Here is a 72,089-nt window from a genome sequence, read left to right on the forward strand (position 1 = left end):
TATTATTTTTCTCCAAATTTTGGAGAGTCCATCTATCAGGGACCATGTCTGTTACGTGGCGGTACTGCTCTAGGAATGCCTTAGCTAGATCTTTCCAGGATCTAATGTTGGCTTTGGTCAATTGAGTATATAATTTAAGGCTGGTCCTGTCAAACTATCTTGAAAGCAGTGAATTAACAATTTCTCGTCTTTCACATATCCTGCCATTCTGCGACAAAACATAGTAATGTGGGATGAAGGGTACGTGGTACCGTCATATCTATCAAATTCAGGAACTTTGAATTTGATGGGGAGGATTAGGTCTGGAACCAAACTCAACTCACTAGCGTCAAACCCATAGAATGATTCAGTTATTTCCACGGATTTCATTCGTTCTTCTAAGCTCCTGATCTGTCTGGTCAATTCTTTATTTATTTTTTCTTTCTCATTTAGCTCATTCAAATATGGGATTAGATGCTCAGCATTAAAATCCCCTATTTTCACATCTGATATAAGTGGATTTTTGCTTGAAGATGCAGGATCCACTTGTCGATTTTCATGTGGTTTGGCTTCTTGAAATGCTGATGTGCGGGCATTGATTTGTATAGGTGTAGTACCAGAGTGATAAATTGGTTCTGGTGGGAAACCTAGAGGATACATAGGTTCTTGGTTGAAAGATACAGGATTTTCATGCATTTTTCCAATGATAGCTTGCCTTTTAAACATGTCTTCTATTTTCTGCATCATGCTATATTGTGAGTTTGCAATACTGGCTTCAATTTTCTCTAGCTTCATTCTCATCTCTGCTTGTTCTTTATTATGTTGTTCCTCAATACGTTGTATTTTATCCTCCATAATTTTCTTAGTAGCTTGTCTAGTACCGTAGTGATGTTGTATTTCTCTTTTGGCCAGAATAACTGCGATTGAAAATTCTTTTGATATTATTTTATCAAATTTTAATTAATGAATGTTATCTTAATAATAAAAATTATACATAAAGAAAATAATGCAATGAATAATGAATGTATGCAAAATGCATGTATGCAAAAGGTATTGATCCCAAAAAGTTAACTGTCATAGAACAACTTTCATCGGCATACAAAAGTTTCTTTATAATAGTTCATAACTACAGATAAGGCGTAGCTTTCCTATTAAGCTCTATAATTTCTTTCATTATCCATGACACCTTCTTTCCGAACTTAGAAACTGGATCAATGTGATGCTCAATTATTTTTGCTTCAACAGCTAGTTCCCCAACATATCTAGCAACTTCGCTCATTTGTACCATGGCCTCGAATACCATATTACTTCTTTCTATATAGAAATCAGTTGATTTTTTCCATTGTTCATTAGTTTCTTCGAGGGTTTGCTCTAACTCAGTGATTCTGACTTGACAATTGTGCAGAGTTTTTTCAAGATCTCTAATGCGCCTTCGCAATGAAGCACTTTCCTCATTACTTTCTTTAAGATCACTAGGTCCTAGACGAACCTTTTCTTGAAATAATGACTTTTCAAGTTGCAAAATGTAAGCATTAAACTCTGAGTTTTTGTTTCTAGACTGATCCAGATCTTCTTCAAGTTTTGTTCGTGCTTCTTGCGACCTTTGATTAAGCTTCTGGATTTGAACATTCTTGTTTCTGCATCTTTGCATCCAATTGCTAGCCACTTCTTTCTCTACCTCAAGTTTGGTGTTGAAATTCTTTCTTTCCAGCTCCCATCTTTCTTTTTCAACATTGAACTCTTCAATCCTTTGGCCTCTGACTTCAAGTTCGGCAATCAGATGGTTTATTTCAGATTCAAATCCCTTGAACATGATATTTTTCTCACCTTCAAATTTATCAAGGATGTCATTCTTCATCTCTTCTAAATCTTTGGCTCGATCCTTTTCTCTTTGCATTTCATTCATGATCTCGCGGTGTTCAACTTTGTGTTTTATAATTCGCTCTCTTCTATCAACCTCAAAATCTTCCATTTTCTGCTTTCCTTTCTCAAGGCTTTTGAGTAGATGGCTATTTTTTCTTTTCAGATCTTTAACTCGATTTTTCTCGATGTTCAATTCTCTGGTCATCTGTACTGTTGATCGGCTCGGTCCTGATGTTTTCTGGGATTTATATAACTCCTGGTAATTTTTCTTTAATGTTCTGAATTCACCATCAATTTTGTCTTGGTTTTCTCTCAACATTGCACATTTTGATGAATGAAAGTCAATGTCAACACCCAATATAGCTTTATCCGTCTCATTTGCTCTAATTCTCTTGACCAATCTTCTCTTTCTGCTTCAAACTTAGCTCTCAGGATTTCAATCTCTGATGGAACCACCTTAATGCGATCTTCCATAGAGATATCCTCATTTTGGTCTGGTAGAGGGATATTTTCATTTTTCCTGACAGATCTCCATTCCTCATAATCAGGAGTTAGCATTTCTTTTGCTGCTTTAGCTCGGATACAAAAAGTTGTTTTCCAAGATGTAAAGGCCTCCATGATATTTCTTTTATAATTTTTGCTGTGGAATGCGAACTCAGACGAATGTAATCCAGCAGTGACAGGTACAAATTGACGACCTTCATATTGTCTTATGACCAGAAGTGGTGCATATCCAATTCCTCCCCATAATCCGAGCAGCATTATCCAGTTGTAATCACCACATTTGTAAAAGAATTCCCTTTGGATTTGCCACGGGGCTTGCCAAACAATGTCATCGCTTTGCAGATTTCGAAAGGCATTAATCCACATATCTTTCGTAATTTCTTTCGGCCATTCTTGCTCCAGAAATTCTTTCAATGGTGAGTAGTCCATATTAAAACGCTGGTATGAAACCTTTTCTGTCCTCCAGAAATGGCTGCGAATCCAGACATATAACAATTGGGTACACCCTGAGAATCGTCCACCTCCTAGCTTTCTACAAGCGTTTAACGATCTGAAAGTCTCTGCTAGAATTGCAGAAGCAGGATTAATCTTTTTTGGTAGCTGCTCAAACAAATCTACTACTGTAGCTTCAATATATCCCAATACTTTTGGGAAGATGACCATACCATACATACCCAAAGCAAAGAGATCGAATCGTACTTTAGTGTCTGGATGACTCTGAATAAGTTCTTTAATGTTGGTCCAAGCAATGCCTTCGCTTTCGCCTTTTTATTTTGTACGGGATACCACCCATTCCTCTCGTACTCCGACAATCTTTGCTAATTTAACTCGAAAAGGTTGAGTTTTAATTGACCTTGAATAAATTCGATTCTCCAAAGCCCCTTATATATGTAGCAAAGTTGTGTACTCTTCAATAGTAGGAACCAAGTCCTCCTTATTGAGAGTGAAGCAATTGTACCCTGGATTCCAGAATTGAATTAGGGCTCGAAGTAAGTCATCATCAACTTCAACATAGAGCAAATATGGGATGTCTCCGTAAGTCTGATAAAACTGCAACTTTTTGTTTGAGTCCCAACTCTCCCAAATGCCTCGCAAATCTTGCATATCATTTCTTTTTAGCGAAACTGGAGCATAACTGGCTAAGTCAGATACATAGTCATCCTGCAGACTGTCTCCTCCTTGTCTTTGTAAGTCTTCAGCCCACTGTCTTACTTCTGAGTTTAGAACTATTTGATTTGAACACTTTTCATCCATGGATAAAGGTTTTCCAATGAGACAATTAACACGAGGATCAATGCCTTTTATCCTGTATGATGCTATGCAAACAGAAGAAATTAAGAACACACAAAAAGAAATGAATTAGTTTATATAATAAAGAAAAAATTAATTTAATAATAATGTCTACCTAAATATCCTTATTTAAACATGCTTTCTTCATATTTTAAATAATTTAAATTCACATGCAATTTAATCAGTAAGAAAATAAATAAATAAATTAAAAGGAAAAGTTAAAATTCATTTCTCCTGTGTGTACACCTATTTTGGACAAAATTTCGGCATGGCTTCATATCGGAAGAGTTTCTAGGGTTTATTATATGCAGGGTTTCAGATCTAAGAATAAAGGTACCCGAATTGTCCTTGTTAGTACCCCCTTGGGTTGCTAACCCTCAATCCTAGTCCATCACAGACTAAAGTGGATCGAGTTCAATTCGAGGGGATACACTTCTCTATGCCTGACACGGAGAATAAATTCTCACGAAGACATAGAGCATATGAACCCCGAAAGTTACTTGCTAGGTCTGACACGGAGAATAAATTCTCACGAAGATGTCACTTTCACTCCCACTTAAAAGGAACCAACTCAATTATAGAGCTTTATGTTATGCAATGCAAGTTTTGTGTGTGAGGAGGGAATGTTCAAACCTCTGACAGAAAAATAAATAATGAAATAAAATACTTGCAAGTAAAATGAAATATTAATATAAATACTATAAAAATAATAAGTATATAAAAAATTTGAAAAGAAAGAATTATAAATTAAATATACGAATTTTTAATTTATAATTAATAGAGACAATTTATAATTGATTTTTAAAAGCCTGACTGTCCCCAGCGGAGTCGCCAAGCTGTCGTAACCGGTTTTCGTCCGGGCACGAAATATTTATTTGGCGGGAAAAGTGAAGTGAATAAATGTTTTTTTTAAATAATTTGGGAGTCGCCATCGACCTTTTGAGTTAGGTAGGTTGAATACCTAAAAATCATCCTTTAAAAGAGTTTTTAAGAAAACAACGATTAAAAGATAAACTGATCTGCGCTTTAACCAAAAATCCGTTCTTTTTAATAATAAAAAGGGATTCGTGGTTGGTTACGTTTAGGGAAGGATTAGCACCCCTACAACGCCCAAAATTGGTACTTTTTAATTATAAATTGTCTCTATTATTAGAAATTAAAAATTCAAAATATATTTAATTTATAATCCTATTATTTTAAAATTATAATTATGAAAAATATATATTAATTTATATATATTTATAAATAAAATATTTATTTATTTAGAAATATCAGAAAAGGACTTCTAGGTGTCTTAAGACAGCTCTTTTCTTTGATATTAAAAAATAAATAAATAATTAAAACAATTAATATATAATTTATAAAATAAGATATTTATTTATTTTTTTTAATATCAGAAAATGGACATCCAGTTATTTTAAGACTGCCCTTTCTTAATATTGGAAATAAATAAATATTAAAATAGGATTAAATAAGTTAAAAATAATTAACTAAGATTTTAAATAAATAAATACTATTATTTATATAAATATATATATTTATGGTTAAATGATAATAATAATAGTAATAATAATTAAAAGAAAACATTAACATATAACTAACAATAAAATTAAAACTATATATATAACTTGTAAAAAAATAAATAAAAATTTAAATTAGTGATTAAATTATAAACTAATATCATTAAATACCTAATTCATAATTAATTTAAAATTACAGGGATTAAACATGTTATTTTACTCATTTATTAATTTTGGACTAAAATAAAATTATATTAAATTCAAATGTAAAATTAAAATAAATTAAAACATGCTCGGGATTAAAATAACATTAATTAGAATTAAAGGACTAAATCGGTTATTTGTCTAAAATATTTATGTCAGTGACTAAATTATAAAGAAATAACATTAAGAGATCAAATTAAAAAGTTCATAATTTGATTTCAGTGACTATAATGAAAAATTACAAAGTTACTGGACTGCGTACGGGGTTTAACTTTTAATTAATTATAGACAAACCCCTCCCCAAAACGGCGTCGTTCGGGGAGGGGTATTTAAGTCCCGAAACGGCTGGCCGAAGGGCCAGCTCTCATTCTCATTCTTTCCTCTCTCTAAACTGAGAGAGTTTAAACTCTCTCTCGCTTCTCTCTAGCTTCCCTCACCGGAGGGAAGCCGGTCACCGGGCGGCAGCCCTGCACCACCGCCAACCTCACCGCCCGCCACCGTCACTGGTGGTCGGAGAATACCAAAATTTCCCAAACTCTAAATCCGAGTACCCTAAACCCGATTTCACCCTTCTTTTATCCTAAAAAGTTATGGATTTTCCTAGATCTAAGGAAAATACCTTCGGTATTTTTGGTTCTCAGGCGCCGTTTGGAGTTCTCCGGTAAGGTAAACTCTTCATTCTCTCTTCTCGGTTTGATTGCTGGTTGTTGTGAGTTGGTCTCTAATTTTTTTTCTATTTTTGCTCTCCGTTTGGTTGCTCTGTGGCTGTTGGTTGCCTCCGTTTTTCTTTGCAGGTTCGGTGGAGGCTTTATAGCCATCACAGGTGCTTGTCTCGGACTGGGTAAAAGAGTAGAGTTCGGTGAGTCACCGAACTTCCAGTGGTGACTCACCGTTGAGGGCAACATGTGCGGCTATGGCTTGGCCTTCTGGATCCTTCGGTTGGCGTCGTGGCAGCGTGGTAGCAGAGGTTGGCGAACGGCGGCCGCGTGGTCCCTAGGGTATCATTACCCTAGGGTTTGTTCTAGATGAGTGTGGGGCGTTGGATCTCTCAGATCCAACGGTTGTGATGCTGAGGCGGCTAGGGTTAGATGATATAAACCCTAAATTGGGTTTAAGGTTTCCTGATGGGTTTGGGCCAGTTTGGGTCATCAGGACCCATTTGTAATTGGGCTCCGGTTTATGTAATTTGGGACTGTAATATAATAAAATTAATAATAAATAATAATAATAATAATAATAATAATAATAATAATAATAAATAATAAAAAACCAAATGTAGAAAAACTAGTGTCTTCAATCATGTTTCATAAAGCAATTAGCATAACAAACCCATTTCATGTCGAGCTTTGGGCAATATACACATGAATGTAGGTCGATCGGTCCTTAGGAATCGAACACTTATAGATACAAACAGATAACTCCCAAGCCATCCAATTGACCAAAGATCCCAACACATTGCTCTCCCTTTGACCTCTTCGATAACTCTACTTAGCAAGCAGTTCCGACGCATAGATTTCACTTGGACAGTCTACATCCACTACCTTAGCTTCCAACAAATTCACTAATTTATTCTAATATTTTATGACAAGGTGTAACCCTACAATACACTTACACTTATACCCCAAAGTCTCAAGTATAACCCTTCCCAATAAAAAAATTAAATAATCAAACTTTGAATATCCTCACAAAGATGGATTATTTGCAAAATTAAGCTCTCACACACCCAAGAACACATAATAAAAATGACAATGAATGCAATAGTGTTTAATGTAAGAAAGGTTGAATTGAATACAAATTTGACTCTAATTGCTCTTTGATTTTTGGAATAGCTTTCTTTGTATTTTCTTGGTTGTTTGAAGACCCTTTTTATATGTTTCAGTTGATTTTTAGCCGTTTGAGATTGTTAGGGGGAGTTTGAAGAATTAATTCACACATTAAAAGTACCTGCACAAGAAGTTTCAAAACTTCTAGAAAAGTTTTGAAACTCTTCGAAAGAGGAAAGAAAAATTTTACCTATTGTAACCCAAAGTTTCGAAACTTTATGGGAAGTTTCAAAATTTTTGTGATAGATTACAAACTATTGAGATGTATCGAAATTTTAAAGTATTATGTTTTTGTAAGTTTCGGAAATTTTTGTACAAGTTTTGAAACTCTTAGTCAAAATTTGATTCTTTTGATATTTTGAAATAATTCTAACTTTAAAAATTGTTCTAAGTAGTTTGAATGATATTTTTATATGATTTGAAATTAGAAAACTTATTTTAAAGATCGGATAAGTTTTAGGGACTTAAACTTTAATTTTACAAAAATTTGTTTATCAACGTTTATCAACAACAAGATCATTCAAACCAAGTGAAAAGAAAGCAACTGCACAGTCTGATGGAACTATATGGCCCCTAAGTTGCTTTGTTCCAGTCAGCATATGCAAGATGGATTCTTGTTCACCACAAAGAGGGCAAGAGTCATCAGCGGTAAGACTTCGTTTCTTGTTTTTGAGGTTTGTCATGATACGACCATGAAGGACAGTCCAAAGAAAAACACGGAGATGTTACGATACTTGAAGGAGCCAGACAAGCTTCTAATTGTTATGCCGATGAGGCCACAAGTGAGACATTATATAATCATAAGCAGAAGAAACACTAAATACATGTTTCGACCCCCATCGTCATATACATCTATCCATTTCATCATGATCAATTGAATGCATGATTCTAAGAATATGATTGACACCGAAATTATCCACCAAATTGGATAAAGCCTCTATATTCCATTCCCCATCCCGTCGCACCAAGCCTGCAAGATTACAATGAGGAACAACCCGAACCGAGGTGTGAAGGTGATCACAAAGAACTTCTAAGTTGGGAATCCAAATATCATCCCAAACTTTAATCATGGCGCCATTGCCAATTGACCAAGCCATGTTCGTGCGAAACAACTCCCAAAGATTGGAAAGAGAGTGCCAAAATGGTGAGCACATAGGACGATGAATTGGAGGGAAATATCATGACCCTTGTACTTTTGGCGTAGTATACTGATCCAATAATCATCTTGCTGACTGACTAGGCAGGCCCATCCATTTACAAGAGTAGCGTGTGATATGTCACAAGACCCCAAAATTTTAGGAGGCACACTTGAAAAAAAATATGCTAATAAAAAAATTATTTTCCCAAAAAAAATCTGCTATCTCTCATTTATTAATTCTCGTGATAAGATTTAATAAAAAAATCCTTTTAATTTTCTCCTTTATTATCGAAATAATTGAATGAAATCAATTCTTCCGAAAAAATCCATCAAATTTATTATGTCTAATGGGAAAAAATTCGTATTTATATCTATCCTAGTTTCGATCTTCTTCATCATCTAAAAACAAAAAAAAATCCTAATACTACTTTTAATTAGTGTTTTGAAGGTTGAATTTTTAATTGGGGAATTTAAAGATTTTCGCAATTTGAAGGTTGTTTCTTCTCCAATTTAGTAGTCCTATTAAAGACCTGCAATTTGATTGTTCCATAGTTTTATTCTTCTAAATTTCCAGGTTCTTTCTATCCTTTTGAATTTTAGTTTATCACTTGATATTTTTTTTAGAATTTGATCATGAATCATGCAATTAGGAAACATGATTTCGGATGTGAAAAGCATAAAAAAAGAGACGAGAAGAGTTAACTCAATCTCAAATATGAGCTCTTGATAAGTTCTTTGTGATGGGATCACACACTTCTGTTGAAATTAATAATGTCGATGTTGATGATAAAATTATTTTAAATGATGATTGTGCTAATTTGAATGATAATGTTGATAATTGTGTTGATTTAAATGAAAATATGTTTGTTGATAAAGATAAACCTTCAAGTGATGGTGACATGTTAATTCAAAATGACAATTTTAATCTTATTAGTGATAATTACACTAGTCAGCATGTCGACAATGATGCTTTAAATGTTGAAAATAATATTCATACTCAAAGTTTACCTGATATATTTGATCTTAGAATTTGGGATGATCTTAACGCTAAAATGATTGATCTTTTAGTAGTTAAGGCCCTAAAAGAGAATTGTCTATAGAGAAGGGTCCTAAAAATAAATTATCAAAGAAATTTTCTTCAACATTATATACGAGATTATTATTAAATGAGGAGAAATGTGACAGAGAGTTGCTGATTTATTTCAAAGAACTGGCTTGATTTTTTTGTTTTTGTTGTAAAATATTTAGAATATGGCTTGGAAAGGGTCAATTAGCTAATGAAGGTTTTAATGATTAGACACATGTTAGTACAAGGCTTAAAGAGCATGAAACTAGTACGAAGCACTTTAATAACATGTCAACTTGGTATGATTTGCGTATTTGATTTCAAAAGAATACAACTATTGATAAAGTGATGCAAAAACAACTTGAAAAAAAATGAACATTGGAAAAATGTATTGTTTAGGGTAATTTCAGTGGTGAAATTCCTTGCAAAACATAATTTGGCATTTCATTGTACTAATAGCACATTATATATAAAAAAAAGTAATGAAAAGTTTTTGGGCTTAATTGAAATGTTACGTGAATTTGATTCGATTATTCAAGAACATGTTTTACGTATTACCAATGATGAAATTCATTTTCATTATCTTGGTCCTAGAATTCAAAATGAATTAATACTTTTGCTTGGTTCTGCAATTAAGTTTAAAATCATTAGGAACATAAAACAAGTAAAGTATTTTTCAGTCGTACTTGATTGTACTCCTGATGTGTGCCTCTCTTATAATTATATATGTTGATGTTTCTTCGAGTCTTATTGTTGAGGAGTCCTTTTTAGGCTTTTTAAATGTGAACGATACCACTAGTCAATGACTCTTTAATATTTTACAAATTGAATTAAAGGGTCTTGGTCTTGACATAGATGTTGTGAGGGGACAATGGTATGATAATGGGTCAAATATGAAAGGAAAACATCAATGAGTACCCAAAAAATGTTAGATATAAATTTGTCATCACCCATTTTATTCAAGTGGTGACACGTGGTGTTTTCACTATATAGTATAGTATATATAATATAAAGGGTTTTAGTAAATATAAATGTTTTGCACATATAGTATAGAGTTTGCATATTAAATGGAATATATCATAAAACCTATAGTATAGTTTAGCATATAGTATTACATATTAAATAATTGCATATCATATAGTTCATATTAAATAATTGCATGCCATTGCATATTATATAGTTTATACTAAATAATTACATATCATATAGTTCATATTAAATAACTGCATGTCATTGCGTATTATATAATTCATATTAAACATTTGCATATCATATAGTCCATGTTAAATAGTTAGCATATTATAAATAATAGTCCATGTTAAATAGTTAGCATATTATAAATAATAGTCCATGTTAAATAGTCTATATTAGAATATAAGTTTATTTTATAAATAATAAAAACCCAGAAAGAAATTCATTTTTATTAGATATTGAATCCATTACATTTTTAAGACCCGTCTTCTTTTAGCCTGTGTGTTTTTTTAACAAATATATACAAACAAATACAAAAAATAAAATAAAATAACCTTAATTTTTATGTGTAGCCGCCGGTTTTGTGGGTATGAGGAAAATATTACGGTGCGACAGTCTTATTTTACGGTTAAAAAAAGATATTATTAGTTTTTTATTATTTAAATAATAAAATCGGTAAAAAAAATAACCGAAAACATTATTATTTTTATCGATTCTAGTTATCAATATAGGTAAACGCGATAGAAAAAATCAGGTCAAAAAATAATATTTTAGGAAAAAAAATAATATTTTAGGTAACATTTTACCGAAAACATTATTTTTTTACCGGATTCGTTTGCCTATATCGGTAATTAATAATAAGAAATAATAATATTTTCGGTCATTTTTTACCGATTTTATTATTTAAATAATAATAAAACTGATAATATATTTTTTTAATCGTATATTAAGACTGTGGCACATTAGCATTTTTCGGGTATGGGGACTTGTTTTTGCTTTGATTTTTTTAATGGTACAACAACAACAACAACAACAAAACCCTATTCCCATATGTAATGGGATAAGGGGGAGGTAGGGTAATAGGCTGCCCCCAACGTCAGGTTGAGAGCAGCTCCGTGGAAGACCTTCGGCAGTCAAAAAATTAAAAAATAAAGATAAAATACAATGCATGTATAAATAAATACATAGTTGAACAATCTTCATATGCAGTTTACATATGCTCGTCTGTAATTGGAAGTAATCCCTGCAAATAAATCCCTGCGTAAAAATCTCTGCATATAGACAGAAACGTAAATCCGGGCTAAATTTAAAAAGATGAAACATGAAGAGAATGATACACAATAGTCAAAGATAACAAGTTACGAGAATGAATAAAGTCAAATGAGTTAATTTTGGTGCTATTTTTTAGATGTACTTGATGATGACACCTTGTTCATCCTTGTGAAAAGAGCCAAGCAATTGTGGACCATTGATGAGCTTTAGATCCAATGGCTTAGATTTTTGACACATCATTAATCCTTGAGAAGAAAGCACAAATTCTTTAGAGCCCTTGGATGAGAAGCTAGATCCAAAGACTCTCATTATGTTGCATCACCCATCTATGTCAGAAAGCACAAAGGAATCTCAACCACTGGATCTAGATTTAATCCAATGGCAAGATTTCATCATCTAAGGAAGCATCTACTCCTCTACCGGTGCGTCCCCACTAGTAGGATCCTCATCGACGCGTCATCAGAGTGTGAGCCGCACACATGCGTCCGTTCATCTTCTCGATCATCGTCAACGCCATTTTTGAACGAAAATCATCGGTTGCTGCCATTATTTTTATTCCAACATGCAAAAAACAGTAATGAAGCCAATATCAATAAAAAATAAAGCTTCTAGTGTAAAATTTTAACAAAAATTAGTTGTAACCGTTATGGGTGAGAAGAGGTGAAGTCTAACAAATATAACCACTATAAATTTCAATAATCATCAATCAATGAAGAACATCTGCCATCATCAAAAATTAGTTCATTAATCCCAAGATTAGAAGCAAGGAATTGGAGAAAATAAGAGTTTTACCTTCAGAGTTGTTCGTGCCGCCGCTCGTCGTTGATCTCGGGTTCAAGTTGGTGGTCGGCCGGCGTCGGGTTACGGTGTTAGAGAAGGCGACCATTGGGTTTTGGTGTTTAGGGTGGTGGTTTTTTGGTTTGGTTAGTTTAGGTTGGGAGAAGAAAATGGAAAATCCTATTGGATTTGGGTGTAGTTTAGGCTTTGTTCTTGGAGATTTTGGGGTAGATTTAGGAAAAGATGTTGAAGATTTTGAGTTTTAGGTGTTTTGATCTAAAAAAAACATATTTGGGTTTGATTTTGAGAGTTTATATGGGTCAAGATAGGTTGTTGAGTATGAACATGGGAAGAAAAGTGAGGTTTGATCGTCAAAAACAATTTTTTAGGTGAGTTTTAGTGTTTTTCCGGATCTAGCCTTGTGTTTGGGTAAGAACATAGGATGAACATGGAAGAATATTTGAAGAAGTTGGGAGGATTTTGGGGGTGAATTTCGGCTAAGGGAGAGTAGAGAGGAGGAGAGAAATATTTAGGACAAAAAAATGAAGCTTGTTTTAAATTTTTATGTTTTATAGTGTCTAACTTTTGGGGAAATCATTTCATTAAAACACCTTATTCCACGTGTGTTTTGCTTATTGTCTCTGTCTTTTCGTTTAATTTTATTTTAGTCGCCAAATCATTGTAATTCATTCCTTAAATTTTGATCGAATTAAATTTAGCCACTGATTTCATTTTAATTACCTTTATTATTTTATTAAATGTGTTGAAATGTTAATATTAAATGACAATCCTTAATCCTTTCAAAATAGTCATGTGTTTAAACCTAGATTAAAACCTTTAGATTTTTAAATCTCTTAATTTAGTCACTAATATTAAAACTAAATCCTTGGATTTTTAATTGAAACCTTAGATTTTATGTTCTTTAGCTTTAGTCACTAATTAATTAGAGTCTTAGTTTAAGTCCTTTAATTAGAAATCAATTAAGTTTAGAAATACTCTTTTAGGATTATTTTTCTTTAATAATTCTAATTAGAAATCAATTATTAAATTCATAATTTGATTAAAAATAGAATGTCTTTTTATTTTTAGTTATTGAAAAGGATGGTCTCAAAGTAACTAGACATTTCTTTTTTAATATTTTTAAATAAATAAACATTATATTAGTGGTCATTAAAATTAAATAGGTTCATTAATTATAAAATAAAAATGGTAGATGTTTATTCTTACGTTTAAATTGTTAAGGACACGATGTTTGATTAATGTCAAAGGCTTGGCCCTAGTTCTTTAAATCAAGGAACATCCTTATTCTTTTTAAATAATAATTTGACTATTTTTTCACTTTTTAATTTTCTTATTTAGGGTTTAATATTTGGTAAATTTTATATTATTTTTAAGGATGACAATATTTCATTATTTCTATTAAAATATAAGAAATAATTGGCTTAATTTCGATTAGGGCTTACTTTCTTCTTTAATTGGAAATAGAAAAATATTGTGTCTCTCTAAAAAAATCTTAATTAGGTTAACTTTTTATTTAGGGAATAAAATGATCATTAATTAAATTTTTAATTTTCAATATAGGGACAAATTCATAATTGAAGGTATTAATTTTGGGTGTTATGGGGGTGCTAATCCTTCCCCAAGTGTAATCGACTCTCAAACCCATAATCTCTAAAATCACAAACCAAATCATATCTTTTTAAAGTTTTTTTTTATTTAAAAGGGCATATCTCTTAATTTAACTTTCTGTGATATGGTAAATAGTTGTGGTAAAGCTAGAGATTTTTTTGGCATCATACAACATATTTATACTATATTTTCTCATTCTACAAAAAGATGACAAAATTTAAAGAATGATATTAAAGGTTTGACTCCTAAACCATTGTCATCAACTCGTTGGGAGAGTCGTGTGGAGAGTGTTAAAGTTATAAGAAACTAAATTTAAAAAATATGCGAAGTTTTACTTCAAGTAGCAGAAAGTGGTGAGAATGATTTTGAAGTACAATGTGAAGCTAAATCTTTAGCAACAAATGATCTTGGTGATTATGAGTTTTTGGTAGCGATTATTATTTGGTTTGAAATATTATATGTCGTTAATTTAGTTAGTCAAAATTTACAATCAAAGGATATGTTCATTGATGTTGCTATGGAAGAATAAAAGGGTTGATTTCTTTTCTTTTCTTTTTTTGAGTGATATAGAGAAATTAATTTCGATGATGCTTTAAATGTTGCAAAGGGTATTGTCATTTAAATGAACATTGATCCTATTTTTTTTCAAAGATGTGAAATTAAAAGAAAAATGTTTTTTGACGAGAATTTAGATAACACCCCATCCATAGCTCCACAATCTCCAGAGGAATCATTTAGAGTTAATTATTTCTTATGTATTGTTGATCAAACTATTGTTTCTCTTAATAGGAGATTTGAACATTACCAAGAATATGAAAAAAAATGAATTTTTATTTAATTCTCATAAGTTGTAATCACTAGATGATATGAGTCTAAGGTCTCATTGTGCTTATTTTGAGTCTATTATTTAGAATAGAGGACAATCTAATATTGATGGAAATGGAATTATATGCGAAATTGAGGTTACTAAGAGAGTTCTTGCCTGCCGAAAAAATGAGACCATTGGAGATTTTGAACTTTTTGAAAGGTAATATTTTTCCTAATGTAATTATTGCACATATAATTTTATTAACTATTCATGTGATAGTTGCATCGTAGAAATAAACTTTTCTAAATTGAAGTTGTTGAAGACCTTTATGTATTCTACTATGTCACAAGAAAGACATAATGGGTTGACATTGATAGCGATTGAAAATGATACTTTGGAGGAAGTTGACTATGAAGATTTGGTTGACAATCTTGCTTCTAAGGACATTCGAAAGACGACACTTTTTTAAAAAAAGTATCATAACTATAGAATTGCTTTGAGATATTATTTAATTTCATATGTTTGATTTTTTTTATTTTATAAGAAACAATCGTAATATGATAAATTTTGATATTTTATAATTTTGTTTTATTATAAAATATTATAGGATCTCATTTAAAAAAAATAATATAGGGTCTTTATATCTTTTGGAACATAAAGCTTGGTTCTGTTTGCGTATACGACATATGCCCAATCCACTCCGACCAAATGGTTGGGATAACATCCTCAAAAAAAAAAAAAAGTTGGGATAACGTCTCTCAATTGATAAGAGAGACTGGGGTATAAATAAATTATTACCATTAGGTGCTATTGTTTATATTCATTTTTTAAATAAATTAATGTATTTCTTACCATCAATACTATTCAAACCCTGGAACATACCATTAGATTGGCATGAATCCCTTGGAATTAGGGGGAATTGAAATCTAATTCTATCACTTTTCCATGTGTGGTTCAAGTTTTCCAAGGGAATTGGAATCTCTCATAGCTTCAACTTTCCATCAAATGAGGGAAAGTGAATTCCATCAAAGAATAGATGGAATTCAATTCCCTTGTTGGAGGGAATTGAAATTTGATCATACTACCCTCATCAATCTTTTGGTAACTTATTCATATATTGAATAAAAATATTTTTTTATTATTTCGGGTCGGGTTTCAAATTTATATATTCGGGTCGGGTCGGGTGAAACTTTATTTTGGTCGGGTCGGGTCGGTTTTTTAAGTGTGATATTCGGGTCGGGTCGGGTTTAGGGTGAAAAATACACGACCCGAAAAAATATAAATTTTACCTTATATATTTAGGAATAATTACAATAATACCCCTCTATATATAATTAAGTCACTGTTTTTATTAAATAAAAACAATTTTTTTTATTATTTCGGGTCTGGTCGGGTCGGATTTCTAATTCATATATTCAGGTCGGTGAAACTTTATTTTGGTCGGGTCGGGTCGGTTTTTTTAAGTGTGATATTCGGGTCGGGTCGGGTCGAGTTGAGGTTTAGGGTGAAAAATACCCGACCAAAAAAAATATAATTTTACCTTATATATTTAGGAATAATTACAATAATACCCTTCTATATATATATTTTTCCAATTAAGTCATTATTTTTATTAAATAAAAATATTTTATTATTATTTCGGGTCGGGTTGGGTTTCTAATTCATATATTCGGGTCGGCTCGGGTGAAACTTTATTTTGATCGGGTCGGGTCTCGGATGGAGGTTCCCTTGTACTCGGGTCGGGTGGACCAAAAACCTGACCCATGACCATCCCTAATTGGGATGATTTTAACTTATGATATTTATTAACATGATTTTTATAATTTATTGAGATGAATAATCAATCAATAAAATTAAAATTTAATTTTTTTTAAATTTTTTATAATATATTGCTACATGTAATTTATAAAACAAACTAAAATTAAGCCAAAAAAAACAAGAAGGGCAATCCTATCATTTTATATTACTGAAATCAAATTTATCTAACATGTCTGTGAACCAAACAGAATATGAAATTGGATTCCAATTCAATTTCCTGCCAACCAAACATAATATGGAATTGGATTCCAATTCCTGACAGATTCCAATTCCTTCACATATTTCAATTCTCTCAGAAACATTCTAGCGAACCAAACGCCACCTTAGGTGCTATTGTTTATACTCTATTTTATTCTTTCAAATAGAGAGACTGACGAATAAATAAATTATATAACAACTAAAAAAATTTAAGAGAAATGACATCCCACTAGTCCCCTCGATTCATCCATGCTTTCAAATATTTTCTTCCTCATTTATTTTACTAATCTTAAATAAGACATGATGAAATTCTATAGTATAAGTATGAAACCGTGATTAATGGGTTATTTTGCAATTTTATCGACATAGTTCACGATGACATTGGATTTTTTTCACACTTCATTCAAATATTTAGTTTCTGAAATAGAAATATTTTAAAACTATTTTTTAGTTAATATTTTTCTAATAATTTTACTTAAAAAAACTTAATATTTTTCCTTTTGATATTTTGAAAATTTTCAAGTATTTCTAACATTACATAGAAGTTCAATATTAATCTATTAATCTTTTATAAGTAATTTTACTTTTAATAATTAGAATAAAATTTAAAACAGATGTTTTTGTTGGGTTTCGTTTTAAAACCATAAAAATAATATAGTGATAGAATTTCATTACAAAAAAAAATTGTTACAAAATTCATTAAAATTCAAAGTTCAGTTGTGGTAAATTCATTCATAACCTCGAAGTAAAAGGAGAAACATCAATCAGAACAAGAATACCGATAATTTTAAGGGTAAAATATACAAATGATCTTGATTATAGAACATTTTTTTGTTGAGTCTTTTTACTATTAAATGCTACAAAGTAATCCCGACTATAAAGTGATGTTTTAATAAGCCCTCCGATTATAGGATGATGATTTATTAAGTGTTCAGACTATTAAAAGTTACAAAATGTTCATCTGATTATTTATATGTTCCAAACTCATCCTTTTCTTTTAAAAAATAAATGACCATTTGTAATGAACGTTAATCGATTGACTATTATAATGAAAAATTAGATCCTAAAATCATTTTCACTACATTTTATGGATCAAATCTCGAATCTCCGTTTACATTATACTATCAAGTTAGTGCTTGAAAGATTATACTAGAAATCAATACTTGAAAACAACAACGATACAAATAGACATCATTAAAATATGATTTTATCACATATCAATCAACAAGTTAACATCAAGCTCACACGAGTCGATTTTCTAACGAAAAATGACGATATCAAAACATATGAATAGTCAAGTGATTGTTTTATAACTTTAATAGTCGGAGAACCCAACAAAACATCATCCTATAATCGAGTGTCTACTTTGTAACTTTTAATAGTCAAGGGACTCAACAAAACAACACCCTATAATCGAATGACCATTTGTGTGCTTTACCTAATTTTGAAAACAATGTTATAATTAAAAAAACAAAGGGCACTTTATAAACTTGGTTAGAAAAATAACACCCATAGATGTTCATCTTTACCACCCAATTTTAGTTAAACTGTTAATAGTCACAAAGAGAGCAAAAAATAAACCATGTTTGGAAATTGATAGGAATGCATAATATAACTTATTCATGAACATGGAAATAAAATTTTAAAAATAGTGTACGGAATACAACAAATACCCAATTTTGTTCCACATCTCAGAGTTTAATAAATAATATATATTTTAAGTTTTTGACAAATGTGAAACTAAATCTCTTCCAGACATAATTTAATTTACTCGAAATGAAAAAAAAAACACCCCAAGTAGCCAAACCCGAATTTACTTGCCATATATATTCACTAGCTTTATTAATTCCATAGTAGAATGCGACATGAAACTATACCTGCAAAAAGCTGGCGTATTTGGCACCCAGGAAAAGCCTCTGGATGCAGAGCAAGGCATTCTTGGTAACCTCGACGCTCTCGTGGTTCATCAGCTTCATCACCCGTTCCTTGGCCTTGAGGTCATTCACTATCACCCTACCGGCAGGATAGTACTGAATAAATTGTGAAAGATCAAAGCAAGCAACGGCCAGAGCTCTCGGATCGGTGGAGTCGTCCATAATTGTGAGTAGGACCCTGAGAACCTGGAAAAGTAAATATTAACTAATTGCCACACAAATTTTCTACTTGGATATTCAAAACCATTCGGTATGCTTATTACAGACTGTGCAGACATGTTCAAATTGCCATGATGATAACTTTTTGCAAGTACAAAGCAAGAATCGATGGAAGAATTTACCTTCTAAGAGTAATAGTCATACCAAAAGAACAAAATTCTTGTGCTTATTACCAGTTCACATGCATGGTAGTGCATGGTAGTGGATGGTTGGTATTCCATGCATAAAAGGTAAAAAAGACGGGTGGTCGGTTAGTTTTGGGCAGACCAATTGGACACATCGGCTTTTTCAAATTTGAACCCTTTTCAGAAAGTTACCCTTAAACAAGCAAACAACCTAAAATCTGTGAGAAACATATACCTGGAAATCATTCTCTTCAAAGCATTTAATGTTATCACGCCAAAACAATGGATCTTTATGCATGGGTGACCAATCAAGATGACCAAGAAGAACTTCCTGCTTATATTTATCGAAGGAACTCAATTTCTTAATATTATCTTTCAGCCCATCGTCGAGTTGTGATTGAGAGCCTCCAACAGATCCTATGAGATATACAAATCAATCAAATAAGCAAGCATCGGTATGGAAAGAGCAAATAAAAATCAGTGTAACTGCATCAGATCTGAATATTAAATTCGAATATAAATAAGTTTAACACAAGAATTATATAGCCAAATAAACATCAAACCATCTATTTCATTACCTCATCACTCCATGCTTGAGCTTTTAAACTCTGAACAATTTGTGGCAGTCCGAGGTCAACCATCTGAGCACCAAATGTGCCTTTGGACAACAAATTCCTAAAGGTCAATACAATCACTCTGACAACCTGACAGCCATTGTTGATATCCAGATAAACAATTTTGTACAAATCAAACATATATGTTTCAGATGATTAAACTAACATGACCAATCAACAACATAGAGATATTCAACATGGGCATAAAGACATTCATCTTATCCCCAGTAAAAATAAAAATTCAAAGCTGAATCAAAACTGTATAAAAGGTAAAAGGGTAAAAACAGTTAATCTAGGAAAAGAACAGAAGCCTGCCCATATACCATATCATAGTATACCTGCTCATACACACACTTGATTCCAGCAACATAGACATTTCCAGATAGCACTGGAAAAAACTGCAAATAGAATTAATACCATAAGAAAGAAGACCTCACCTTCTCCTTCGTGGAGCTCCTAACAACATCAACCAGTCGGGGTAGAGCCCTAGAGGTTGCCAAGTACTTGATTGCAGGTTCATAGTAGGATAAAAGCCACACACAAAGACAAGTTTCATAAAGAAGCTGTTACAAAGATTAGTTGTCAATTTCGAAATTAGGCCATTTAAATGGTTTGGAAGGAAATGTTTCTTATTTTTAAAACCTGATCACCTTAAAATATGAAAGAAAGAAAAAAGAAAAGATACCTGAATGGATTGCTGGGTGGATGCCGGACAAATTAAAGGAATCAACAACTTCACTCCATCTGCTTGAACAAAGGAAGATCTGACAACAGGTTCCTTCAGCAATACTGCAAGACAGTTAATAGCAGTTGGAATACCACGAGTAGGATGGGAAGGCTTCTTCAGCTGCAAAAGATATTGGAAGTCAGGAAGGACAGCTACCATCTATGTGGACAGAAATACTTGGAACTTCAGAAGGCATGTAAAATTATAGGGAAACCTAGCCAATACCTCACAAGGCAGTCAACTTAGTTCAGATGTCATAAATATGCAGTGCTTTGCAGACAATAAAAAACAGAATGTGAAGCAGTACACTAACCTGTGTGCAATGCCATTCAACCAATCCTTTTAGTACATCATCAATGGTTGTGAGCTTTGACTTTGAATTTGAAGATTCTCCATTTGCAACAACACCATCCTGGGTTTTTGGCCTAGCACTATAAATTAATAGAAAGAAGAATGTAAAATCAATAAAAAAAAAATTATGCAAGACATTATGAAAATTGCTAAAGTTTCTTTAAACATGTACTTAGATCCTTAGATGGATCACACATTTTTTTTACCTTACTATCAAGGAAAGTATCTTGCAGCTCTTTTCTTGTATGAACCAGTTACCTTTCCAAAGCAACCTGAAAGTTGTCAAATTGTGGATTGTTAGTTTTACTTAAGATGTACAGGATAAGAAAAAAGTGTACATGACTAAATATCTTCATAGTTAACTAAGAAACACGAGTCTCTTCCTCTAAATCCGGAAGGTAATACACCCAAGAGTGGAATAAAGATAAAAACAACACATAAAAAATAATCATACCTAATCCATTTAGATATGGTTGGTGATCTTCTAGATACAAGTTATTTTCATCTTAAATCTCTTGCAACTGGCAGGAAGACAAAAGTAGCACAAGCTCCTCATAAATACCAAGTTTGTTACGCATGTGGTACCTTGAACCCTTTGGCTGAGATTGCCACTTAATTTCCCAAAGATCTAGATGGGGGGCCAGTTGCATACGTGCATATTTTCATACATGATTTAAAATACACTCATTATACTTGCTTACTATTTATTTACTTACAATAGATAGAAAGCTTACAAAAAAGAATAAAAAAAAGGTCAGTTAAGTGCAATGCATGATAGTCTAGATATTTGTACAAGCTTCACATGCAGATGGAGCTAAATCCTATAAAAATAAACCAGACAACCTCCAGCAAGTGAAGGCAAATTTGTTATATATTCAAAGACCCAAGACCATCTTCTCAGCAAAACAAGTATCCTAAAGAACCAAAGCTATCACTAACAGTATAAGCCAGCTTGAGTCCTAACCAGGTTGAGCACCAAGGAACCAACTCAGTTTAGAGTCAAAACAGAAATGCAACAAAGTGAAGGCAATATGTGTAAATATAACATTTAGGAAGGGGATTCCAACTGTACAGCAACCATAAAACAGACACTACATACAGGCAACTGATCATTGAAAGATTAAATAGATTCAGCAATCTTTCTTATCCACCCACCCACCCACACAAAATAAAATAAAATATATAAGCCACAGATTAACAATGGAAACAATTTTGAGAAAAAAAACTTAACTTAGGAAAGGTTCATAAGTATCTTCATTTGCAAGCGAGTTATCATGAAATAATCTGGCTCGTTTTGAATTGGCTGCAGTAGAAAATACCAGTAAGTAAATTTACTTGGGATGAATGCATCCTCACAAGACCAAATAATGTTTACATACCTGTTAGCATTTCATCAATTAAAGCCAGAACATATTCCACTGTTTCTTCCTTAAATATATCACGTAATATTCTAACAAACACTTGAACATAGGCTGGGCCATCCTGTCAAATTCAGTTTCACCAATCAATATCTTTCTTTTATCCTTAATTTGATTAGATGTCCCCATGGAATTATAGTTAGGCTTTTAAAACCTGATTCTGTTTATGATGAAAGAGAAGTTAACAAAACTACTGAACTAATTGGAGGAGGAAAGGGAACATTTACACAGATAATGCAAGAACATAATTTAAGAAGAGGTAGAAAACATTACATCATCCAATAACTGTGCCCTGACACTTTCAGATCTATTATCATAACGCCTTAACAGCTGAAGGACTGTTCCTGAAATCAGCTTAGTTGTCATGTATGTTTCCCATGGGATATCCCTCTTCAGAACCTTTAAAAAATAAAAGACAGAAATCAAAATGGAATCACCAGCAACAAGAAACCATTCATAATTAACTATATCCTTGAAACAGTTAAAAGGATAAAATAACTTAAATTCTTTGAACCAGGAAACACAGGAACAATATAACTCGGGATAAATGTTTAACAAATTAAGATCTGGGAAATTTTAATGGAAACGCTAATATAATTGTGCTTGTCTAAGAAAACAAACAAGAATGTGCTTCAGTACTCACAAATAAACAATTTGAAGCATTTAAAAGAATCCTAAAACCTGTGTCGCCCATTACAGCAGTTCATAGGAGATTACCTAACATATTTTTGAGAAGCTCCATGCTTTTCAGGGCTTCAAAACTAAAGCATTCAATAAAAGAAATAATAAAAGAAGCGCCCACAGAAGTAAATCAAATCTAACAAACAACTGAAACTCTAATGCTAATTCTTGCAAAGAAAAATTTCACAGCTGAAATGTCTAGTCCTTTAAATTTAGAGAAAATCGCCTCAGTGACCAAAATTCCCATATAATATACGATTTTAACCAACTTTTTTTGGATTTGTCAAAATGACCAACAAAATCGCAATGCGATCGCTAATTCGCAACGCGATCTTCATTATCGCAAATTCGAGTTGCATTTCGCGTTGCGATAGTTGAAAATCGCGTTACGATTGTCTACAGTGTCGTTGCGATTTTCCCAATTCGCAATGCGAATAAGTAAATCGCAACGCGAATTGGGAAAATCGCAATGCGATACTGACTATCGCAATGCGATAATACAAAATCGCAACGAGATACTGACTTTCGCAACGCGATTCTGACTTTCGCAACGCGATTTTCAAAGCGCCATTAGTATCCTGGCCAAGTATTTTATTTTTAAATTCCAAACACGAATATTAATATATTTGAACACTGAACCGTCCATAGTATATCCCGTAATCGCAACTCATAACCTAAAACCTAAAATCACAACTCAGTCTCATCTCCATCTCTCACTCTCTCACCCATCTCCGACGAAATTCGTCCCCATCTCCGGCGAAATCCGTCTATCTCCATCTCTCAGAGCTACCCTCACAATCAGAAATGGAAAATCAACCAAATCAACCAACGAGGGTTAGTTTTTTTAATTATTTTCTTTTTGAAATTTTTGCATTATTATTAGGTTTTTCATATTGAAATTGATGATAAGTTTACTGGTAATTTCAATAATAGATTAACCATTTCACTTAGATTGCTTATTAAATCAACCGAGAATCGCAACGCGAAATGCAAATCGCAACGCGATTTTAATTTCGCGTTGCGATTCTCTCGTTGCGATAGTCAAATTCGCGTTGCGATAGTCATTTTCGTGTTGCGATTTTCATTTTCAGAAACTATTCTTCTTCTGCAAATTGAAACTTGAATGAATTGCATTACTTCAACCAAAAAACAAAGACAAATACGAAATTCACAGTGTTGCAAGTTTAAGTTTGAAGAATAAACTACTACTCTTTATGTTTATTATTGTTTTTGGTATATCTTCACAGTGTAGTTTTTGGTATATCTAACTTAGTATGTTTATTATTTTTGTAGAACTTTTATTCGGCTCAATTGACCTTAAGAAATAAAGTCAGCCTGGCCAAAACAATTGCGTCGAAGCTTTCACCTGCACAAAGAAAAATGTTTGAGGATACATGCTTCGGGCCATGGCTGAAAGTACAACATCCCGGTGGAGATGCGATGTTGACACACCTGTTTCTTCAAACCATGACTAGGGATCTACCAGATACTATACAACGTCGTGATGAAGAGATATGGTTCACCGGCATATACGTGTTTTGGGCGGGAGGAGTTTTGCATAATCACCGGTCTACGCTTCGGACACGATGATGTAGGTCGGTACACTAGACACATTACCCGCCCATCATGGTTATCACGGGTTTTTCCTGAGCTGGAGAGGCCGAATCTACACGTGGAAGACCTGACGAGCTTATTGAATAAGAAAGATGGTTTTACTCGGATGGATGACGTCGATGTTGTCCGAGTATGCCTTCTAATACTTTTGCATGCCGGCTTTTTAGGCAGAGAGGCCAGACAACCTATTCCGAATGATCTAATCAAATTGGTAGAAGACCTAAATGCGTGGAACCTGTTTTCGTGGGGCTCGTATTTATGGAAAGCTACATGGAATAAGTTATCGTCTGCCTTGGATGATCGAAAAAGTTTGCATGGCGATGGTTCCAAATACACTTTGACAGGCTTTATTTGGGCCTTTAAGGTAAGAATTTTTATATAATGTTTCCAAAATTATAAGTAATTATTTAACAATTACTAATGTTTGTTATTATATTGTTTGTAGATTTGGATATTTGAGGCCTTTCCCGCCATGAAGACATATGCAATAAAAAATTCAAATGATATTCCCAGGGCTATTTCCTGGAAGAGGAAACGGACCTTGCAATGGGAAGATTTACTACGGTATACGACAATAAATAATGTAAGTTAACATAAATACTACCATATGTTTATAAACAAGTTATTACTAGTACACGTTTAACTTTGTTTGAGCTTTTATATTGTTAGGAGGCCAACACTCCTCTACAGAGGCTGACACCCACGGAAGCTGAGCTTGCCACTGATTGGTGGCAAGCTAGTAAGCGTTTTTTTGATGGAACGGTTGATGAGCAGCCTCCACTTCGGGAGCCATCACCTCGCCCAGAGCTATCACCTCACCCAGAGCCATCATCTGATCGACCCAACTATACACCTCCACAACGACAGCCATCACCTATTCTGTCACATCATCGAGCCTCTTCTCCACCATCACCGCAAGATAGGCGACCGGCAAAGATGCCACGACGTTTATCTCCCTGTTCTCCACCTCCACCTCAACGGGATGAGTTAGGGGAGTTACGTGATGAGGTCAATGCCTTGCGTGAGGAGGTCGATACTTTACGCAAAGACGATGGTGCATGGCGTGTTGAGGTGTCTACATTACGTGGTGAGGTAGCCGCTCTACGTGAGATGGTAGCATCGTTGCAGAATGAGGTTCATACTCTACGCAACGAGGTAAGTTTAAGATTTTTCATACTCGTAATTCATTCGGTTGCTGCCAATACTGCTAAACTGTTTTTGTTAGTATTTGTTTTTGGTTTTGTTTTTGTCTTTTGGTTGAAGTAATGCAATCCATTCAAGTTTCAATTTGTTTTTGCCAATACTGCTAAACTGTTTTTGTTAGTATTTGTTTTTGGTTTTGTTTTTGTCTTTTGGTTGAAGTAATGCAATCCATTCAAGTTTCAATTTGCAGAAGAAGAATAGTTTACTTTCGTAACACAAAAATGACTATCGCAACGCGGAAATGGCTATCGCAATGCGAAATGAAAATCGCAACGACAAAATCGCAATGCGAAATGAAATCGCAATGACAAAATCGCAACGCGAAATGAAAATCGCAATGCGATTTGTGTTCCGCGTTGCGATTTTGTCGTTGCGATTTCATTTCGCATTGTGATTTTGCCGTTGCGATTTCATTTCGCATTTTGATTTTGTCGTTGCGATTTTCATTTCGCATTGCGATAGCCATTTCTGCGTTGCGATAGTCATTTTCGCGTTGCGATTTTAAGTTTCGTGTTGCGAAAGTAAACTATTCTTCTTCTGGACTGTTTATATATGTTGTCCTTTTAAATGTTTATATAAGTGCTTACTTCTGGAATGTTATCTGAGCATTTTGTGAACTATGATAGAATAATGACTTGGGTGAATACAATGCTAGTTTGAAACATATTTGTCTTTGTTTAATATCATGTCTGTTTATTTACTGATTTATGTATTAATTTTTTTTAGCGGCCCGATAAGGTGGATGCTTTATGTCGGGTTTTCCTTGCACGACGGAGTTCACGCATCAGACGGCGTGGACGTGCTATTACGTCTCCGTTCACCCCAATAGTGCGAAGACTCCGCAAAAAGAAGCCCGACTCACCTGTCATCCCTCAAGAGTCCCCTCCAATCGTTCAAGAGGCCCCTATCCTCCCTCAAGAGTCCCCCCCACCGTTCAAGAGGCCACTGCCATCGTTGAAGAGGTCCCTCCCACCATTCCAGAGTCCGATTCACATGGGGTAATATATCGAAGTATTGAGAAACCCCCACCGGTTCCGGACATGATGGATGAAAGTTGGCTCTCGTATGAGTTACCGGCTAGTACCCTTCCGGTATCTGAAGTGGAGAGGAGACAACTACCGGAAACAATTGTGGATAATACCCTTTGGGCTAAGGCCGCAGTTGATTTTTATCTATATGAGCGGAGCCAAGGGTGTTACACTGACATAAGCAAACTCAACGATGAAATGTTTTTGTTGCTTGATCGGTCTTGGTGGGGTGTGCTATTAGGGGTTGAAGACAGTGGCTATTTCGATGGGGAGGTAAGTCTTATATTTGTCTTATATATGATTTTGATTAATTTTTTTTTAAAAATTAATGTAATTCACTAATATATGTATTTTTTTGTAAAACAGCATATCGATGCGTGGGTGTCACGTCTACTAATAATAAGGAAACTTAGGAAAAATAAAAAAAATTCGCGATATACAATAATACCGGCGACTTTTCACGCAGTTCACTTGAAGAATCAACGAGATGAATCATTTTTGTTGGGCAATGGACAAGCTAAACTTTATCCTGCATGGTGGGAGGTCGATAAGGTTAGTGTTTATTTTTTAAATTTTTTAAAGGTGTTCATAAATAAGTGCGCAAATAAATGAATTATTACTTATGATTGTAGGTGTTTATCCCTGTTTTGGAACGTCGTCATTGGCTTCTCGTCCAACTTCAGCTCCCATCCCTGAAGATAATAGTGTATGACAACATGATAAATTACATATCACTATCTGATTTGAGAGATATGATCAAGGGATGGAGCTCTCATTTGGCTAAATTCTTGGATGGAATTAATTATTGGACTCATTCTGGACACAAGAAGCCAAAGAAGTTCAATGTCACAGTTGTCAGAGACGAGACCGCGCCACAACAATCGCCGGGAGCCAGAGGGGATTGTGGTCCTCTCGTATACTTGTGCTTGGCGCGTTTGACGACGGGAAGCACAGAGTTTCTACCTCCCACCGATAGAGATAGAGCTGCAGTAGGCTTGTGGTTTCGGCATTATATGGCTAGAGCAATAGATTCGAGACGCTGCCTACCTGCATCTGCCTTATAAAAGTGTCCATTGTTAATTGGTAAGTCAAATGCAAGTTTTGTTAACATATATACTCCTTTTGGTTTGAAAATGTTTGGTTAAGTACCTAGAATTCAATAATTTGCTATTTGTAGGTTTTAGATGTGTAGGAAGTCTTGTTTGAGCAAATGTTTGGTTTCTACAGGTTAATCCTTAAGTGAGCTGCGTGAAATGGATGTACGGGGTCACAAAGTTGTTGATTCATTGATTCAATTATTTATGAAGAAATAAGGATTATTATTATTTTTTGATTGTTTAATTGATTTGTAAAAGATGATTTGTAAATGTTGATTTGTTTAATTGATGTGTACATAATTCTTATTTGTGCTTGTTTAATTGATTGAAATGTAATAGTTGATTTGTTGATTTTTAATCTGCATTATGTTGAAGGCAAAACAGACTATCGCAACGCGAAAATGGCTATCGCAACTAGAAAATCGCAATGCGAAATGAAAATCGCAATGCGAAATGAAAATCGCAACGAAAAAATCACAATGCGATTTTCATTTCGCATTACGATTTTCTAGTTGCGATAGCCATTTTCGCGTTGCGATTTTTCATTTCGAATTGCGATAGCCATTTTCGTGTTGCGATAGCCATTTTCGCGTTGTGATTTCCCCGTTGCGATAGTCAAATGAATGTCTAATAAGTGATAACAACTGAACAGATCATAGCAATGTTCAAACTCAAGTTACTAATACATGCCTAACTGAAAATGTTAAAAGTGCACACATAAAATACACATAATACAACGTTTGCATTTAAAAATCACCTAAGTTAACAGTCCCAAAAGGTGAAGCCGGTTGTGATTGGGATTTTGAAGATGATTGCGATTTTCAGAATCTCGTTGCGAAAGTCAGAATCTCGTTGCGATTTTGTATTATCTCGTTGCGATAGTCAGTATCGCATTGCGATTTTCCAAATTCGCATTGCGATTTACTTATTCGCATTTCGAATTAGGAAAATCGCAACGCGATACTTACTTTCGCAACGAGATAATACAGAATCGCAAAGCGATTTTCAAAGTTCGCAATAGGTTTTAGTTTCGCAACACAAATTTTTTGTGTATATATCTACGCAGAAGCAACAACTCATAACCTAAATCCCTAAATCACAACTCATTCCATCTCCATCTATCACTCTCTCCGGCGACATCCGTTCCTATATTCGTTCCTACATCCTTCCCCATCCGGCAACAAGTCTTAGTTTCGCAGCTCGTTTGTTTAGTAAATTAATTTACAACCATGAAATCATCTAATGTTGATCATGTTTGGATAGATTTGTGTTTTGGAGGGTCATGGGAGAATGTTCATGGTGTTTTACAATATATGCCTTTACCCATGAATCTTCAACTAAAACTGTCATTAAAAAGTTAACTTATGAAACTCTAATGTTACGTGTTTCAAAGAAATTGAATTTAGAGCCCCTAAGTGGATTTAGGCTATCTTATCATAGGAATGGTAAAGTTTATTTGTTAACCGACAATGAAGATGTTGAACGATTCATTGCTTATATTAGTGTTTCAAGTGATGATGTTACATTGTATGTTGTTGAACCTAGAAGTAGTATTGTTGGGTCAGTAGCGGGTAGTAATCAACTAAGTTTTTCTCAAAACCTACAACCTTTCTCTAATCCAAATCCCAATAAACTTTCAGCACCAAATTCCGGTTTTTGTATTGACCAATTAGACGATGATGAGCCAAGAGAAAAATTTGTGAGTACTAGTCAGTATTCGAAATTTGATCTTGGTCAATACCCGGACTTTGATATTGGTCAATACTCGGATTTTGATGATGTTTCAGAAGAAGAAACAGACCTTGCGTGTAATGATTTTGATATTGGTCAATACCCGAATTTTGATGATGAAACAACCGTTGCCGAGGAAGATGTTGTTGATGATAATGAGGAGGAAGTGGAGGTTGTGAATGAACATGTTAAACATCCATTCTGTAATTCATATAATCCTGAAGAAGAAAAAGAAGAAGAAAAAGTCCCCGAAGAAAAGAAAATGCCACGGGAGTATAACTGGAATATGCCAGAATTACTTCAGATACCGGAAGAAGAGTTGGTAAAGAAAGCAGTTGATTGTTACACAAAATTTATTCGTATCAAGAAAGATGATTGTTTTGATACAAAGGAAGACTTGAAGATAGCTTTGTATACGAAATGTGTGGAAGATGGCTATTAACTAAAAGTTAACAAATCAAGCAAAGATCGTTTCGAAACAAGGTGTATGTTTGACAAAAACTGTACGTGGCGTATGATTGCAAAGAGGATAAAAGATTGCGAAATGTTTCAAGTTAGGACTTTTATTGATAAACATACATGTTCAAGAACCCAAGTTTTTCCTAACCATAGACAGGCAAACAAAAAGGTGTTGGGTGGTTTTCTGGCTGAGTTAATGTTTTTGAATGGCAGGGTATATCGGGGACATGAAATTATGACTGACATGAATGCTCGGTTCAAGATTAGTATATCATATTCTCAAGCTTGGAGAGCCAAATGTTATGCCTTGGAATTGTTGAGGGGGTCGCCAGAAGCATCGTTTGCCCAACTGCCGCCTTATTGTCACAATTTAAAGCTGAAAAATCCTGGGTCGGTAACTCATATCAAAACAGATAGAGATGGACGCTTTGAGTTGCTGTTTATCGCCATTGGTGCTGCGGTTAGTAAATCAATATAATTATTTTGACTCATTTCTGTTAGTTACATGCATTTCACATTTAAATGATTATATTTCTTGTGTATATTATTTTGTAGATTCGTTCGTTTATTACTTGCATGCGCCCAGTTATTATAGTTGACGGAGCACATTTGAAAGGTCGATACCTTGGAGTAAACTTATTAGCAGTAGCCATGGATGCTAACAATGGGATATTGCCAATAGCTTACGGGGTTGGCAAATCTGAAACCTCTGATTCATGGACATGGTTTATGGGGCATCTTAGGGATTGCATAGGTCCTATTAGCAATCTGACAATCATATCCGATAGGGCAAACTCAAATGACAACGCTGTTAGAAGGTGTTTCCAAGATGCTTTTCATGGACTTTGTGGTGTTCATTTGTATAGAAATCTAAAATCAAGGTCTGCTGGTATAAAAAAGCACAAATGGACATACTGGAAGGCTGTAAAAGCTTATCGGGAAGTGGATTTAAATAAGCATATAAACTGTTTAAGACGTGTTTTGCCTCAGTGTGCTCAAACACTAGAAGATGTCGGGTTTGAAAGATGGTCAAGAGTACATCAACTTGGAGCAAGATATGGTTTCATGACGTCTAATAGTACAGAATCAATCAACGCTCTAAGTCGTCATTCCTGGAAATTACCCATTACTATGTTAATGGAGTTTTTTCGAGCCTCTATTCAACAGTGGTACTACAAGAAAAGAAACCATGCAGGTATTATTTCTTTGAATTCGTAACTTATATATTTTACTAAGTATTATTTATTTAATTTACAGGAACATTGGAACATCGTGTTACACCATGGACTGAAAAAAATATAACGAAACGTGTTGTGAAGTCAACGTCATGGAGAGTTGAACCATGTTCAAACACTTTGTTTGAAGTACTGGATAATAACTTAAATGGGCTTGTCGATCTAAATGCAAGGACGTGTAGTTGTATGAAATGGCAAACATCTGGTTATCCGTGTGGCCATGTTATAAAAGTTGCTCTTCATCTAAACCAAGATGATTCAAGCACATACGCTATGGATTGCTACACTACAGAAGTATATCGAAAGACTTATGCCAAGATTGTCTACCCTATTCCACATCCTTCTGAGTGGGACATACCAGATGACTTACAAACAATTTTGCCACCAGCCATGGACAGAAGGCTACCTGGCCGACCAAAAAGTCATGATCGTATACCGTCTAAGGGTGAAGAGAAGAAGAGATCGACATGTAGTCGGTGCAAGGAAAGTGGTCATACAAGGTTGAAATGTGGATCACCAGTGCCATCACAATCATCTTTTCCTCTACCAAAATATGGATCATCATCAAAATCCAAAGCTCATATGGTGTCAAGAAAAAGGCAATCAAATCGCAATCATCTTTAAAATCTCAATCACAACTGGCTTCACCTTTTGGGACTGTTAACTTAGGTGATTTTTAAATGCAAACGTTGTATTATGTAGATTTTATGTGTGAACTTTTAACATTTTCAGTTAGGCATGTATTAGTAACTTGAGTTTGAAAATTGCTATGATCTGTTCAGTTGTTATCACTTAATAGGCAATCATCTTAATGTCTATCGCAACGCGAAAATTACTATCGTAATGCGAAATGAAAATCGCAACGAGAGAATCGCAATGCGAAATGAAAATCACAACGCTAATTTTGCAATGCGAAATGAAAATCGCAACGAGGGAATCGCAATGCGAAATGAAAATCGCAACGCGAATTTTATTTCGCGTTGCGATTCTCTCGTTGCGATTTTCATTTCGCGTTGCGATTCTCTCGTTGTGATTTTCATTTCGCATTGCGATAGTACGTTTTGCCTTCAACATAATGCAGATTGAAATCAACAAAATCAACCATTACATTTCAATCAATTAAACAAGCATAAATAAGAATTATGTTAACATCAATTAAACAAATCAACTTTTACAAATCACCTTTTACAAATCAATTAAACAATCAAAAAATAAGCAATAATTATTAGAGAAAATAACACTTCTACTATTGAATCAACTTTTGCAGCCATACATCATTTTCACGCAGCTCACTTATGAGATTAACCTGCATAAACCAAACATTTGCTCAAACAACACTTTCTACACATCTAAAACCTACAAACAGCAAATTATTGAATTCTAGGAACTTAACCAAACATTTTCAAACCACAAGCCTATAAACATACCAATTGTTTATGGACATTTTTATAACGCGGATGCAGGTAGGCAGCGTCTCGTATATATCGATCTAGCCATATAATATCGAAACCACAAGCCTACTGCAGCTTTATCTATATCGGTGAGAGGTAGATACTTTATACTTCCTGTGATCAAACGGTCCAACGCCAAGCATACGAGAGGACCACAATCCCCTCTGGGTCCTTTCGTTTGTTGTGGTGCGGTCTCGTCTCTGCTAACTGTAATATTGAGCTTCTTTGGCTTCTTGTTTCCAGAACGAGTCTAATAATTTATCGCATCCAAGAATTTAGCCAAATAAGAGCTCCATCCCTTAATAATATCTCTTAAATCAGCCAATGATATGTAATTTATCATGCTATCATATACTATTACCTTAAGGGATTAGATCTGAAGCTCGACGAGAAGCCAATGGTTACGTTCCAAAACAGGGATAAACACCTGCAATCATAAGTAATAATTCATTCATTTGCGCACTTATTATGAATACCTTTAAACTCAATCTAAAATAAACACTAACCTTATCGACCTCCCACCATGCAGGATAAAGTTTAGCTTGTCCATTGCCCAACGCAAATGATTCATCTCGTTGATCCTTCAAGTGAACGGCGTTAAAAGACGTCGGCATAATTGTATATCGTGTATTTCTTTTATTTTCCTTAAGTTTCCTAATTATTAGAAGACGTGACACCCACGCATCGATATGCTGTTTTACAAAAAAAGACATATATTAGTAACTTACATAAATTTACAAAAAATAATCAAATTAAAATATAAGAAAAATATAAGACTTACCCCTCCATCGAAATAGCCATTGTCTTCGACCCCTAATAATACGCCCCACCAAGACCGATCAAGCAACAAATAGATATCATCATTGAGCTTGCATATGTCAGTGAAACACCCCTGGCTTCGCTCATGTAGATAAAAATCAACTGCGGTCTTAGCCCAAAGGGTGTTATCCAGAATTGTGTTCGGTAGTTGTTTCCTCTCCACTTCAGATACCGGTATGGTACTAGCCGGTAACTCATACGAGAGCCAACTTGAATCCATCATGTCCGGCACGTCAGAGGGTTTCTCAAGAATCCTACATATGACGCCATGTGAATCGGGCTCTTGAATGGTGGGAGGGACCTCTTCAACGATGACAGTGGCCTCTTGAACGGTGGGAGGGGACTCTCGAGGAATGATAGGGGCCTCTTCAACGATAGGAGTGGACTCTTGAGGGATTACAGTGGCCTCTTGAACGGTGGGAGGGGACTCTCGAGGAATGATAGGGGCCTCTTCAACGATAGGAGTGGACTCTTGAGGGATAACAGGCGAGTTGGGCTTCTTCTTGCGGTGTCTTCGCACTATTGGGGTATACGGAGACTTAATAGCACGTGCACGCCGTCTGATGCGTGAACTCTGTCGTGCAAGAAAAACCGACGTAAAGCATCCACCTTATCGGTCCGCTAAATAATTAAATACAAATATCAGTAAATAAACAGACATGATATTTAAACAGTGAAAACAAAACAAATATATTTCAAACTTTCAACCAAAAGACAAAACAAAGACAAATACTAACTTCACAGTGTTAAAGAATACACAGTTTAGCAGAATTGGCAGCAACCGAATAAATTTACTTCAAGCAAAAGACAAAACAAAAAGACAAATACTAACTTCACAGTGTTAATAAACAGTTTAGCAGTATTGGCAGCAACCGAATAAATTTACTAAGCAATCTAAGTGAAATGGTTAATTTAAGTGAAATTACGAGTAAATTTATCATCAAGTTAAATATGGAAAATCTTAAACTTACCTCGTTGCGTAGAGTATGAACCTCATTCTGCAACGATACTACCATCTCACGTATAGCGGCAACCTCACCACGTAAAGTAGACACCTCCACACGCCATGCACCATCGTTATCGAGTAGAGTACCGATCTCCTCACGCAAGGCATTGACCTCATCACGTAACTCCCTTGACTCATCCCGTGGTTGTAGAGGTATATAGTCGGGTCGATCAGGTGATGGCTCTGGGTGAGGTGATGGCTCTCGAAGTGGAGGAAGTGGAGGCTGCTCATCATTCGTGCCATCAAGAAAACGCTGACTAGCTTGCCACCAATCAGTGGCAAGCTCAGCCTCCGTGGGTGTCAGTCTAATTAATGGAATGTTGGCCTCCTAAAAATATAAAAACTCAAACAAAGTTAAACGTCTACTATTAATAACTTGTTTATATATGATAGTATTTGTGTTAACTTACATTATTTATTGTCGCATATGGTATTAAGTCTTCCCAATCCAACAGACGTTTTCTCTTCCAGGAAATAGCCTTGAGAATATCATTTGAAGTTTTTATTGCATATGTCTTCAAGGCGGGAAAGGCCTCGAATATCCAAATCTACAAACAATATAATAACAAACATTAGTAATTGTTAAATAATTAATTATAATTTTGAAAACATTATATAGAAATTCTTACCTTAAAGGCCCAAACAAAGCCTGACAAAGTGTATTTCGACCCATCGCCCCGCAAACTTTTGCGGTCATCAAAGGCATACGACAACTTAGTCCAGGTAGCTTTCTATATACGAACCCCACGGAAACAGATTCCATGCATTTAGGTCCTCTACCAATAATATTAGCTCCTGAGGAATAGGTTGTCTGGCCTCTCTGCCTAAAAAGCTGGTATACAAAAGTAGTAGAAGGCATACTCTGACAACATCGACGTCATTCATCCGAGTAAAACCATCTTTCTTATTAAACAATTTCTTCATGTCGTCGACGTGTAAGTTCGGCTTCTCTATTGACTCATCAGGAAAAACCCTGGATAACCATGATGGGCGGGTGATATGACGAGTGTACCGGCCTACATCATCGTGTCCGAATCGTAGACCAGTGATTAAGCAGAACTCCTTCCGCCCAAAACAAGTATACGCCGGTGGAAAATGAAACCATATCTCTTCCTAACCACGTTGTATACTGTCGGGTAGATCTCTAGTCATGGTCTGAAGCCACAAATGGGTCAAATTAGCATCTCCACCCGGATGCTGTACTCTCAGTCATGGCCCGAAGCAGGTTTCCTCAAACAATTTTCTTTGTGCATGTGAAAGCTTCGAAGCAATTGTAGTGGCTAGGCTAACTTTATTCCTTAATGTCTATGAAGCCGAAAACAATTTCTACAAAAACAATAAACATACAAAGTTAGATATACTAAAAACTACACTGTCAAGATATACCAAAAACAATAAACATAAATAGTAGTTTATTCTTGAAACTAAAATTTGCAACACTGTTTTGTCTTTTGGTTGAAATGAAAATCGCAACGAGATAATGAGAATCGCAACGCGGAAATGACTATCGCAACGCGAAATGACTATCGCAACGAGAGAATCGCAACGCGAAATGAAAATCGCAACGCGAAATGAAAATCGCAACGAGAGAATCGCAACGCGAAATGAAAATCGCAATGCGATTTTGGTTTCGCGTTGCGATAGTTATTTCCGCGTTGCGATTTTCATTCTCGAAACTATTCTTCTTCTGCATTACTTCAACCAAAAGACAAAACAAAGAAAAATACTAACTTCACAGGCTAAACAGTTTAGCAGTATTGGCAGCAATCGAATGAATTTAATAAGAAATCTAAGTGAAATGGTTAATCTATTATTGAAATTACCAGTAAACTTATCATCAATCTCAATATGAAAAACCTAAAATAATGCAAAAAATTCAAAATAAAAATAAAACAAAACTAACCCTCGGAGGTTGATTTTCCATTTCTGAATGATTGTGAGGGATTTTTGACTGTGAATGGTTGTGAGGGATTTCGCCGGCGATGGGGACGGAAATCTTCGGATATGGGGACGGATTTCGCCGTAGAGAGTAAGAGATGGAGATGGGACTGAGTGTTGTGATTTTGGGTTTGAGGTTATGAGTTGCGATTACTGTGGACAGTTCAGTTTCCGATTTATTAATAAAAATTCGTGTTTGGAATTTGAAAAAAAAAATACGCGTTAATATGAATGGCGCTATGTAAATCGCGTTGCGAAAGTCAGAATCGCGTTGCGAAAGTCAGTATCTCGTTGCGATTTTGTATTATCGCATTGCGATAGTAAGTATCGCATTGCGATTTTCCCAATTCGCGTTACGATTTACTTATTCGCATTGCGAATTGGGAAAATCGCAATGATACTGTAGACCATCGCAACGCGATTTCCAACTATCGCAACGCGAAATGCAACGCGAATTTGCGATAATGGAGATCGCGTTGCGAATTAGCGATCGCATTGCGATTTTGTTGGTCATTTTGGCAAATCCGGAAAAAGTTGATTAAAATCGTATATTATAAGACATTTTTTGTCAAGGCGATTTTCTCTTAAATTTATCGTTTGCTTCTATATTCAGCTGCACGTTCTACATTTTGCTAGCAAGAAAATAATAAAAGCAACGGTCAAAAGATCCATAGAGTTTTCGAATTCCAATACCAAAACATGAAACTCAAAAAATACTTAGTTTAATGTAAAACTAAAAACAATAAAGCAAATGAAGTGATCAGATCACCAACCTGTTCGGTGGTTAGCTCAGCACGGTCCATTGAAGCTCGAAAAAGCACTTCAAATCCCACAAATTAAAGCCCCTACAAAATTACGAAAAAAGTAATAATAAATTCAAAATAAAATTCCCTCGCATTTGATCTTCAAATAGACAACAAAAACATATAATTGTTTCTCAATATTTGATCAAATCCGACGAATCACCATTAGCAGATCGAATCTGACTAATTTAACTTCGATTACAACTCATTTATCTGTTAAACATTCACAATTTTATATTCCGGAGATCGAAAATATTTTAATCAGAGAAAAAGCTAGCGGAACCATTCAGGTCAAGTGAAAATTCAGAAAACTTTAAATGAAATAATTAACTAATCATGAAAATAAAAAATCTAACAAAAATGTTAAAAGAAAACACAATTAGAACAATGTTTCGTCAATCGTTCAAAAAGAAAATCGAACATTATTAAAACGGAAAATGATTAAACCGCTGCCCGAGCACTTGCCTGAATACTTACGTTATTTCGTTTTCCTTTTCAACTGGTGTTCTAGGCAGAGATAGTGATCGAGGTTCAACGTGGATTTCGATTGAAGAAGATGAGAGACCTGATGCCTGTATGTGTAGTAGCTTCTGGTTGGTTGTACTTTGAAAAGTCGACGCGTGGCTCTCCACAGCTTGATAATGTAGGTAAATTTATATGCTATTCATCCAACAAATTATACATTTAATGTGAAATCTATACTAGCAGTTAAAGTTCTGATTAAAGTTTGTTACAAGGATATCAATCTAATTAAAAAATTTAAAAAGTATTTTTATTTTATTGTATAATTATTTTTTATATTATTTTTAAATAAAATAATATAAATCTTAGTTTTAAAGGTAGAAATAATATTTAGTAAGATATATATATTTATTACCATTTGATCTTATTTAATAAATTTTATAAAAAAAATTCAGAATCATAATAGATATTATAATATACATCTTAGCCATGGAGTAACATTGTGGATGGAGATGCCAACGGGTTCGGTTAGGTCAAGTTTTTGGTCAATCTGATCCAACTCAAAAAATATATATCCTTCATCTAAATCTGATTTAACTCAATTTTTTAGAGTATAAATTTGACTTGGTTCGATCCGACCCAACCTGACATAAATTAAGGATTTAATTTTAAAAAAAGAAAACATAGAGAAAAAGGGTATTATAGTAATTACTCATAAATTTAATGAAAAATTACTCTATTATCCTCGGGTTGGGTTGAAGGTTTCTCACCCTCCACCCGAACTCGACTCAATCGACCTGATCCTATATTCGCTAAATATGGTAAGTATTATATTCACTCTGCTTAGTGATTTGATCCATGTTAGATCTACAAATATTTTCTAGGCTGAACAAATATATGTTAAAACATAAATTTTTTTAACGGGGTTGTCATAACGTTTCTGCGGGGATACATTACACTTAAAATATTTAGTCTCGGGGAAAGAGATGAAATATAATTTTGAAAACAATTTGATTTTGGAGTCGCCACCAACCTTTAAGTTAGGTAGGTTGAAAACCTTAAATAACAAAAAATGATCTATGTTTTACAAAAAAATCATTTTTAAGAGTTCGGGAGTCGGTTACGTGTGGGGAAGGGTTAGCACCCCCACAACACCCAAATTTTGGTACCTGAACGATTATATGTTGTTTAAATGTTGGAAATTACAAACTCGGAAATATATTTAAATTATTATCCTTTTATTTATTTGATTTTATTAAAAAAGTGTTAATTTTAGGACAATTAATGCCCTTTTTTTGTGAACAATCTTCAGGAAAATACTTCTTTATAATTAGGAGAATTTCCTATAGATTCCCCTCATAAAAGACATTACTTGCAATTTTCGCAAATATAAAATAAAATAAAATAAAAAAATTAAAAGTGAAAAGAGTTGAAAATAATCAAAACAAATAATCGTTGAACAAAGAGAAATAGCGAATACATAACAACGTTTATACGAAAAATCCTCGAAAAGACACCTTCCCTTATAGTCGGGAGATGTCTTCGTAGATTTCCCGCACAATGAAATTTTCCACTTTTATAAATACACACATGAAATTATAACAATTGATAAAACAAAATTTCAAATTTGGACCAATATACACATTTACAAACATGATAAATTAAAATAAAATTAGACATGCTTAATAAAATAAGGGATTAAATAGTAATAACATAAATTTACTGGACTAAAATAACAAAAACAGAAACTTAAATGACTAAAATAGCAAAAACTGAAACTTAAAGGGTTAAAATAGCAAAAACATAAATTAAAAGGACTAAAATAGCAAAAACTAAAACTTAAGGGATTAAAATAGTAAAAACATAAACTTAAAGGACTAAATAGTAAATAAAGAAAAAATAGAGCCAAAATCAAAATATTAAACATTTACATGCACTAGAAATAAAAATAACCCATAAATAATATATAGGACTAAAATAAAATAAACCTAAAACTTAAAGGATCAAACAGTAATTAAACCAACTACTAAACAATAACTAAAATACAAGATCTACAAATATCATGGCCATATTCGAATATCAAGGGAAATATACAAAACAATAAATCAATGACTAAATCACAAATACTGAAACATAGATGCTCGAAATAAAATAAAATAAAATGGAATTTCATTAAGTGACTAAAATAAGATATTACAAAGCAGGTGACCAAAACAACTATTGTCCCCTTTCTAAAAACACGGAGAGACCCCTTATGAAACGGTGCCGTTTCGCATGGGATATTTAAACCCAACCTAAGGTCAAAAATTTCATTTCCCTCCTCATTTGGTTTCGGCCCCGAAAATAGAGAGAGAGTCGAGAACTCTCTCAACCTTCCCTTATCGAGGAAGGGAAACCACCCTATCCCGACGGTGGCCACGACAGCTTGCGGTGGAGCCCACGGTGATCGGAGAGAAAAATAACCTCGAAAGCTTCCTCTCAACCCCCTCTACCCTAATCCTTGGATATCTCGATCTAAAAGTGATCCTAACCCCTCAAATATGGAGGTTTACCTTTTGAAAGCTCCAAAAATCGATGACCTCTTGGCTTTCTTACGAAATCCGAACCAAGGTAAAACTCTATTTCTTTCTTAGTAGTTTTGTGGTTTTTGGTTTCTCTTTGAGTTGTGTGCTAGGGTTCAAATGGGTTCACTCTGGTTTCATTTTTTATTTTTTCGATCTCTCCCCTTTTTTATTCTCATTTTTCTCTGGTTTCTTCGTTCTTCTCACTGATTCATCCCTAGGTATAGGAAATGATTTATCTTATTTGCCTTGGGATAGTATTACTGGCAAATATATGATAGCTTTTGATTTTTTATTATTTTTCCTCTCTGCTCGATTTGCCATGTGAGGACCGTTGAGTTGATGGTGGTCACTGTTCGGTGCATGTGGGATAGTCGACAACAACAATGGATACAAGCGACAATAGAAACTAGGGCTCAGAACTAGGGTTTTAAAACCCTAGTTAGATCGGGTCGGGTTGTTGTGTCGTTCTGGTCTCATTCGGGTGCTGGGTCGAATATGCATTCAAGACAAAAACATTACCCTTACCTTTCATTGAGCTAATAAAGTCACACCATCATTTTCTTAGGCGCAAAACCACATTTTTTCTACCAATAAAGCCTAAATACATTGAGTACAAGATGTTCACTTGAACGTAAACCTTCTTCTAAGAAGGCAACATAGGACACCTCGCATCAATTTTCTGAAGTTGAGCTTGTAAAATTGAGGCATACTGGACGAAAGAAGCAAAAAAAATTCAAAATAATTTTATCATGCATTAATTACATTGTTTTCATGTGAATAAAATTAATCCTGGAAATCTATCCTCCTAGGGATACCTCTTCTGTAAGGACTTCTGTGTATGAAATGATGAATGGATTTCTTTCATTATCCCTTGGCAAAAGAAGAAAATATATCCCTTTACAAAAGGAGAAAATTAATCTTTGAATGATATTTTCTTATGATTCAACACTAACCAAGGATCACCATCCACACTAGGGGGCAAGGTGAAGGAAATATGCTCGCATGAGTGAAGACCATCAATCCAAATGAGATACCGAAAGGTGAACCAAATGAAAAGTGCAAAGATCAAATCGAAGCAAAGAAAAAAAAAGAAAAAGCAAAGAGAAAAAAAAGCAAAGAAAGAAAAATGTAAAAACAAAAAACAAAAGAAAAGAAAAAAAGCAAAGAAAAAAAGACAAGAAGCACATGCAAAGAGTCCCTCGACTCAAATGACGCATCGAGTTTCAAACCATGAGGTTGATCAAGCATATTCATTTCAGAATCAATTCACCAGAAGGTCATGGAGCATCCAGAGAAAATAAAGGACGCATATGAGTAGATTCAAATCGAGCAAGATAAGATTGAAGCCATTAGAATGAATTGATCCTTGGTTCAGTAACCTTTTAAACACTTGTTTGGGCCCTTTATCCATTTCTTTCATAAATGTGAACCATGGCCTACATTACGTGCCTTAAAAGTCCCTTCTAATCATACATGGATTTCTAAATAGAAGAGACTATCTTCAAATCTCATCCCACCCATCGGGATTAATCCTTTATTTGCAAAAGTTTTTTTAAAATATTAAATACATGATAGAGAAAAAATAACAAAGGGGGGTTCAAGACGTAAATTCTAAATAACGTCTTGAAACCAAAGGAGGACTCGAGTTGAAAACCTAAAAAGGCAGCTTGAACATAAAGATGGTGCAGCCGTTACATAAGAGGTTATCGTAAATCTCTTGATAAGGCATCGTACAACTCGAATGTGCCCTTGAGAGATGAGAACTAGAGAAAACTTCCAGTGGATGAACATAGAAGCTACCCCATCATATCAATGAACATCAAAGAAATAAGACTACCAAACTTTAGACCAAAGACAATAACCTGAGACATTTTATCTTTTCTTTACTTAGCCATACCTCAAAGATAGCATTGATCTTGACACTTATCAAATAGCTATAATTTATTGAAGGATTAAAAGTTTAATTAATTCTTTGATATCCAATGAACTCTTTTTTTATGATTGTCTCAATTGTGAAACCTAGAAAGGGGCAATATTTCTCAAAATCTTTGATTAAACATTTTTTAAAACTTTTCTAATTGATATTTTCAGAATTTTGAAAATGAAAGAAGAAGGAAAATGTTTTTCAAACAATTCAATCTCTTTGGAGTGGATCTTGGTAGTTGACATGCGGCTCTCGTAGTTGACATACGGCTCTCAGACACAAGGTTCATGCTTAGAATCAGTGTTGAAGCAAGAAACGATCAATGATGGGGCATATTTGGAGATTCAACATCAAATGGTGGGGCATCTTTGGAGATTCAAAATCCTGATGTGAACGATCATATCTTCTGAAGGCATTTCCTCCACATGCAGGAACAAGCAGACTGTCCATCGCCTTTGAGATTGTTTCCCTCGAAACCAATTTTATCTCACTTAAGACACTTTCTTTCAAAACAATTTTGGTCTCACTTGAGACATTTTCCTTTGAGATGCAAATTTCGAGTTTGTTTCACTTGAAACAAAGTTGATCTTACTTGAGACAGTTTTTCTTTAAAACAGTTTTGAAATTGTTTCATTGGAAACAAAATAAATAAACTTTGAGATTGTTTCTTGAAACAAATTTTGTCTCCCTTGATACAATTTCTATTTAAACAAAGTTTTGTCTTTCTTGAGACAGTTTTTCTTGAAACAAAATCTTTGAAAACGTTTCCCTTTAAACGAATTTTGTCTCTCTTAAGACAGTTTCCCTTAAAACAAATTTTGTCTCCCTTGAAATAAATTTCGTCTCCCTTGAGATAGTTTCTCTTGAAACAAAGTTTTGTCTCTCTTGAGAGAGTTTCCCTTGAAACAAAATCTTTGAATATGTTTCCCTTGAAACAAATTTTGTCTCTTGAGACAGTTTCTCTTGAAACAAGTTTTGTCTCTCTTGAGACAGTTTCCTTGAAAAAGTTTTGTCTCTCTTGAGATAGTTTCCCTTGAAACAAAATCTTTGAATCTGTTTCCTTGAGACAGTCTCTCAAAATTTCTCTTGAAACAAAATTTCTTCATTCATTTCTTCATCCAGATGTTTCATATTTGACAGGAATTCCAAAGTCAACAAAGATTTCATTTCACGACTTCAGCAGAGAATCAAACCATATTTTCATCATTTAAAGAAGTGGATCTCAGCAAAAATGGAGGACCTTTGGGTACATCAAACACAATTATCACTGACACGGGATAATTTTTTGCAGGTTTAAATATTCAAAGAGAAGATAAACCAATCAACATTTCCAGCGGGGAGTTCATAATGAAAGAACTCATCCGACGTGGAGAAGAAGTTCATAATGAGAAGAACTTGTTCAACCTTGCATCAACATTTCCAGCGAGGAGTTCATAATGAGAAGAACTTATCCGAAGAGGGAGAAGAAGTTCATAATGAGAAGAACTTGTTCAACCTTGCATAAACATTTCCAGTGGAGAGTTCATAATGAGAAGAACTCATCCAACGAGGGAGAAGAAGTTTATAATGAGAAGAACTTGTTCAACCTTGCATCAGCAATTCCAGTTGAGAGTTCATAATGAGAAGAACTCATCTAATGAGGGAGAAGAAGTTCCTAATGAGAAGAACTTGTTCAACCTTGGCTCAACATTTCCAGTGGAGAGTTCATAATGAGAAGAACTCATCCGATAAGGGAGAAGAAGTTCATAATGAGAAGAACTTGTTCAACCTTAGCTCGATTCCATCACCGAATAAATCGATCAATATTTCCAGTAGGGAGTTCATAATGAGAATAACTCATCCAATGAGGGAGAAGAAGTTCATAATGAGAAGAATTTGTTCGACCTTGGTGATTCCATCACATAAGGAAGTTGATTGACATCCCCAACGAAGAGTTCATAATAAGAAGAACTCTCATGATCAGAAGAAATTAGAGTTCAAGATTTTAGCAGCTTAGGCCAGATAAAAAATGTTGCTTACTATCTTTGCTCTATTCCTATTCAACAGCAATGAGTAAAGAAGGGCAGCTATAGCCACTATTTTTTTACTTGTATTATTTTATTATTAAAAAAAGATTATAATATTGTAGTGGTTGAGGTTATTAATACCCCAACCAAATTTTAAAATGGGACTCAACCTTTGTCCCCCAAAGTGATGAAATAAAAAGACCCTTTTTTTCCTCTCCAATTTGACTTTCTTTTCTGTCTTTTTCATTTGCTTTTCCATTTGATTTTTACTTTTCCTTTTGGATTCGAGGGTTCACGAGCAGATGGAGTGGCCAGCGTTGAGTGGTGGCTGGTGTGCGAGAGAGACCCTCTCACGGCCTGGAAACATCAGTTGTTAGTGGTCGGCGAAGACTAGGAAGTTTCGACCGAGAGGTCGATGGTAGGAGATTGGTTTTTGGGGTTTTAGTTGTGTGAGTGATGAGCAAAGGGTGGGGGTTTTTTATGTCGTCTAGATCTTCATCGGCCAGTCAAAGATGATCGTGAGGGAGTGAGGGGGTCATAAGGTCTCGGTGGCTAGCCTTGGGGTCGGTTTTACGTCCCTCAGCGTTGTGAAGATAAAAAATGGGAGAGGAGGATAAAGGAAAGGGTTCTCGGCCATTTAAGTCTTCGTTCGAGCTTCCTTTTATCGTGGTAAAGGTCTTCGTGGATGTAGGTCAGTCACCGGCCCCATGACCGGTGTGTGAGGGTTGTTGAGCGGTGGTCGAGTGAGGTTGTTGAAGCTTTGGGAAGTCTCGGCAGTTTACGTGAAACAATGGAGATATATTATGTTTGTATGAAAAAAGGGTAAATCACGCATCATGTCCCTATTTTCTAGGTCTTTTACTTTGTTCATCTGTTTTAGGGTAAAATTACAGTCCAGGTCCTCACAGTTTCAGCGTGTTTTATGTTTTGGTCACTATAGGGTAAAATCATCTTTAAGCTCCCCGTATTTTAGCTACTTTTTCACTCTGGTCATTTACTTTGTAATTTATTTTGAATATGCATATTGATTTTATTAACTTTCAAATTTAATCACTATTTTTTATATTTATTCATTTTAGTCACTGATTGGATTATGCTTCTCATGTTATTATGATTTGGATGTGGTACTTGCAATTTATTCATTTTAGTCACTGCTAGTTATGATTTAGCTACTGATATTTTAATTTTTTTTCATTTTTTTCATTGTTTATTTCTTATAACTACTAACTTTTATTTTCTTGCATTTTAGTTATTGTAATTAGATTTTATGCAATTAGGTACTTGTACTTATTTTATTTTTATTTGTTATTTATGTTGTTTTACTGTTTTTATTTTCTTATTATTATTTGTTATTTTAATTATTTTAATTAAGTATATTATTAATTATTTGTTTTATAGTTTTTATTAGGTTAGTTTTAAATTAGATTAATATTCGAATCAAACTTAGAAATTAGGACGACGCTTTAGTTTAATTAGGGAGCAATTTGAGTCGAGTTTTCGCATTATACGCCTGATTACTCGAATCGATTGTTTTTTATAAAATTAATTAATAATTAATATTTTCTAAAAAAATTAGCGTAATAATTAAGGTAGTAATTAGATTTTAATTAGCCCTTAACTTTAGAAATTATTAATTTAGATACCAAACTTCTAAATCTTTTAGAACTCGATACTTTAGACCTTGACCTTTTTGGTCCCTGAACTTAGATTAGACTCTTAATATTGACATAATTAAATAGGTTAAATAAAGCCTCCGTTTTAACTTAGATTTCAAATTAATCTCTTAATTTAGGGGATAATTTGAAGTGGCTCTCGTTTAAAAGCTCGAGGGACCATTTTTGTTATTCAACTCAATAATCGATTAAAATCAAATAGGATTAATATTAGAGCCTACGTTTTTAGATTTAAGCCCCTAGGTTCTTTAATTTTCATAATTTATCACCTTAAGTTAGAAAAAGCCTTAATTTAGTATAATTAGGATAAATAAAATTTTTCTTCATCGCATAGTTTTTATAAATCTAAGGCACTGTTCACTTATTAAGGAATTAATAGTATATCTCCTGCAATAATTCTCAGGGGGTGACTACTAGTAATTCCCTAAATAAGTCGACATCTTTTTCAAAACTGCATCATGTTTTCTAAAAATAAGGCAATGTTTGATTATTAGGCACAATAGTTGATCTCCCACATTTACGTTCTGGGGTGAATGCTTTCGGTCTCAATAAACGAATACCCTTTTCAAACTCTGTTCCTAATGATTTTTAATTTAATAATAATAATAATAATAATAATAATAATAATAATCCAAATGAAAAAAAAAACTAGTGTCTTCAGCTGCCCCTCTTTGCTCATTCTTTTGTTAACGAGAATAGGGCAAAGACGAAAAGACAATAAGTTTTTTTTTTCATTTGACTTCACTTGATTAGGATGGAAATGTTGAACAAGTTCTTCTCATTATGAACTCTTTCATTTTTCCACTGGGGATGACAATTTATCTCCTTATGTGATGTAATCTAGCAAGAAGTTGAACAAATTCTTCTTTTTCAGATGAGTTCTTCTCATTATGAACTCTTCTGGATATGTTGATGCTGATCTATCTCCTTCTGTGGTAGCGTCGAGCAAAAGGTTGAACAAGTTCTTCTCATTATGAACTTCTTCTTCCTCTTCAGAAAAGTTCTTCTCATTATGAACTTTCTCTGGAAAAGTTGATGTTGATCTATCTATTTCTGTAACAGAATCTAGTAAAAGGTTGAACAAGTTCTTCTCATTATGAACTTCTTCTTCCTTCTTCAGATGAGTTCTTCTCATTATGAACTCTACTGGAAATGTTGATCCATCGAATGATGAATTCGAGCAAAAGGTTGAACAAGTTCTTCTCATTATGTTCTTCTTCCTTCTTCAGATGAGTTCTTCTCATTATGAACTCTATTGGAAATACTGATCCATCGAATGATGAATTCGAGCAAAAGGTTGAAGTTCTTCTCATTATGAACTTCTTCTTCCTTCTTCAGATGAGTTCTTCTCATTATGAACTCTACCTGGCATGTTGATCCATTGAGTGATGGATTTGAATCTTTGCTAAAATCTTTGAAATTCCTGTCAAATATTCAACATGGATAAAATGAATGAAAATGCCCCTATTTTTGCAAATGCCTAAATATGATGCATAAATGTTGAGTGTATTTTTTACTTCAAACTGGCAAACTTGGTCTTCCTTTACTTGGTCAAAATGTCATTTCAAGCTGGCATTTCTGATTGGAAGAGCAATGTTTGTGTCTTCTTTGTTTCATGAAAGTCTTAGAAAAAAACGTTTCATTAATGGAACTCTTGTTGTAGTCAGAACTATGACCTTGATGCCCCATTTTGTCTTTGATAAAATCGGCTTTTTTCATCTAAACTTGTATAAAAATCCAATAAAGCATTCATCTTTGAAAAGAGAATCTATCATCTTTGGAGAGTGAATCTATCATCTTTGAATAATGTAGATGTAGATATGCTAAACTCAGCAGAGATTAAGTAGGAGATCAACGTCTATTCTGATTTGACTCTTGAAACATATCACAAGGAAGATTTATCCTAATTCCTTTCATGTCACCACATCTAATTGGATCTCGAACAAGGAAACTTGGATCATATCATGTCGAGATGCTTAAAAACAAAATGTCGTTCAACCTTAGTTGGATCCACTAGTTTCTTGTTAAAATTTCTGCTTCCCTTATGTGGAAAGAAATCTTCATCATATCTCACTTTTGACCTTGGGGTTGAAGAAGACAGAATTTATCATGCATCAATAAATGGAAACCATATGATCACAACATTGGTTCAACATCAGAATAACTGGTTCATAAAACACTTGACAACACATTCATCCAGTTGTGGTTTCTGCATAGATGTTCGTAAAACATTTGACAAACATTCATCCTTTCTTGTGTTTTCTGCACAAATTTATGGTCAAGGAAGCTCTTTGCACAGTGTTCAAAGATTTTGCATGATTTCACAAGACCATTTGAGAACAAAACTCAGTGGGAATATAAGTGAAATGTTGGCGTGTTTCATGACCAAAAAGTTGGTCAAATTCATAAAATAAATTGAATAAGAGATACCAACTGAGCTTGATATAATCTCGGGTAAGGGCAAGTGTGATACCGATCACGTTTTCTTCCATAATGAGTGTTGTAGGAAGTAGAAACACATCTGCTATAGGATCCATGTACAAAAGAAGGTTTATGGAATTCTTACTGCTGGATATGAAAGAACATGATAAACCAAATAGATGAAAACTCAATTCATCCTGGCTGGTAATTATAACCCCAGTAACAACGGGAATAAGAGTAACATACGTAAGATGAGCCTCTTTCTTCAATGTCATCAAGTAAGTGAAAACTGATGTGAAAAACGACTTCGTAGCCTCAACAGCATGATTGAAACTAACTGTCAGGAATCTCAAAGAAATATTTTCAATCATCACCGATATACAGAATACAAAATTCAAAGTTGAGATTTTGATGAACTGAACCCTGGATCGAATAGTCTGCCTGAGGACCATATTTATCCATGCAACCGTGATGTAGCTTAACAAAGAACAAGCTGTCATGTGACAAATGGTTAAGAAGATTGAGTATTTGAAACCATACTTGCTGAGTAGATATTTGTTCAACAACATGACTGCCTAAGAGACGAAACCATTATGTATATTCAGCTCCACTGTCACTGTTTCACCATTTTCATTATTCATACATTTTGTCTCATTGGAAATATTTTCTCAAGTCAATGATTTTTCCATAAGATGATTTGGATCTTCAACATGCCCCAACATTGGCTAATACAAACGTTTAAAATACATCAACATTCCTGATTCTAATTGAAAGGGGCTTTCAGCATGCCCCAGCATTGGCTAATACATATGTTCAAAATACATCAATATTCTTGATTTGATTGAAAAGGGCTTTCAGCATGCTCTATCATTTGTTTCTTGTTAATTTGAGCCTTCAAAATGTCCAAATAATCATACCGATATGGGCCTTCAAAATTCCCCCCATGGATCATTTCTGTCTGAATTAGGCATTCAATTTCTGGTTGAAATGAGCCTTCAAAATACCCCCAACATTTTGCTTCTGATTCACTCTCAATGTCTGTTTGACTTGAATATTATGATCCCCGCGAGGTCTAATTTTGACAATGCACTGTTGTGGGTACCTGTGGCTTTATTCGTGCCCCAAATCTATTTATCTTGAATACTCTCATTCTGGTGTCACTAAACAGCAGTTGTCAAGTAACTTGAGGAATTCTCTTCATGTTGTCACAAACTTAAGAAGTATTCAATCATTCTGATGGAAACGTCTAAGATATGTGCATCTTCTGAATGAGGTGCCCATTTTTTATTTGGAGGGATCTAGTCGGACAGAGTGGTATAAATCGCTTGGTAATTCATTCCATGCCGACACAGTAAACCTTGTTTTCAGTGAAGGCTATTTCTGGAATATATTTTTCTCTGATTATGAAACGATCTTTCAGGATGATTTCACATATATTGATAGTTCTTCTGATACTGAGGAAATCCTGAATTCTGATTCTGATGAGGAGAATAAACTGTTATATTTGATGAAAATGGAATACTCAGAGGTTGAGGCTTCAATAGCCATGAAGATATGTGGTCTGGATTCATCAATTGCAGAGTTGACAGATTTTATATGTGCTGTTCAAATGGCTAAGGCTGCTGACTCACTTCTTCCGGTAGAAGATAGGAAGCTTTTATGCAATAACCCCAATTACAGGAAAAGACAAAACTCGGGCTATGATATTTTTTGAAAAGGAAGAAGCAGAGAAAGCTTGAAAAGAAGTTTCTTAATGAAGATGATCATGCAGTTCATCTTCCAAATCCAATGATTAGTTTTGGGGTTTCTACCGAATCAGATCAGATAACTCAAAGAACACTTCTAGAAGATGCTATTAGCCCTCCTTATTTCTACTACGAGAACGTGGCACTTACTCCAGTTGGTGTTTGGACCAAAATGTCACGGTACTTATACGATGTAGAGCCATAATTTGTAGATTTGAAGTATTTTTGTGCTGCTGCACGAAAAAGAGGTTGTATTAATAATTTGCCAATTGAGAACATATTTCCTCTTATTCCGCTTCCTCCACGCACCATACATGATGCTTTTCCATTAAAAAAGAAAATGGTGGCCTTCCTGGGATCCAAGAACAAAGTTGAACTGTTTACAAACATGTACAAGAAGTGTCAAATTTACAGAAATGATACGTAAGGCTCTTGAATCTTATGATGATGAGCCATCTTCGAGTGTCCAAAAGTATATTCTTGATGAGTGTTGAAAATGGAATCTGGTATGGGTTGGAAGGAATAAAGTTGTTCCACTTAAACCTGATGAGGTGAAAATGCTTCTAGGTTTCCTTAAAAACCATACACAAGGAGGAGAATCTACTAGAGACATGTTCCCCGGTGGTATCAATGTCCTGTCTCTTTTATCTGGGATCAGTGATACGGAGGCTGCCTTCTACTGTCTTGGCATAACTTTGAAAACAGATGCGCAAGAACTGAATGATAATTGGTTGGAGCAATTAATGAGTAGATTTGGCGAATTCGACCTTCTTGTGTAGCATCTCGTGTAACAACCTTACCAGAAGAAATAAACATCATCGGGATGAACTAGAAGATTTTTGTTGGTGCATTTTCTTACAATGACTGCTACAATGATTGTCTCTTCTGTTGCTTCAAGATACTCACTACTATATCCCACTCTTCCCGAACCATGGAAAGGTTTAGTTGATAGTAAAACTGGTTATCTTTACTTTTGGAATCCTGTAACCAATGTTACCCAATATGAAAGGCATACAAGTGTAGAATCTGTTCCGATGTCAAACTTAAGTTCAGCAATCTTCTGAAGGACATAATGAATATAATCCTGACAAGGAAATGATCGACATGGAAGAAGCTACAATGATATATCAAGACTTGAGCCAACATCACGGTATAACCAGAGTGAAAATGGGGAACTTGTTCATTCCCATAATACACTTAATGAGACTTATAGCTCTATGATGTAATCTTCTAGAGAACATGGATTGATGGCTGGGGAAAATAATTTATCTTGTGATGCTTATCGCCCTCAGCATGAGATAAGTGATAATCTTTCTTGATGAGTTGCTAATAATGTCATAGGAGATCTTCACAAGTTCAATTCTCCAGACTTTCTGGCTTCTTGGACCACTTACTTTCAAGAAAGTAAAATGCTTCATTATTCTGGCCTCGTTCATTCTTTTTCTTCAATAGAGGTAGAATAGGCAACAACTTGCTTCAAGGACCTTCCTCATTTGAGACTGTCCTGTTTGAAAATATTTTTCTCCTTTTTATAATCAAAGAATGAAAGAATTTTTTAAAATATTGCCTATTACAGGTTCACATTAGAATCAAATCATAAACATGAGTTTAATGAATATCAAATTAATCAACTACACTTTTAAATAAAAAATCATAGTCCTATGGCAAGTGTCAAAATTATTGACTGATTTAAGGATTAGGTTGATTCTGGTAAAGTAAGGTCTGTGGTTGATCCAACATATATGTTTTCTTTGAGCTTCCACTATCTTGAAGGAATGGTTGTTATGCTCATCTCATACAAATACTTCTTGTTCCAGAATCTTAAGAACGTCTTTGGGATGTACGGTGCTTTTCAAGAGCTTAAGATCATCTCTTATGTCATTGTTGCATCATTCGATATTCGAGCCACCTTTTCAGGTTTTTAACTCGAATCCTCATTTGGTTCTAAAATGTTATTTAAAAATTTACATCTTGAACCCCTCCTTTTTTTTATCATTTTTCATATCATGCATTAAAGATTTAAAAAAAAATTACAAATAAAAATCAATCCTAAGAGACGGAATGAAATCTGAAGATAGTCTCTTTCACATAGAAATCCATGTATGATTAGAATGGACTTTTCAGGTACGTAACGTAGGCTAAGGCTTATGGTTATGAAAGAAAGGGATAAAAAGGCCCAAACAAGTGTTTAAGGGTAGTTGAACCAAGGATCAATCCATTCTGATGCCTTCAATCTTGCCTTGTTTGACTTGGATCTACTTTGCTGGGGATTTTTCCATAAGATTCCTTCATCTCCAACATGCATTTCTTGTGCTTCTTGTTGAATATAAATCATTGAACTTATTGCACTTGATCAACCTTGTAACTTGAGGCTCAATGAGTCACCCGTCTTGATTAATTTTTTTTTATAATTGAGTATATGACTCCAATTGCTTGAACCTCCTTTTCCTCTTGCATTTTGGAAATTCTTTCGTTATTCTTTAATGGATTGATCTTCAAGTACTTTGTATATGATCTACCTTGTAGTTCAAAACTCTCTTCATTTCATGAAGATTTGCCTTCGTAATTGACAATCTTTATTCCTATGAGCAGATATCCTTTTTCTTGCCCCCTAATGTGGAGGGTGATCCTTGGTTAAGGTTGAATCAGAAAAAATATTATAGGTTCAAAAGGGGACACCAAGGGATATATATATATACATATATTTGAAAGGATAAATTAAACAATGCCGTTCATCATCTCATACACAGAAGTCTATGTAAAAAGAGGTATCCCAGGGGGATGAATATTCAAAATTAATATTTATTTACATGAAAACAATGTAATTAATGCATGATATATTTATATAAATCAATCTTTCTTCTTCTTATTTGAGTATCCCCCAATCACTCGAAATTATCTTCGATAAATTGATCTATTGACGCCTCATCTCATCTCTTCTTGCAAGAATATTCACGGATAATTTGAAGATTTGGTTCTTTTGAGGTCTTTTGATTTCACTGTACAAAAATGATGGTTTTGTATATGGAAAGACAAAGGTGTGACTTTTGAAGTCGTATATATAGTGGAAGGTAATGAACCAATCAACTCTACCCGAGAAGGTAAATATCTGGATTTAGTGTCTCAAAAGCAGGTAGAGGCATGACTTCAGAGTCTCAGATAAATGTATGTCAGGATTTGGTTTTTGTAAGGATCAAGTAATTGGCGTTGTTCAGGATATGAAATGTATAATTTTACCACTAGCCAAAGATCTATAATTCTTTGAAAAAGAATATTTAATCTACTTGATACTCGAAAATTTCAAGATTAAAATTTAATTCCTTGCTCATAACCATAAAAGCAACACAAGTTTATTTATTGCACAAAAAGCGGAGAAAGGAACAAAAACAAATTCAAACAAGATGCTGAAAATAGAAAATACTACAGTGGTAGATAATAACTTCCACTTGTTTATTTAGCTTGCATATATCATTCCTCGAATGTTGGGTGTGTACTTGGCCCCAGATTTTCATCTTTATTTGCCCCTCATTTCTTTATCATTTCTTGTGTCAAGACTCCCTTGTCAACAAACTTCTCTATTTCTTTTAACAGTGACCAACAATTCTCTGTTGAATGCCCAGATACTCCCAGGTGAAAATTACAGAAACTATTTTGATCATAGCAGTGGGCATAAAGCTTTGGTGACACTTTCACCAATCTTGATGTAATGTATTGGCCTTTAACCAAATGAGGGTACAGATCTGATATAGATTCTTGAAACACCTTCAGAGTTTTTCTCGCTCGAGAGATTATCACTTTCTTTGATCGTTCTGAATGACTAAATGCTCTCCTGTGATCGAGGATGTTCTGGATGATCATTTTAGCTACAAATGGGGTAGTATTAACCAAACTCCTTAAGTTATCCCTTGCTTTTCTGGTTATAGGTATCTGAGGTGTCTTCTGGGTTATATCTGCCCCATTCTTTCTTAGACCAATGGGCCAATCTCGAATTACATCTATGGGAGCCTTTTGATTTCTGTTCCCATTTTCTTGGGCCCGATATTCTTCGCAGGATTTGGTCACATTAGTCTCTGTTGAAACAATGATTTCTGAGCATTGAACCTTAACCCCTTCCTTTACCTTACATTTTTGAATTGCTTGCTCTAAAGGATCTTAGAGATTTCCCTCAAGGTTACCAGGAACCTTAACTGAACAATTTGGAATTCCAGTCTGATTTATCCAAGGAACCTCCTTATAGGTCCAATTCTCATTTGGAGGCCACTGTGTTTGAACAAGTCGTGGAGTAGTTAATCAGGCTAAGAGCATTTTTTAATGTAATTTTTCACTCGAACAGTAGAATGGATGAAATTGGAAACCCTGCACATTCTTTTTCTTCTTGATCACTCTATAAGGTTTGGCACCATATTTAACTGAATAGGACCTCACTGTATTAATCTCAACTTCTTTCTCTACGTCGGTATTGTTAGAGCCTCTTATCTTGCCATTCTTGATAGCTATTTCGATCATTTCTCCACTCATGATGATGTCAGAGAAATTATTAGGGGCAACCCCTATCATGTGATTAATATAGGGAAATTTTAATGTACTGATGAATAAAGTAGTGAACTCACTTTCAATCAATGGTAGATACACTTGAGAAGCAACATCCCTCCATCGTTGTGAATATTGTCGAAAGCTTTCATTGCACTTCATACTCATGTTCTGCAACATTGTTCGATCAGGTGCCATATCATCCATATGCTTGTATTAACCCAAAAAAGCTTGAGCTAAATCTTTCCAAGAACGTATTTGAGTACGTTTTAGCTGATTATACCATTTGGATGCAGACTCAAATAAAATGTCTTAAAAATAGTGGATCAATAACTTTTCATTCTCCACATAGCTAGTCATACAACGACAATACATAGCGATATGATATGAAGGGCATGTGGTCCCATTATACTTCTCAAAATCTAGAACTTTGAAATTTGGTGGGAGAACTAAGTCGGGGACCAAACTCACCTTTTTGGCGTCAAACCCATAAAATGACTCATCCGTCTCTCTAGAAAGCAGTACAAAATTCATTTGGCTTTAACCCAGAAGCAATAGGACAATCAGTGGGGAATGATGCTCCAACCTGATATTGTGGGTTCTTAACAGTGAAGTGAACTGGTGATTGAATTTCCTGGTGTACAGAGGTGTGCTCAGGAATGTGAACAGGTGTAACACCCAAAGGATTTGTGGGGTTTTCAACAAGACTCTTTCCAGCAGTCTGGTGCTTCCCAATCATTTCTTTCATATTGTTCAGTAGATCGATTTGAGAATTTGCGATATTAGCTTCAATTTGTGCCAACTTACTCCTCAATTCTTCATGTCTTTCTTTTTGTTCTATTTAAAATTTGGTTAGCCTATCCTCAATTTCTTTAGACATTTTTCTTGTGATGTGCTAAGCGTTCTTGCTATAAGGAAGAGCCAAGATCAATTCAGTTGAAATCCTTATTTTAATGAATAAATGTTTTCATATATGATGTAAGTTTATAGATGTAACTATACAAATATGCAAATGCATAAAATGTAAATGTAAATACAAACATAAGAATGCAAAGATGTAAAATGCAAATGCATGTATGAAAAGGTGTTACTCAAGAGTGATCATCTTAGAACAGATTTCATTGAACACAAAAGTTTTTGTGCATCAAACAAAACTTTACATATAGGGGACATCTTTCAGTCCTAACTTCAACAAAACTTTACATATAGGGGATAACTTTCCTATTTTCTTCTCTAAAGCCAAGTTAATCTATCAGCTTATGGGTCATATTGCTTGTCTGGACTGCAGCTTCTTCCATGACATTCTCTTTCATCTTCTGTATCAGTTCTCGGAGTTGCTCATTTTCCCTTGTAAGAGAACCATTGTGTTCAAGAAGTTATTGGACAAGATATTCATATATGTTGTAGTTCTTTTTTAGTTTGGTGAACCCTGTTATCCACTCTTCTGGGGTATTTACTATGCCAGCATTTTGAAAGGCTTGACTGATCTTTTGGAAATCTTCATTCATGGTTTCCACTTCTGTGCTCAATTTCTTATTTTGATCCTTCAAATAACATGCTTGAGCTTCATAAAAACCACCTTTATTCTGAATGCCTTGACTGATGCTCTTACCATAGACTGCTTTTGGTATCAATCTGGAAGGATCTTTGTGTAATACTTTTGGTATTAATATAACAGGATCTTTGTGTGCATTGCTCGCTTCTAACCTCGAAGTTTCCTCAGGATGTCTTTCCTTGGCCGCATCATATTTTGTTTGATCATAAAACTTTTTGTCCATTTACGATTTCTTTCCAATTTGATGAAGAGTTTTTCAAGTCAACACCTTTTGGTTATGCCATGATCATGCAATGCAGACAAAAGAAATCAATATAAACAAATTAAAACAATGTAACATGCATGGAAAAATAAGAAAAAAATAGAATAGTTGGTACCAAATAATGGAAAGAAAAATTTTATCTATCCAGGTATAAATCCTAACCTCATGCTTTCTAATTCCATACTTTGTTTGGAAAAATTAACCTAACCACATGATTACTAGTTCTTAGGCATTTATTTAAATAAAAAAATAAAATAAATAAAAAAACAAAAGTTAGAACTTATTTCTCCTTTGTGTACACCTACGGACATGGTTTCAGTATTGTCTTAGATTAGTAGAATTTCTAGGGTTTATTATATGCAGGGTTTCCAGTTCTAGGAGTAAAGGTACTCGAATAGTCCTTGTTGGTGCCCCCTTGGGATGCCAAACCCTCAATCCTAGTCCATCACAGACTAAAGTGGATCGAGTTCAATTCGAGGGGACACATTTCCCTATGTCTGACACGGAGAATAAATTCTTATGAAGATATAGAGCATATGAACCTCGAAAGTTACTTGCTAGGTCTGACACGGAGAATAAATTCTCACGAAGACATCGTTTTCACTCCCACTTAAAAGGGACAAGCTTGATTATAAAGCTTATGTTATGCAATGTACGTGTTGTGTGTGAGGAGAAATGTTCAAACCTCTAACAAACAGATAGATAATGAAATTTAATACTTGAAAATAAAATAAAAACATTAATAAAAATAATATATATAAATATTATGAAAATAATAAGTATATATAAAAAATTTTGAAAAGAAAAAATTATAAATTAAATATATGAATTTTTAATTTATAATTAATAGAGACAATTTACAATTGATTTTAAAGCTTGACCAGGTCCCCAGCGGAGTCGCCAAGCTGTCGTAACCAGTTTTCGCCTGCTCACGAATTTTTTTTGACGGGAAAAATAATGTGGATAGAAAATGGTTTTGATTTAAAAAAATGTTTTGGGAGTTGCCATCGAACGTTTTGGGTTAGGTAGGTCGAATACCTAAAAATCATCTTTTAAAATAGTTTTGAATAAAACATAATTTAAAAGATAAAATTGATCCGCGTATAACCAAAAATTTTAGTAAAGAAGGAGTTCGTGGTCGATTACGTTTAGAGAAGGATTAACACCCCTATAACGCCCAAAATTGATACTCATTAATTATAAATTGTCTCTATTATTGGAAATTTAAGAATTCAGCAATATATTTAATTTATAATCTTTTATTTCAAATTTATTAGTATAATTTTAAGAAAATATATTAATTTTTATATTTTATAAATAAGATATTTATTTATTTTTAAAATACTAGAATAGGACATCTAGTTGCTTTAAGACTGTCATTTTCTTAATATTAAAAATAAATAAATATTAAAACATTTTTCTAAAAAAATAGATTAATATATATAATTTATAAAAATAAGATATTTATTTATTTAAAAATATCATAAAAGGACATCCAGTTATGTTAAGACTACTCTTTCTTAATATTGAAAAATAAATAAATATTAAAACATGATTAAAATAATTTATATTAAATTAAATATATATTTTATATAAGCATGATATTTATTTATTTTTAATATACCAGAATAGGATATCTTGTTATGTTAAAACTGCCATTTTCTTAATATTTTAAAAATAAACAAATATTATTAATTTTTAAAATTAATCAAATAATATAAATTAATAAAAATAAAATAATAATAATTAAAATATTAAACATATAAAATTAAAATATATTTAAACAGTAACTAAAATAAAATTAAAACTGAAGATAAAAAGTAATAAAACTTGTAATTAAATAAAAGTATTAAAATTAGTGACTAAATTATAACATATTAAAATTAAATACCTAATTTATAAATAATTATTTAATATTTCAGTGACTAAACATGCTATTTTTCCTATTATTAATTTAGTGACTAAAATAAACATAATTAAAACAATATAATTTAAATGTAAAATATTAAAATTTACATACCTAATTCGAATTTAACCTTAATTAATTATTTCGGGATTAAAATAAATGTTATCAAAATTTTAGGGACTAAACAAGATATTTTACCTTAAATATATATAATTATGGGTAAGGACTAAAATGTAAAGAAAATAAAATTCAAATACCAAATTGAAAGGCTCAATAATTGATTTTAGTGACCAATTTGTAAAGTTGCAAAACTTCAGGTATGGCGGAAAAGATTTGTTCATAATAGAAATTGCAAAAATGCCCCTCCCCAAAACGACGTCGTTTGGAAGAGGGTATATAACCCCTAAATGACCGGCCCTATGGGCCATCTTCTTTATTTTTCTTTTTTTCACTCTCTCTCTAAAAACGAGAGAGATTTTTCTCTCGTCTCTCTCTAAATTCTTCCAACCGGAGGAAGGCCGGCCACCGGCCGGCAGTCGTCTGCCGCCGCCAATTCTGTTGTCGGCCATCGCATCCGGTGGCCGAAAATTACAAAACCCTCCCAAATCGAAGCCTCTATTTTTCTATACCTAAATCAAAAACTATTTTAGCCTAAAACCCTTTAGATCGTTGTAGATCTAAAAAAAATTTCCTTCACCGTTTTGGTTCTTCAACAGCGTGTGGAGGCTCCGACGAGGGTAAGTTTTCTCGATCTCTTCTCTTCCTTTTGATTGTTGATTGTTTGTGTTTCGTTCGTGGTGTTGCTTCTGTTGGTGGTGGTCTTTGTTTCTGTCTTTGGTCTCTTCCTCTTTGTCCCTTTTGTTTTCAGGTTCGGTGGTGGCTTTTATAGCCACCACAGTGCTCGGCTCGGACCAATCCAAAGGGGGAAGCTTCGATGAGTCACCATAGCTATGGTGGTAACTCACCATAGGGCTTCGACATGGGGCGGTGACGCGGCGCTTCTGGAGACTTCGACGAGGGTTAGGCGTGGCAGCAACGTCAACAACATGCGTTGGACCACCTGGCAAAGGCGTGGCGACTGGAAGCTTGGAGATAGCTGAGGCAGCGCCACGTGGTTGCCCTAGGGTATCATACCCTAGGGTTTGCTGTTAGTACCATCTGGAGGCTTTTAGACACCGTTGGATCTTGCCAGATCCAACGGCTGAGATCGTCTGGCGGCTGGGATGAGATGGAAACCTAGAAAGGTTCTGATGGGCCTGGACTAGATTGGGTCGGTTCTGGTTGTGTAAAACGGGCCTGGTTATTGGGCTCCGGGATTGGTTGGGCATGTAACAAAAACATTTATTTAATAATAATAATAATAATAATCCAAATGGAAAAAAAACTAGTGTCTTCAAGTACAATAACCCACCTAGAGACCATCTAACGGATTATTCCATCAAACGGACTCGTTAATAACTAATTTAGCTTTAAACGCCTTTAACCAAGTCAACACACGTTGCTTAGAGAAGAAGATCATATCCTTAAGAGAACTACTCTTCCCCTTCATCTCGATGTCGATCAGTCTACATTCGGACATAAACACATTAAATTCCTTTGATCCCAAATACGAACCCACACACCCAATCCTTAACTTTTATTCCTGACCATGTTGAAATCGCCACGACCAGCCATAGATAAGCATCTTTCAACCTCAAACTTAGCAATTATTTCCAAACATCAGTCTGATCAGATACATTGCATGAAGCATAGACACAAACAATTGTAAGTTTCAAACCAGTACTTATCCAGCTACCTAATAACATGCTGATCAGCCCCCTACACCTCTGTCCAAACAAACTTAAGCTAGTTCTAGTGATACCAAATCATTCACTACCTCAAATTAGTTTCTAATTACCTGGATCCCCAGCTTTTTACCCAATTCCAGAGTCGATTCAGCCTCCCTTTTCGCCGCTCGCCACCTAATCTTGAGGTCAGAATCAGACAGGGATCGGCCAGAAAGTTCTGATGATTCTAGATCCTGACCCTTTAGCTCACACTTCTTTATTGCTCTATCCCTTCTTTTGTCTGCCTTCAAAAGCACTTTATCTTGGATGTCCAATACAGGGCCAAATTTCCTTATTATTTTTTTGCTACCACTCATTTGTTTAAATTCATGAAAGAAAGGTGCTGAATCTTCCTCCTCAAAGCTACGCCTGGATAACTCCACTTTTAATTGCCCCGATTGTTCTTTATTTATTCTGCCATTCATTTTTTCATCATAATAAGTGCCCCATGTTGAATGAAAAGAGTTCTTCCAAATTTATTAAAACCAACAAGGCCCATTCCCCTAATATCCTCCAAGACTCTTGGGTTCAGCCTATCAGTCTCATCTTTGTTATAATTCTCTCTAACTACAGTTTGAAAATTTTCTTTACATGGTTTTACCAGGCCCACCTCACACCCACTGTTGAATTTTGCATCAAAGCCCAACTCCCTAGCCCCTTTACCATGTTCCTTTCTTTCAAACACGTGACAATCATTCTTCATAGTATCTTCCAGAATTGGAAATCCTTCCGTCTTCAATCACTCTGCCATTCACCTTTCCCACATCATGATTGCTTTCAACAGGGCGATTCCCTATATCTGTTTCATTAATTGCGTCTTCTTCAACAAGATGGGCCTTCGCTCTTAAGCTTCTCCGGTGACGTTTCAATAGACCTGTTTCGTCGGAGAACTTCTCCGATGAATCACTTTCAGAGACTATCCACTATAGCTACTTCAGAATTATCCTCGAATCCAAGCTCTAATACTCTGACCTCAAACTGCATATCTCCAACCACAACTTCCACAACATCCTTAATTTGAGATCTCTGCTTGGCGGAAATTATAAGAGAGACCTTTTTGCAATCCAATTTATAATCTAAATTTTCCCCGGACGCCTCAAAGTTCCCCCATAATGCTATCAGTCTTTTCAACGTAATATCGTTCTGGCACTGTAGAGAGATACCTGAAAATTCTATCCATGTTTCACATTCCACTTGGTTCAAAGACTCTGACCAAGGTTTAATTTCCATGAAGATTTCTTTTAAATATGACCACTGTCGATCATTCAAAAACAAGTACAAATCTTCTTCTACGATTGTTAGAAGGTATGTCTTACCTCCAATCCTTTGTACTTTTATTTCCCTAAGACCCCACTCCAGCAATCTCAGCGAAATACTCCTTGTGCTACAGACCGATGCCATGGTACCCACAAGATACCTCCTCAGCTTCCAAACATCTTGATCTTCAACGTGACCATTTATCCTTTTTCTTTTGATCGGCTCTTGAACTTTTGAGACTTCAGAACTCTTTTTGATTGAAATGCTCCACCATTTTCGGCACCCATTTCCCTACCTATATCTGCTTATTGCCCTTCGAGAATCTGTTGTTATGTTTTGCGAAACGGGTTCCAAGGTGGATGCTTTGAGGATGATATAGAGGGTGAATGGTCAGATAATCAACAAAAGCAACAGTTTTGTTGTTGTCAATAACGAGCGTATAACAATTATCTCTTTTAATTGGATGATTAATATATCACATTTATTCATGTATTAATCTCAAAGTGAGTCAATCCAATATTTATTCTCAACAAATACATATAAATTTGATTTGAATCTCATTCACATATTTATCCCATGAATATATATATGTATCAAACTTTATACTAATCTTATTATATTATTGTTCTCACAATAATAATCGCTTAAGGATATTTAGAATGATTAAACATAATATTTAAGGATATTAATATAAAAAATATATGCAAATTATGATAATGATAAATTCAATAATCAAAATATCATGTCCATACAATATGTTTTCTTTTTGGTAATTTTTGATTTTTCCGCCTGAACCGATTTTTTTCTCGATTCACCATCGTACAAGTCACCATGATTTTCACCGTCAGTACTATTCAGTTCAGCTTCTCGTCGTTGTTTGTATGGTGTCCTAGCCTTCTTTGTCATCGCTATCGTTAATAGGGGGAATTGAACTTTTTTGCAAAAATATCATGTCTACCTTTCTCCATCATGATCCAACATTGGTAAGCGGTAGTGTAACCCCCTCAGACCGATGCGGTTAATCCGATCAGATCTGGAGTGTCACATTAAGGCCACTGGAGCGACCCACTATAAAAATAGCGGAAAATTTAAAACTTTTTATCTAAACATATAAATTCATAAAATCATTAATCGGTATGTAGAATTAAAATAGATTTTCAGGCTCACATATAAAACAAAATACAATTACATGCCCCCTAATCACATGTATCGTACTCTGCAAACAGCACCGGAAGAACTCCCTTACTGATGACGATAGTTGCACTGATACAATTCTTTTAACCTGAAAAGATGAGTAACAGAGTGAGCTTTGGAAAACTCAGTAATATAGAACTACCAGATGATGCTGAAGAACGTGCACATACAGATAAACATATTTTTCCTTATTGGTTCCGAACATCTACAGATTTTTATGCTGATCGGAAATCCTACTGATATTTCAGAAGTTAACGGACAATGAGTTTTCATTTCAGATAAATACTTCGAATGATTGAGTTCAGGAGATCGTAATAGGTTGTCTAGTGTGTTCCCGTAAAACCAGTAAAAATATACAGATCTTTTAAAACATATATATATATATATATATACCCCATCCGTTCACATCATAAATGTGTAGGTTCCCCAGAACCATACACCCAACCGCACATGGCATTTAGACCCTGAGCACAAAGTTGAGGAGTCTACAGATAATCTTCCTCCAACAATAAACCCCCAGATAAAATATTTCTCCGTCGGTAAACGGAGATATCAGAAATCAAAACATAATTCAGATCAGATATCAGAACAGAATCCAGGTTAGGAATCAGAACATATTTCATATAAGATGTCAAAACATAATTCAAATCAGAAATCGGATAAATTATTCATATAAGTAGGGAACACACTAGAGTTTCCAGATATTATTCAGAGATACAGGATAATCTTATCGGCCAGAGAATCTTCAGTTTACTGATAGAATGTCGGGAATTAGAATCACTATTAGAAGAGTTTGTTAACTCACAAAATCATCAGTTATTCATAATATGCTTATCATGATCATCTTATTCGGACATTTATCGGAAGCTCTACGAAATCAGAAGGGTATTCAAAATCCTTTATATATGAGTTACTTATGTTTTCATACATGACTAGAGTGATTTGAGCTGATAAGGAATAACGAAGATTCAAGATCTTTACAATCTATGTCGATTGATCAGATTATCGAACAACTCTTAGATGAATAGTTCCCATAACTAATGCTTGTCGACGGGTCAATTCATTGTTCTTCCATAGTATTTACTCTTTAATACCACAAATTCTTGTCCATAGATCATTTTCGGAATCATCGCTGAATAGATCTTCCAATGTCTTTATTTCATTTCCACACTTCCACAATATCATGTAATGTTGGCGTACTTGATTATTTTGTTCATAACCCATTGAAATTGTACACTATGTAAACTCATCAAAGTTTCCAGACTTATCCAAATCACTTACTAAATCCTCAGTCATTGAGGTTACCTAGTTCATTTAGCAGTCATGTCCATTCCAGTTACTTCGGGATTTTTCCAGAGTAATTCAAACGTTCCTGAATTTCAGATACACGTTGTAATTTCGTTCCATTCAATTTGGTCTTCGTGGTTGATTTGTCGAACAAACGTCCAATTCTTAGTACTGAATGCGATCTAGAGTTGAGCTGAGCTTAATACTTCCAAAATTATCATCGAGCTAAACTTGAGTAGACGAACACGCATTCAGGTAATATCTATGCCGTTCAGGTACTGACATATCATTAAGGTTGATCGACTCACTTAAGTTGTGTTCCATAACCTTTTTAAAGGTAGTCCAATACCTATGATTATTTGGATTCCTTAAGTAATCCAAGGCATTTACTTAGTATAGGACACAAGGGTATTTTGGTAATTTTGGTATTCAGTTTTATTCCATTTATTTTAGAGCTTGAAGATATCCAATCATTCCTGAGCTTGGTGGTATTCTTGGGTCATTTCCATTACAGGGGTATTTTGGTCATTTTACAGATTCAGTATATTTCAATCATTTCCTTCAGTCCGATCTTATTATTTGATTCCAATTTATCATCTATTTCAATCCATTCGAACAATTCTGATAAAAGAGCACCCCAATAAATTGTTCTTTAGGTATTTACTCATAACTGGATATTTTCGGGTCAAATGCCTTCTCAAATATTTACCAACGGAATATCAAGAATTATTCTGCACTAAGTCAGGATCTTAACAATCAAATTCGTACATAATCAAGTTAAGGACAAATCTTCAAAGTACTTTCTCATTCAGGGTCAACTCGAACTATTTTATCTCTCAAGGGCATTTCCGTAATTTCTTAACCAGATAATTTCTATATTAGCTCTTAACGAAAATAATATAATTTAGAGATCCTATGATTAATTGCTTTCTTGAACACTCTCTGATCTTGAAACGATTCTCTTAACAGACTTCTAGTATCCTTCACAAACCCTCTAGGATTAAAAACCGGTTATCCATAATGTCCATGTAAAACTAACATTTCTTGTGCACATCAATATTTTTATCAGATCAATATGTCTGTAAAAACGTCTTATCCAACTTCCATATTCAAATCTTGTCTTTTTATAACATAAGGGTATTTCCGTAATTTTACCCTACTGGAGTATTCTCATAATTTCTCATCCAAGTACCTTTAATAGTTAACCTTTGATGAAATAAATTATAAGTTACAGATCCAGGTTGATTTCTTTATCACTAAGCATATAACTTGTAATTTAATTCTAACAATCCCTCAACTTCTTATAAAAGTCATATGAACCACAATCAATTATTGAACCTTTTTACCTTATTTAGATCTAGTGTAGAACTTCATTAATTACACATATGAGACCAAACATTTTCATACATGCATTTACCAATACCAACTTGTTCTATAAAGCATAAAGAGGTAGTAAAGTATTACCTCGATTCCATAGGAGGCATCCAGTTTCGTAAAAGTAAGGATTTAAATAACAGTCGAATTGCGGAATAATGTTTGTTATATAACAGTAGTTATAGTGTCTGAAACTATTATTTTAGAAAATAACAATATGAAGCAGAATCACACCAAGAATAATAGATCATTGTTACAATTTAACGTATAGCGATCAATTGCGATATTATCATATCGTTAAATGGTTGTCCCTTGTTCCCATATGTAATGGGGTAAGGGGGAGGTAAGATAGTAGGTTGCCTCCAACACTAGGTTGAGAGCAGCTTCCGTAGGAGACCTCCAAATTATGAAATACCCTCCATGAGACTCGATCCCACGACCTCAAGGTTAAGAACCTTATGCTCTACCAACTGAGTTGGATGGTCATTTCTATATATCGTTATTTTCGCTATTGTTCAATTATTATAATATATTTTTTTTAAAATCAGCTCTTCAACTCCTTTAAAACAATTCATGATTGTAATATTCATAATAGCTACAATAATAGATGTTATATCTATAACTATAATAAATATAATAAAAGTAAAAATATGATCGCATTTATAATTTAAATCCTTGATTAGATTGCAGCCATACTTAACATTTGGATTAACCGCGTGCGATTTGGGATATGATTTTTTTTCTTTTCATTTTGTTGTTTCGTTCTTTTTTCTGCGTCAATGATCAATGACAGAAGTTGTGAAGCTTACGACATTAATTTAAGGAAACTCAAAACAGAGCACGTGGTGGGGATATTGACTTCAATTGTGTCGATTAATGGTATTTATTTCGAGGAAAAATTAATTATTTGAAAAAGAAGATAAATTTATATATTTATAATTGTATTTACAACGATTTAAATTATATACAGATTTACACGAACTAAATGATTTTGGTGGTAACGAAATAGTTGTTGTTCATTGAGGTCCTAAGTTTGAACACTATGAATATTCAATGTTAAATCGTTGAGAATTATCTTTGAACTGATGTTGCATTGTACTTACCTCATATTAATTAAAACAATTCTATATATATATATATATAAAATTTATAACATGAAAATATTAATTTAATTTATATATATTTAAATATTTAAAATTTTAAAATAGTTATTTTTTAGAAAATATTTATAACATGAAAATTTTCATTTAATTTAATATATATATATATTAAAAATTATAATTTAAATCTTTAAAATTTTTAAAAATTTAGTACTTACCTCATTTAATTAAAACAATTCTATATATATATATATATAAAATTTAACATGAAAATATTAATTTAATTTATATATATTTAAATATTTAAAATTTTAAAATAGTTATTTTTTAGAAAATATTTATAACAAGAAAATTTTCATTTAATTTAATATATATATATATTAAAAATTATAATTTAAATCTTTAAAATTTTTAAAAATTTAATTTGGCCTCCCAATTTTTTTTAGAATTCCAAATTAAATTTTAATTTTTTAATGTTATTAATTAAAATCCTCCCATAATTTTTGGAAATTCTCATTAAGTCTCTCAAAATTTTAAAAATTTAAATTAGACCCTATTTTTTTTGGAAAAAGTGTAAACTAAACTCTTCAAAATTTTTAACGATTTTAATTTAAACCTCTGATTTTTTCAAAATTTTAAGTTGGCCCCTCAAAACTCTATCATCAAGTTCCGTCATTGTACATACTCTCCTTTTGCTAAGCCAATAGAGACTTTACTGAAGGTACAATTAATATTTAACAAAATGTCAACCATGGGTTTCAGTCTTTATCGAGGAAATACTAAGGCATCAACCAAATGTGAATAAGCTTTATCTTCTTATGAGAGCCTCGGATGACAAATCTGCCATACAACGCTATGATGATGCGGTAAAAAAATCTACGTTTATGTTTTTAATCAAACATTTTCAAATTTATATATTTATCTTATAACAAAAATTAATTTGTGAATAGGTCATAAGCATTGAATTGTTTAGGGTCTTCATGAGACTTGGGGTTCAAAATTCGATCGATTCATATCAAGTAAAGTGATAGCCGTATCCGGTGTCTTTATCGAGGAAATACTAAGGCATCAACCAAATGTGAATAAGCTTTATCTTCTTATGAGAGCCTCGGATGACAAATCTGCCATACAACGCTTATATGATGAGGTAAAAAAATCTACGTTTATTTTTGTTTAATCAACATTTTCAAATTTATATATTTATCTTATAACAAAAAATTAATTTGTGAATAGGTCATAAGCATTGAATTGTTTAGGGTTCTTCATGAGACTTGGGGTTCAAAATTCGATCGATTCATATCAAGTAAAGTGATAGCCGTATCCGGTGATATATCTTTTGAAAATTTGGGAGTAAAAGATTTTATATTACGAGAAGAATTGCAAAATGAAATAGAAATCATAATAAATGTCGCTGCCACAACTCACTTCAGTGAAAGGTAACATATCAAGCAAATACCTATAATTCAGGGTGGGGGATCATTCGAACTTTAGCTATGCACAAAATCCTAGATCATATCAAGCATATCAACCAAGGCCACTACCACCTCAGCCGTATCAACCGTCGATATTATCATTAGAGTCCATCGTTGAACGTTTTTCACATTATCCCAAGAGAGATTTCAACAAAGGACTGAGGCACATCTACAAGAGTTAGATAAACAAATGGCCCAATTGGCTCAAATCGTGGGACGAATGGTTTTGTTCATATAAGAATTCTATTTATATGTGTGCAATAATAGATTTGTTCATGTACATACACATCTAATTATTATTAACATTTCAAACAAATTTTTAAAATTAATTTTATTAAATAATTTAAAATTTTATTCATGTGAAAACATGTATATTTATTATTAAAGTACTAAATTATTGAAAATTTTATTAAATAAATTACATATTTATTCACATGCAAACATATTTAATTTGAAATCATTTTATCTTATTGAATTTGAATATGCATGTTATTAAATAATTTTAATACACTAATGGTTTTTGACATGATTAAAATAATAAATTATTGGTTGATTATTCATGTTAATTAAGTTAATTTTCCCAAAGGATTGGATTTTAGTTAGTTTTTCTTCAAAAAATAATTATTCAAATTTAATTACTATATAAAAATAATAAAAATAGATATATATTATTATTATTATTATATATCTAATTTTTTTAAAAAGAGTTTATATTTTAAATATCAAATTAATAATATGATGAAAAATAAAATATAGTTTTATTTATTCAAAACTGTCTTCAAACTCATATTTTTGTATATATTGTAGATGGTAATGTTATTCGTATTCTAATAATATTCTTTTTAAGGTTGCCGGATTTAATAAATATTTAATAGTAATATTTTAATGAAATTTAAATTAATTGAGTGTGAAGTATAAATATTTCACTAAAAATATATATTTTAAAAACAAATGTATGTTATTAAAAAGATTGGCAATTAAAAGTAATTCAGTATGACAGTTCGTAAATTAAAGATGACATTTCGTGATTTGATTTTTTTTTTCGTAGGAGGCATCCGGTTTCGCCAAAACATTGATTTAAATAACAGCCTAATCCGAAACTGTTATTTTAAAAAGAGAAAATAACCTTAGTGACCAAAAATGCCTTGTAATATACGAATTTAATCAATTTTTTTTGGATTTGTCAAAATGACCAATAAATTCGCAATGCAAACTCTAATTTCGCAACCCAGTTTCCAATTTCGCAACGCGATAGTCAAATTCGCAACGCGAAAGTCAAATGTTTTTACGCGAAACAAAATATTAATTTCGTAACACAAATGTAAACATTATTATCGCAAATCATCTCTAACCTAAAACCTTAAATCACAACTCAGTCCCATCTCTATCTCTCACTCTCTACGGCGACATCCGTCCCAATCTTCGACGAAATCCGTCTATCTCCATCTCTCATAGCAACCCTCACAACCATTCACGGTCAGAAATGGAAAATCAACCACCGAGGGTTAGTTTTTTTAATATCTTATTTTTATTTTGAAATTTTTGTATTATTATTAGATTTTTCTTATATTGATGATAAATTTACTGGTAATTTCAATATATATAAATTAACCATTTCACTGAGATTGCTTAGTAAATTCATTCGGTTGCTGCCAATACTGCTAAACTACTTAGTATTTGTCTTTGTTTTGTCTTTTTGTTGAAGAAACCCTAAATCGCAATGCGATTTTAGTTTCGCGTTGCGAATTCAAGTTTCAGAAACTTCTTTTATTCTGCAAATTGAAACTTGAATGAATTGCATTACTTCAACCAAAAAACAAAGACAAATACTAACTTCACAGTGTTGCTAATTTAAGTTTCAAGAATAAACTACTACTCTTTATGTTGTCCTTGAACCTACACTAAACCTATATGTTGTCCTTTTAAATGTTTATATAAGTTCTTACTTCTGGAATGTTATCTGATGCATTTTGTGAACTATGATGGAATAATGACTTGGTTGAATACCGTGCTAGTTTGAAACATATTTGGCTTTGCTTTCACTGTTTAATATCATGTCTGTTTATAGTGAATAATAAGGAGTTTTTGGTATATCTAACTGTATGTTTATTGTTTTTGTAGAAATTTTTTTCGGCTGCATTGACCTTAAGGAATAAATTAAGCCTAGCCACTAAAATTGCGTCGACGCTTACACCTCTACAAAGAAATTTGTTTGAGGATACTTGCTTCGGGCCATGGCTGAAAGTGCAACATACGGGTGAAGATGCTATGTTGACACATTTGTTTCTTCAGACCATGACTAACGATCTACCCGAGGGGATATAACGTGGTGATGAGGAGATATGGTTTCATTTTCCTCCGGCACATACTTGTTTTGGGCGGGAGGAGTTTTTCTTAATCACTGGTCTACGCTTCGGACACGATGATGTAGGTCGGTACCCTAGTCATATCGCCCGCCCTTCATGGTTATCTCGGGTTTTTCCTGAGCTGGCAAAGTCAAAGCCGAGTTTACACGTCGACGACTTAAAGAGATTATTTGATAAAGATGGTTTTACTCGGATGGATGACCTTGATGTTGTCCGAGTATGTCATTTATTACTTTTGCATGCCGACTTTTTAGGCAAATAGGGCAGACAACCTATCTCCGAGGACCTAATATTATTGGTAGAGGACCTAAATGCATGGAACCTATTTTCGTGGGGTTCATATCTATGGAAAACTACCTGGAAGAAGTTGTCTTCTGCCTTTGAGGACCAAAAATGTTTGCGGGGCGATGGTTCTAAATACACTTTGACAGGCTTTACTTGGGCCTTTAAGGTAAGAATTTCTATATAATGTTTCCAAAATTATAATTAATTATTTAACAATTACTAATGTTTGTGTATTATATTGTTTGTAGATTTGGATATTTGAGGCTTTCCCCAGCATGCAGGACATGTGCGATAAAAAGATCAAATGATATTCCTAGGGCTATTACCTGGAAGAGGATCCACATATTGGATTGGGAAGAGTTACTCCCATATACGACGATGAATGATGTAAGTTAACACACAAATAATACCATATATAAACAAGTTATTACTAGTACAAGTTTAACTTTGTTTGAGCTTTTATATTGTTAGGAGGCCAACTATCCATTACAGAGGCTGACACCCATAGAGGCTGAGCTTGCCACTGATTGGTGGAGCGCTTGTAAGCGGTTTTTTGATGGGACGGGTGATGAACACCCCCTACTTCGAGAGCCATCACCTGATCGGGTCGATTCTACAGCTCGACACCCGGAGCCATCACTTGATCGAGCCTCTTCTCCACCTCCACCATCACATATTCCATCACATCATCGAGCCTCTTCTCCACCACACCTCATGATAGGCCACGCCATTTATCTCCCTGTTCTTCACCTCCACGGGATGAGTTAGGGGAATTACGTGATGAGGTCAGTGCTTTGCGTCATGAGGTCGGTACTTTACGTGAAGATAATGGTGCATGGTGTGATGAGGTTCGATCTTTATGTGGTGAGGTGGATTTTTTATGCGATGACAATGGTGCGCTACGCAGTGAGGTATCTACTTTACGTGATGAGGTTGCCGCTCTATGCGAGATTATTTTATTGTTGCAGAATGAGGTTCATACTCTACACAATGAGGTAAATTTGTTTAATACTATACTAAAAATGCAAATAACCTTTTTTCAGCATTATTTATTTATTTATTTAATTACTGATTTATGTATTAATTTATTTTTAATGGCCTGATAAGGTAGATGCTTTACGTCGGGTTTTTCTTGCACGACGGGGTTCATGCATCAGACGTCGTGCACGTGCCATTACGTCTCCGTTCACCCCACTAGTGCCAAGACCCCGTAAGAATAAGCCCGATGCACCTATCATCATTCAAGAGGCGCCTCCTATCGTTCTACAGGCCCCTCTCATCATCGAAGAAGCCCCTCCCACCGTTTAAGTGGCCCCTGTCATCGTTCAAGAGGTTCTGCCCGTCGTTCAAGAGCCCGATTCACATGGCGTCATAAGTCGACATATTGATAAACCCCCTCCCGTGCCCGATATGATGGATACGAGTTGGATTTCGTATGTACTACCGGCCATTACCATTCCTCAGCAGGAGAGGGAAACACTACCGGAAACAATTACGGATAATACCCTTTGGGCTAAGACCGCAGTTGATTTTTATCTACATGAGCGGAGCAAGGGGTGTTATTCT

At 34.0% G+C, this 72,089-nt stretch overlaps 1 pseudogene; it reads right to left on the minus strand.

Moving 5' to 3' along the window:
• Window positions 1–18,661: 18,661 nt before the first annotated feature.
• On the minus strand, window positions 18,662–37,377 carry LOC120210993 (annotated as a pseudogene).
• Window positions 37,378–72,089: the final 34,712 nt, after the last annotated feature.

Source organism: Hibiscus syriacus, unplaced genomic scaffold (assembly GCF_006381635.1).
Source record: "Hibiscus syriacus cultivar Baekdansim isolate YM2019G1 unplaced genomic scaffold, ASM638163v2 tig00109949_pilon, whole genome shotgun sequence".
NCBI lineage: Eukaryota > Viridiplantae > Streptophyta > Magnoliopsida > Malvales > Malvaceae > Hibiscus > Hibiscus syriacus.